General features: G+C 41.3%; 3 protein-coding genes across 3 annotated transcripts; 2 read left to right on the forward strand and 1 right to left on the reverse strand.

Annotated features, from left to right (window-relative positions):
* Window positions 1-9354: 9354 nt before the first annotated feature.
* myf6 (myogenic factor 6) lies at window positions 9355-11595 on the forward strand. Its single transcript, XM_068716720.1, has 3 exons — window positions 9355-9906; window positions 10382-10475; window positions 10557-11595. The coding sequence occupies exons 1-3, from the start codon at window positions 9391-9393 to the stop codon at window positions 10664-10666; spliced, it is 720 nt and encodes a 239-aa protein (XP_068572821.1). The 5' UTR covers window positions 9355-9390; the 3' UTR covers window positions 10667-11595.
* A 4990-nt stretch (window positions 11596-16585) lies between these two features.
* Window positions 16586-18719, forward strand: myf5 (myogenic factor 5). The gene is made up of 3 exons (XM_068716747.1): window positions 16586-17086; window positions 18025-18097; window positions 18258-18719. The coding sequence occupies exons 1-3, from the start codon at window positions 16637-16639 to the stop codon at window positions 18452-18454; spliced, it is 720 nt and encodes a 239-aa protein (XP_068572848.1). The 5' UTR covers window positions 16586-16636; the 3' UTR covers window positions 18455-18719.
* Window positions 18720-24054: 5335 nt separating this feature from the next.
* lin7a (lin-7 homolog A (C. elegans)) lies at window positions 24055-56923 on the reverse strand. Its single transcript, XM_068717246.1, has 6 exons — window positions 56834-56923; window positions 43766-43884; window positions 35384-35455; window positions 29145-29354; window positions 28514-28729; window positions 24055-25960 (listed from the first exon to the last, which is right to left on the reverse strand). Exons 1-5 carry the CDS (start codon window positions 56868-56870, stop codon window positions 28514-28516), a joined length of 654 nt encoding a protein of 217 aa, XP_068573347.1. The 5' UTR covers window positions 56871-56923; the 3' UTR covers window positions 24055-25960.
* Window positions 56924-60948: the final 4025 nt, after the last annotated feature.

The following is a 60948-nucleotide window of genomic DNA, read 5'->3' on the forward strand; positions in this document are numbered from 1 at the left end:
AATATTGCAGTGAGTCAACTTTTGTAGAAGTCAACGGGATCGCTATTTATTTGGGTTATTTTAAATGTAATGTGGGAGGTATTTGAGATCCCAAATTAGTTCACAGATTTTATAAATCCTGGTAAAAGCCACTATCCACTATCGATTTCCCAAAATAAAGAATTATTAAGCTTTAAAACACTTAATCAGGAATATAAATTTCTAATTTTGGCGCGTCCATTTCATTCAACAGTCATTATACATTTCTAGATGGCATGACCGCCAAATTTGTAATGGCTTCTTCCTCGGCACATGCTACACCCTGCCACCAAGTTTCATGAAAATTGGCAGCCAGTAGTTTTTCCGTAATCCTGCTGACGAACAGACAAACAAACCAACATGCCGCTAATAGTAAAGAGTAAGGATGTATGGAAAGTTAAGCCTGTGTCAAATCACTTTGGATGATAATTCTTTAAAGGAGGTTCATGGTAGCTAAATTTGGGAACAATCACAATGCAGGTAACATCTATAATCCACCACTGATTAATTCAAAAGAAGATCTAACTCAAAACCAGGCAGATGTTCTGTTGGTGTCCTGATAGTAATAATTTGTACATTCACTACACTGTGAAGTCACTTGCTTTGAACTGTCCTCTTTATTTACCATCTTCGTTATTTATGGATGACATGCTAAACATTTTATCTCTCTGATGAACAATTCCATAACACTATGATGGAAATTGGGCCTGCAACTAATATGAATCAAGTAGATTATTGGTTATTCCACAAATGTCCAACAATACCAAGATTTTCTGTCATAATTTCCCAGAGCCCAAGGTGATATCTATTTGTTTTGTTCAGCCAATTAATGTACAACGATATGTAACATGCCAATTAGACATTGAAGCTGGTAATGCTTGATAAATGACTAAAACCATAAGTCAGTTGTATCAAAATGTTGTCAGTTGACAAAATAAGTAAGTGACCAATCACCTCAGCGCTAGCTAAAATGTTTAAAAAGCACCTTGCAGACAAAGTTTACAGCACCTGAAATTGTCTCCATGTCAAATGGAACGATGCGCCTTCATATTAATGAAATCTGTGACTCAACAGGATGAAACAGGTTTTTGGGTAACAAAGGCTCTGAGCAATGGCTGAGTCAGACACGGCTGTGCTCTTTACCCACAGTGGCTTTTCCGGCTATCATATTATTGCCAGCATCCAGTCAAAGCTTCAGTGCCCTTTGTATCTGTTGTTTTAATGATAGACCCCATATAACCAATTATGCAGCGCTGCAGCGCCCCTCTCCTCACTCGTCAGCACGGACATTCATCAATATCCTATTAGTTTCTCTTGGAGCCGGGCACCAAAAGAAAGTCTGCTGTTGTTGTTATTCAAGAGTTTAATTTTCATTGTAACAAAACACGCTTTGTTCTAGGCTCAGACACTTCTGGAAAAACTAATATTGGTGGATCATTGTCACCCAGGTTGCCATGGCTACAGTCACACTTGCTGACGATTGGATTCATTCTGTGTTATCGCTGGCTACATCCCCGGCTCCCAGAGGCCGTGTGATATTAATGATAGCGATGTTTCACCGTATCGTTTACAGGCTGCGACATCAAAGCTGCAAAAGAACCCCCCCCCCCCCCCCCCCCCAAAAAAAAAAAACTCAGACTCTCGTCTTTTGGAGTTCGATTCAATTTCCACACTTTTTGAGCAATGAAGGTTGTGAGAAATGCGTTTGTACACCCTGCGGCGCTTGGCACTTGTCAAAAAGTACATGAACAAGAGGTGAAGTGAAACACAGAGGGCTAGACAGAGGGCAACAGGGTCAACGTGTCACCTCGCTGGCCAGACGAGAGGTCTCCCATCGTCTGCTGCTGGGTCAAGGCCAGTGCCCTCTCTAAGTCCCCATCAGTGACTCTGTCTGGCCGGCAGACAGGGATACAACACCGAGGGCTAATCCATCACTCTCCTGAATGAGGACAGAATCAATCAGGAGGGACCTTCAGATCACTCTGAACTAAATCACCATGCGCTGTCAGGTGAAAAGCTGCAGAAGGCCCATTCTCAGTGTGTGTTACAACGAAGACCTGTTGAAACAAAGGCGAACAGCTGGTTAAATCTGCTCGCACTGTAGGCTTGTTGGCATTTTGTCCTCTACTCTCGATGCTAAATGGCGAGTTATTATTCTTTACATCCATTTGCAGGAACAACCCTTTAAGCCAGTCCATCAATACCAGTCCATTTGCAAGGGGGTTATTGACATTGCCTGACCAGTGCAACACTCTCGTCATGTCGCATAATGCAACGCTCTGAGGTCATGGAGAGTTAGCTGGCAAACTGGGCCAGTCAGCGAGCTCTTTCACTCGCTAATTGATGTACTTCAGCCGCCCGGTCTTTGAACTGAATCCCTGCGTCGTCCACCAGAGAGAAGGCAGATGCCATCAGCGTTGCCTCCCCTTTCGCCTTTGAAACCCAAGCCCCCCCCCCCCGACTAACCCGGCAGCTCAGGGCACGAGTGAGAGGAGCCGTCTGTTAACTTAGCTCGAGAGAGACAGCTACTCCCCACCGTCGAGACTGGCCTGCGAGTACGAGGGAGCCGGGCCAAAAAAGATTAGCTGTGTTTTCAGTGGGAGATGCTATCACGCTGGCGGTAGTGACTGTCTCAGAGCTTGGTTGGGCAGAGGAGAAGGAGGGGAGCCATTGTTTGTGCAAGACTTGAGCCTGGACTGGCGCTCTTCCAGCCCTGCGCAGGAAGCCTCTAAGGAATTATTTGCCTATGCGTTTCTGCATATAGGCCTAGAGTTTAGTTACCTCCATTTCATGAAAATAACACGTTAGCAACTCAACTTCGGCAACTTTTCTCCTGGAATTTTGTGAGGTTTGCACGCATAACAAAATTCAAATACTCTATGCATGGCACTCTGACAACCCGCCTAATTCCCAAATCCTGCAAAGTGGTTTTAAGCTGTGAAAGAAATTTTCTGTTTCAGCCAAAACCCAAGATGTATTCTCAGCCTTAAAGCAGCTTCTCCAAACTTAAACCGATAACTCTCTTATGCGGCAGGGTTATGGAAATAGCATGCCCAGTTTGTGAATTCCTTTTCTGCTCATAATTTGAGGCAGCAGTTTTAAAAACAAGGCTGAGATGAAATAATCAGTTAGGTTGAGTGCTAACACCACAAATAGTGTGAACAGTAATAGAAACACAAGTTTTACATCTCATTAGTGGCCACACTGATCGCAAAAATAATCTCAGGAAAGTGGATGGATTTTGCAAGAGGAAGGGAATCTTCTTGCTGAAGAAGTTTGCCTCCGCTAATACTTGCATGTGCTGGTACGACATCTGAAGTTATTTCTGGCTGGTAATGAAACGGGCTAATGAGCAGAGTAACAAGAGAGGAGGAATTTCTGCTCATTGTAACCACCTGTTGCAGTCTTTGTTTCTGGCCTCCCACAGCACATGTCTGCTATTTGATGCCTTTATTTTTTTGCAGTTATCTGCATTGAACTGCTCCTCCCCCATTCTTGGCATTTTCTAATACTTGGAAGCTATAAAAGAAAGAAGTCACTTTTTACAAAAAGAAAAAAATCAAGTTTGAACAAATTAGAACTAACATGTAACTCATTAAAAAAATATTTGAACACAGCCCAAACAATTTAATCTGAAACTATGTTGTAAAATGAATATGACTTTGTTTATTTGCTGCCTCACTTAAGTGACAAGCTCACATGAATGTAACACTTCCTCCTAACATACAGCGAGCGAGCGAATGTACATGCAGATGGTTGGTCACGTTGCTATTTGTGACATAGTTCTTGAGAAAGATCAGAGTGAATTACATAAATGTTTTGAGAATGAAAAAACAAAGCCCTATGTCCAAACCATAGACTGTAAGAAGTGGACAAAGTCACCGGGACGTCACCCATTGCTATGTCGACTGTCGTTTTGGAGCCTTGACTTCGCCATTTGGCTGTCGCCATCTTGTTTTTTTGCAACCAGATAAGGCATGGGAGGGTAGAGCTAAATACCACCGAACCGAGAAATAGATATTCTTAGGTGACCACAAATGTTACAAATACCTTTCATGAACTAAAAACAAACCGTGAAATGGTCAAAGTTGTAAAACGAAAGCACAGACAACTGTTAGACCGGACAATGCCGTGGTAGAGACCTGTCAATCACTCTCATGCTCTGCTTTATTGTCTGTTTTACTCTAAATGGATCATCATTTACTAAATGAACATCATGTATTGAAGAAGACTTTAAACTAGAGATTGAGACCATAAACTCATGTTTACAATGTTTACTGAGGGAATAAATCAAAAGAGAAGTAGAGTCATTTTTTCATAGACTTCTATACAACCAGACTTCTAAGCTGCATGTCTTTGGACTGTGGGAGGAAGCTGGAGAGAACCAACTAACTCGGGGAGAACATGTAAACTCCACACAGAAGGGCCGCCCAGACCGGGATCAGACCCTGGCCCCTGATCCAAACGTGGTAGGGTAAAAATAAAAATGTCATCAGTGTGGCAGTGCTTGTCAATTCGTTGCTCCACAAACTGAGAGGAAAAGAGACAACAACAATAAAGAGACTGTCGAAATGATCCATCCTTGTTTTGTTTTCAGTTTTGATGAACATCTGATGTAACATTTGTCATCAGTGTCTCAACATCATTTTATCTCAATCCCAAAAAGCTCTTTTCCACTCACTTACCAACCTCCCTTTACAGTCGGAAGACCGGAGGCCCTGAAGGTCAAAGTGCCGTGATCCCAGGTGAGGCATTGTCATCGGCCCCATGACCAGGGTACTTAACCCCTTATTGGCTAATTCATATCCCAGGTGTGGAGCCGGGTTATATACGGTGTGTCCGTCACGGCGATCAGAGTTTCCTCTAAAACAGCCCAATGAGTGTGCAGCCTGTCTGCGGCAGGAGGTCCAGTTAAGCCAGTTGTAGGTGGAGGACGGGAGGTGTGTGAGGGGGGCGGAGAGCTTAGAGAGAAGAGGCCCTGCAGTTCATGTTTATTATCAGTTCTGTTTGTGACCCCCATGTCAGCACTGGTCCTAACTGGATCCCACTTCTATCACTTGCTGGGGGGAGAATTATCACATGGACAAGCTCTGTTGTGAACTGTAAGACAACATGATACTGCAGGCATGACATTTTTCAAAGTGTGTGGAAATTTAAGATGGCCGAAAAGAGGGAGAAAAATAAAGCAAAGTGTTGTTAGCTTAAACTACAGTAAATCATAATGTTCATTGAATAGCACCAGTTTAATAACATTAATTACATTCCTGGGGTTAAGTGGACCACTGGCTGCTGACTGACAAGATATTATTATTAGATTAATTCACACATACACTTCTCCGGGTTGCAGAAAAATGTCAACATTTATACCTAATAATATTCATGGCTTGATCTTCGTCTTTTCTATTATAATGCCAAACGTGAATTTGACTTTATTTGTCAAAAATAGAATAAAGAAATAAAAAAGGAGAAGGAGCCATTCAGTCAAAAAAAAATTAAATTCCAATCATTTCACCAAAATAAAAGTTATTATTCTTTAACATATTCCTGAAACACGGAAGTGTTCCGTTCTTCTTTCAAAGAAAATAAAAAGATCACTAAAGTTAGAGTGAATCTGCAGCACACTTTACTTTTATTTACCTCTGCAACACAATCTAAAGAAGCGTTATGTCATACCACACATTTAAATAAGATCACAGTGTCAGCTCATAGCCTGCATACACACTCAGATTTCATCATACGTCTTCAGTATTTACATGCAGAGTTTAGTCTGCAGAGCTGTTCACTTCATTGGATTAAATAAATGTACGCTTCCTGCAGTCCATCCAGACTCCACCTCCTTGCCTGAGAGGCCAGCTCCTCCAGTTTGAGTTTCTACCCAGGCTATCCCATGATTCTCCCTGACAGCTGAAGCGTCAACCCCTTGACACTGACGGGAATTTATGGTCCGGTTCAGGATGCACAGTAGCCCCGGGGAGAGAACACAGGATCGGGGCACAGCAGGGACACGACTCCATTCATCTCCAACAAGTGTGCACTTCATTTAAGCTCAGTGATCGAGGCCTCATTTTGACATTACATTATCTTTACCAGCCAACTGTTTATCTAACATATTCATCATCTGTTTGCATGAGAATAAGAAAGTGGCAGTGACGGGGAATGCAGCACTCGTCTTGTTTGGATCTTTATGGTAACAACGGGATGCAAAATATATCTCCTGACAAAACGCACTCAGATACCAACACCTCCCACTCGGGAGAACATAATGCACCACATTCAGAGGCACAAACACACACACACACACACACACACACACCTCCCACTATACAATACGCATGGCAAGCTCACAAACAGCAAACCAATAATAAAAGCAATATTGTTTTTCCACACGTGACTGCCCCTGGGGAAACCTCCCTTCTGGGTAAAACAAAAGGAAAGGAAATCTCATGCATTTGCAACATACATGTCTGGAAAAGTGTGCTTTCTACTACAGCAGGATTCAAGTGTTTTACATGAGTTTATTCAGCCTTTTTATAAGGTTTCTATGTTCTTGAAATAAAATATACATTCACATTCTATCCTGCTGCATTCTCAGTGAGGAAATAGGAGACAGAAATACAATGGGCCCCATTTTGACGCAGCAGGAATCAACACAGGTGTAATCAATATCGTTAATTATGCACCTGCACGGCTGGGGGGGGGGTTACAAAATGCTTTGTGTCCTGCTTCTGGTTAAGTTACCCAAACGGAACCATAAAGATGTTCATGATGCTTTGCCACAAAGCTAATACTGTAGGAGAACATATAAACACATGAACGTGTAATGTTCAGTATTTTATTACTTTGCAGATATGTTTATAAAAAACATTTCCTTATTATACTTTAGAAACTATTTTCAAAAAAAAAATCACAAGATTAGTAAATCAAATTTTGTGCATATTTGCATAATTTACACATTACGCTGCAATGTCAAGATGCCTGTTTAAAAAGAGAGCCTAAACTGAGCACACAGTTTGGTTAACGTGAAAGGAAATAGCTTTACCACAGTGGGAATTGTGACTTGCACAGGTGGAGCTAATAAGGTTAATTAGGGCTCTGCTCCATTGGAGAGTCTCAGTGAGACAGCATGCTCTCCAGTGGGTTCACCTCAATGGAACGCTGCAGTCGTTAATGATGTTGCTCACACCTGCGTTTGACAAGACAAACTGACCACTTTAAAAACAGATCAATACAACTGAGGCGTGATGATTTTAGTGGTTGTGAGACTGTTAGCCAGAGGAAAAGAAATGAAGATGGACACCACTCACGCCATGTTGTCGTGGTTCACGATCGCAAACTAAAAATAACCCACAGAAGAATGCAAATCTATTGTTTTAAAATATCAAAGTTATGCAACTCAGATATGGTGCATTTTTTGCAATGTTATCAGAATGTAAAGAACTCAAAAATCCTATCGTTATTATATCTTTGGATCCTTTGCACACTATTACAAGATTGTTAGCCTCTATTCCTTGTAGTCACGTTAGATACAGTAATCGGAAATCAAGGAATTTACTTATTTTGTTGTATTTGAAGTGGTAAAATCAAATAAAAACAAAGTGTATAGCTCCTTTTTTGATTATATAGCTGTCTTTGACGGTGACTTAGCAGCATTTTTGCCACCAGCTTGTCGTTAAAGTAATTATGATTTAGAGATATGAATGGAAATAAAACCACGAGGCCGATATGAATACTTTTTCCCACTTGGCTTCTCTTTATAGCAGTCTGCGTGATATGACGTGAATGACTTAAGAGATACCATGTTGACTGGTAATAGTGTTTCAGACACCCTGGCCTGACAAATGATGAAAAGCCTCCGTGACTCTCCAACAACGTAACAGAAGCCCGGAGGGGGAAGGGGGGAGGGACATCCAGGGTAAAAGTAAAACCCCACTAGTACTGCAGCCATACAAAAATAGGAATCCCTCACATTCCCGCCTGTGAGGTTTCCAATCGTAGACCTTTCAGGTTGCAGCTAAAATGACACAAGCTATATATCACCTCCTCACGGGCCTTTATCTCTTTTATGAATCTGAGATGAATGAGCCACGTTTCTATTTTTAACGCCCCATGCATGTGTTTCACAAAGCTGTTTTGACACTGCACATTCCAATCTATTTTTGTTGGGATTTTTCTACATGTTACAATCGGCCATACCATTCCCACCGGCTAAAACCGGCACAACACATCTGAAGTGTGTTTAGGATTGTATATAGCTCCAGTATGTGAATGATGCTTTACTCACACGATTGTTCGCTTTTACCTTACATAAGATGTTGGTCAGTATGTTCAACCTCTTTAGCCTATAATCCAGCATGACGTGCTTGTCATTTTTGGGTAACATTTTGGTGAAAACAATCAAGAGTTAAATTTTTCTAGCCACTTGGGGGTAGTGGAAACACTCTCTACACTGACATATCATTACCATAATCTGATATGGCGGGTGGAATATGAAGTGGCGTTGCATATGTACGAAAGTTATGTGATTTAAACAAAGTCAACGTTTGGATTAAAATAACCAAGGAAATGTGATTAGAATTGATATGACAAATGAACCAACAACTGGGTTGAAGTAACCACAGAAGTGGTGTTATTTACATAAGGAATTAACGTGACAAATAAGTCAACTTTCGGGTCAAAATTACGTTGCAAGTGGCGTTACTTAAGTACGGAAGTTAAGTGACAAATAAAGTAAACTTTACGGTTAAAATAACTACAGAAGTTCCATGACAAAGAAATCATTGTTGAATTCTGGTTTCACATAGGACACGGACAGCAGTCTCCTGTTTAACTGTATTCTCAGGTGTAACTACAAACAGTGAATGAGAACAGCCTGAATATTTATAAAAGCAAACTTGATGTATGAGGATAATAAACTGCTGCAGAAGGACACAATCTGCCAAATTGTTCTTTCAGGTGGCACATTACTGATCTACAAACTAAAGCACGAATAAAGCCTTCATAAACTCCGTATGGAGTGTTATATTAAATGTTGATATGCTGACTGTTTAATAAGAGTATTATGTCTTTCACTTTCTCAGCGGCACCGCATGGGGAAAATCTCTATGCTGCCATTTTGTCCGGATGCAGATATTTGAAGCACCTGTCATGAAACGTGAGATGACATTTCAATAAACCTCGATGTATATGCATTCCCTGCACAAAGTCAGTATGGTTGTAAAGAGCCATTGAAAAAAAAAAAAGAAGACGCAGTGTGGCAGCCAAAGCGTTGGGTAGAGTTTCACATTCTATATATAAGCCTGGTGACTTGTGTCCCTGCTGCTCTGTTCAAATGCCAGAGTCCCACTGTCAAAACAGAGAGAGGGGCGCAACAATATGATGGACCTTTTTGAGACCAACCCTTATCTTTTCAATGATTTGCGCTATTTGGAAGAAGGGGATCATGGACCACTACAGCACCTGGACATGTCCGGGGTGTCCCCTCTCTACAACGGCAATGACAGCCCGCTGTCCCCGGGCCAGGATAACGTCCCGTCCGAAACCGGGGGGGAGAGCAGCGGGGAGGAGCACGTCCTCGCGCCCCCGGGTCTCCGGGCGCACTGCGACGGCCAGTGCCTCATGTGGGCCTGCAAAATCTGCAAGAGGAAGTCGGCGCCGACGGACAGACGCAAGGCCGCCACGCTCAGGGAGAGGAGGAGGCTGAAGAAGATCAACGAGGCCTTCGAGGTGCTGAAAAGGAAGACCGTGGCCAACCCCAACCAGAGGCTACCCAAGGTGGAGATTTTACGCAGCGCCATCAGCTACATCGAGGGGCTACAGGACCTGCTGCAGACGCTCGACGAGCAGGAGAAAACGCAAAACGGATCATCCCACAAGTTCAAAGAACACAGTGTAAGAGATCATTCAAAAATCCTCACAGTGTTCCCATGATATCCCTCCGGAGTCTGTCAGTAGGCCTGTGGCATTCAGATGACTTTATAATGACATCATGATGACTCAATGATGTGTTTTTATTCCCCATTGTATCTGTTACATCCCTATAATATTTCTGCATGGACTTGTAAGGTGTCTGTGGTGCTATTAATGACTATTCATCAATAATGACTATTGATGAATAGTCACTAAGTCACTGATGTCAATGTTTGGTCACTTTATATATTTTCCTTTTCAGATATACCTTTGATCTTCCAATAATAGTCATCTTATTTGGGTTTTTATGTCAGGCAAAAGTATGTTAGCACGTTTGCGGAATGTTTTTCAGTTTGTCAATTACCAATTTGACAAACTATACTTATGTTTATGCATGAGGTTTAGTATTAACTGACCAAAAACATGCATGGATAACATGTGATGTGTGTTGTTACAGGTGGCCAGTCATGAGTATCACTGGAAAAAGTCGTCCGAGACCTGGCCGACGTCTGCCGACCATTCCACTGCAGCAATGACAAACCAGAGAGAAGGTACATCTGTCAAACTTCACCTACGATCAACAGTAAATGAATACATAAAAGGAAACTATTGTCAATGTCCTTTGTTTTCAGGAACCAGTGAGTCTTCTGGGGCCTCCAGCCTCCTGCGTCTGTCCTCCATCGTGGACAGCATCACCAATGATGACAAAGTCAACTTCAGCGAGGACGTTTCAGAAAACTGAAACATACCCAAAGAGCTCGACTAGACAGCAATTTTCAAATTTCGAATTTACATTATTTATCTCTAAATTATTTCCACTATATTCAGCCATTCTGGCTTCTGTTTGTTATGTAGTCTTCATTTGTACAGCAGGAGCAACACATTTGTACATATTTTATAATAAAGTGATGTTTAGATATTATTTATTTTATATTAAGAAACAGATAAACGCTTTTATGAAAGCTGATATTGTATTTAAGAGTTTGTACATATGTAACTGACCAAGACAATAAATTAAAGAATAACTACACAGTTAAACGTTTTTTTTTAATCTAAATGATATAACTGCACTTTAATGAAACACATCAAATGCTGTATGGTGTAAATATTGACATTTCTTACCGAATTTATAAAAATAATCTGCATTTTATGGTTTAAAGTGGCTCAAAATACCATCAAATGTTTCAATTAAGCCCTAATTTTCAAGGCAACAGGGGTCAATTTCCGCTCAGTCTTTTCAAAATAAACTTCCATCTTCACAGAAAACAATTTAGGTTTAGGCAACGAGACGACTTAGTTAAGTTTTAAGAAAAGATTGTGGTTTGGGTTAAAAATAAAACTACAGAAGTGGCGTTGCTGAAAGTTACATGACAAATCATTCAATCAATCATTTTATAGGTGTCGCCACGAACTGAAGTATTAAGTTGTTAAATTTTACTCATTTAGCGGCAGTCACTAAGCTAGCTAACGTTAGCTAGTTAACGTTAGCTAGCTAATTCCACCATGCTTTCATGCCATTGTTACACTGGTTGGAGAAAATGAGCATCCCTTTTCCTCGCCGCTAGGAGACCACAGCCGGGAGGAGAGCAGATGGGTGCTCCGGAGACAGAGGCACCAGGGTTTGTGCCAAAACGGTGCGTCTCTCTCAGCGTCGGGGAGTGAGGTGGAGGGACAGACGGGTGTAATTTTTGTCTCATTTGTGCTCTGATAAACAGTAAATTCATCGAAATTCAGAGTCCCGTGCCGTATTGTTATTTTCCAAGCTACTGTAGCTGTATCGCATGTCGACGCTGCGTTGAGGCTTTTGTCATACAGAAGATAAGATACGATAAAATAATCCTTTATTAGTCCCACAGTGGGGACATTTGCAGGATGACAGCAGCAAAGTGCAACTAGAGACATCAGTAGAAAACAATACACAAAACAAGTACAATAAATAGTCAAAACAGTAAAGGTACAATAAATAAGTGAAAAGAAGCTAAAAATACAATATAACATATGAGGTAGGAAATATGAAGTATTTATATTGCACATACATAGTGGGCGTGGTTTCATCCCTCAGCCCATTGCTCACATTTTTTCCCGAAAAAATGCAGGGGTTGGACTTCGGTTTAGACCTTGGGGTGAAGTTACACTTTAAACGTTTGCAATAATCTACATCATATCATCGTATCTTTAATCACAATGACATGTTTAAAGTTTCAACTCAGGAACCCTTTTTCTGCAAATAAAAAGTTAGTCTGCCTCTCACTGTATCTCTGTGTTTTACACCGAAATAGAAAAAAAACAGTTCAAGGTCTACCAGTTCCCCGAGCATTCACGGCTATTAGAAGTCCATAAGCATAAACTATACCCTGAAATGGTCTGGGCTGCTTCTCTTTGTTCCAGCTGGCCTCCAGCAGGACTGATCCCACAACAGTAACTCGAGTCCCCTCCGAACACAGCGGGCCTCCCCCTCCATGTCGTATGTTGGGGACATGGATCTTGGGCAGCAGGCGTGTGGGTCCAAAGCCCACTGGGATGATGTAGTTATCTGAGCCATTAGGTCTTAATTCATCATCACTTGGCTCATAACGGTATGGAAATCCATTGAGTCTTGTTTGTCGTGTATTGACGTGAGAGGGGGGGGGGGGGGGGGGTTTGTTGATGATGTGCTGGTCTCCCTCAGATCTCTGTGGACGACACAAAGCCCCGGTTGACCTTTGGGACTCTGCCTCATCTCTCAGGCCTGCATACACACACACACACACACACACACACACACACACACACACACACGCGTGTCCATGCAAAGTGTCACACGTGTCAGATTTGTAGCATCCAACGAGGGGAAACAAAGCTATTTCAAAGCAGCAGGGAGAGTTCAAACCATGCTTAAGTTTGAAGGCCGGCCCTTTTTTCTGTGTTTTTAGTGTCTAAAAAGTGCGTTGAGTGAGCGCTTCCAGACGCCAAGATGCTCCACAGAAGGATTTAAAAGGACTTTTTCGACCGCAGCTGTGAAACTTTTAAATGAAATGTAATACGTGCATGTTCCCGAGGTATAAGAGAATTTTTGACATGTTTTTTTAGATGTTAAACATGTAACAAATAATGAGAAAACAAAACAAGAATAACCAGCAGAATGAACAGTAGACATGTTTAGCACATTCTAAATCAACTAAATTAATATTTTGTTTGAAAAAGAGTTGGCAGAAGTCAACAAAAAGTCCTACTCCAAACCTAAATTACTTCATGTTTATCATATATATATATATATATATATATATATATATATATATATATATATATATATATATATACATAAACAATACTTTTAAGATATAAAACAAAACAAAGAAACCACCATTATCAATCCAACAATCTATACATTTTTGAGGTTTCATTTCACATTTTTTACCTTTTTGTTTTTACCCTTGTATGGATGAATAAAGTTTTCTAATCTAAGCGTTGCTACTGTTACGCTGCTGCATTTAAGAGGGAAGTGTTGGAAATATTTGTATAGTAGTCAGTGGTTAAGTATTACTAATAATAATCACTGCATAACTACAAAGTCCTCTTACTTTTAATGCTCAAAGTACAATTTACTGAAAATACTTCTGTATTTCTAAGTAAAATTGTGGAAGCAGGACTTACTTGTATTTTTACATATAAGTGAAGTATATGAATATTTGCTCCATCACTGAGCTGAATTAAGAGCTTGCAGTAATCCTCATGCGTCCCTTTTCAACAGAACCATTCATATCTTTTACCAAATATCCAGTTTTCTGTAGAAAGCAGACAGAAATGTGATACCTCTAAACAGTAATGTGCTTTTAATGGGCTCCTGCCCACTCACAGCAGTGTTACCTCACTACATGCTGCAGCTCCATGGGTATCTGCTCATTTAACGTCTGTTTGCTAATGACTGCGTTTGACCTAAATTGTAGAGCTAACAACAACAATCAAAGTTTGTCCTTGTAAAAGAAGTGTTTGGTTCAACGTTGGTACTTTCTGTCTAAAATTAGAATATTTTCTTGACACATATGCATATAAACCTGCATTTTGTGCTATTACATTTGCTGTAAAAGCTCAATATCCAGCTGTTTTTCTTATGTCTGCTCCATCACACCCCACAAAGAAACAGCTCCCTCTTTCTCTCTTTCTCTCTCTCTCTTCTAACTTTACAGGGATTTCAGTGTTACTGATGACACCATATAATTCTCATTTGGCTGTGAAGGCAGTGTTTTAAAAGTCAAAGCTGATGAAAGGCGAGCAGTTCTAGGACGGGGGGGATAAGCCCGGAGGCTGAATGCTCTGATTTATCCAGACTCTCCTTGAATATCCTGCTAGGAAAAGGATTCACTGCAGCGGTGCTGGCAGCACACCTCTTTTTGCTCTCTGCCAAACAAATGCTGTTGCCACTCAAAATGTTTTTTTTTTTGTTTCACTACAGTTATTCTTGTGTGGAAAGGAAAATTTATGTGTGGAAGAAAACCCCCTGAGCTTTTTTTGGTATTGAACTTTTATTTATTCACATGATTTTCCTTTGAAACCCCTCTGAATTATCTAAATAACTTCACGACATTCAAATAACAGACGTATCTTAACATGCTCTTAAGTTAAACAAAGTCCCTTTGTTTATCATATTCTATTGTAAATTTACATATTTTTATTTTTAATGATGTCTTTTACTATTGCACAGTGTTTATTGTCATGCACCAATCAACTCCTTGTATGTGCAAAAATACTTAATAAACCGTTTCTGATTCTGAATTAATATGTAGTTTTAATGAAGTTATAGTCTTAATCTTATTTTTAAGATCTCTTTTCTTATCTTATTATATCTCAAAACTCAAATTTCACCCAGTATTTTAGCAGTAAAAAAAATGTGATTAATTTTCATCTCGCCAGGAAGAGCTTTAGAAGCTTTATTTTTGCAGGAATGCAAGTGACGAATTGCCTCTCTGCCTGTGGGGCTTGTGTTGCACCAAACGAGCAGCATATTAAGTCAAAGCGCGAGGCAGTTTAGAAGAAATAAGGGTTTCAGACGTGAGGGAGATGGACATAAAGGATCACCTCCTGCCCTTCACTTAACTCTGTCTCTGACCCTTGAGAACAACAAGAAAGCAAACTCAAGAGAGTTCCCTAGGGACCAGATCCTGCGGGCCCGCGCGCAACGACTGCGCCAATAGAGGTTTGCCCCAGTCCCACCATGTGCTGCGCCGATCTTAACTCCAGCCGCAATCAGCTCTCGGGTTGATAGCAGGTTTTCTCGTTGGCGACGTTGTTCTCAGCCTGAGCAGCCTTTGATCTTCTCAGCAGCCACAAGCTCAGGCGAGCCCGATGTCTTCTTCAGCTGTGCCTAATCCAAACTCCGACGGTCATTCAGAGGCAGCGGGTACCGCTGTTTTCTTAGGTGCGCGCAGTTCCCAGAGAAGGGGGCTCGCCAAACGTTTTGACACATTGTGAGAAATATCCGCATTGTATCCTTGTAAGCTGTCAACAACATAATTACCTAAACAAGTCGGCTTGTTCGGGGTCGCGCTGTCTCCCCCCCCCCTCCAATTCTGCAAATAGAGAGACAATTAAACTTCACTCCAGAGCAGTTTACTGTGTCGCCATCTTTATTTCTCAGAAACGGATGTCAGCAGCGTGAAACAAAGCAGACTGAGGCAGAATCTCTCTACTAATGTGAGGAAAAACATTTTTTTTAAATATGCACTGCTGTCAATGTAAAACATCCAATTACCTTATTTTCACTTCGATTAATTAAAATGAAAAAAATAAAAACAAACAACTTTGCATTCCTCATTGCTGAAAGCAACCCTGCACCATAATGGCCATATGTTGTGTGCTGAAATTGAAGTACTTGACTTGTGTCAATAACTTTTAATGGTTAAAATTTGGTCCTTGGGAGCAAAATGGCGTAGGGAGTTGACCAGCGGTGTCAATTGTGTGATTGCTGTTTTTTAAATGAGGCAAACAGGGAGGATCACCTCATTCTCAGCACCTTCGGGTGTTTTAGAGGGGGCTTACCACTGCAACGTGAATTCACAGGGCTTGAAATGTTACACCTTGCCTTGCAGCTGGGCTGCATCTGCAACGCTGTTGTCTGCGCCGTAAAAATTGGCCCGCATGCTCCTACAAGTGGTCGCCCTCTTTTTCTGCACAGTTTGACTAAAACAAAACACACGCTTTTGTAATGTATGTCTTCATGGCGAAGTGTGACTTCCGTTGCCTGCCTCGACGTGACGTTTGGAGGACGGTCACAGATGAATCGAGCGAAACCGAAGCACTTGCTCGTGTGGTGATTAAAGCTGCAAATGTTCGTCCCCCCCCCCCCGAACTCCTGAAGCATTCCCAAGCATTGTATTCATCGTGGCCTTGCAAGAGAAGAGCCGCTGGAACGGGAGAGTGGTGATGAGTAGGAAAACACCAGTAAGTGCAGATGTGGGAAACTCTGCAGGGTACTTGGGGGTGAGAGACAGCGGGTTGGGGATGGGGCAGGGAGGGAGTTGAGCTAACCCCAGCCAGCCTTCTGGCTGGGCCAATGGGCCATGGTAATTAGATCTGGCCAATGTGGGCCCTGGGCTCTGGCCTGGGGGCATAAAAGGGGGGCCTGGGGCAACAGACCCCTCATATCACTCAGAGGTCTCCTCTCTCTCTCACCCCACTCCTTCTTTCCTCCTCGCGCCCATCTCTCCATCCATTCAGACTTCTCTGCTCAGCAAATATGGACGTCTTCTCACCATCGCAGGTCTACTACGACGCGTGTGCTTCCTCTCCGGACAGCCTGGAGTTTGGCCCCGGCGCGGAGCTCGATGGCTCTGAGGAGGACGAGCACGTGAGGATCCCCGGGGCCCCCCACCAGCCGGGACACTGCCTCCAGTGGGCCTGCAAGGCCTGCAAGCGCAAGTCCAACTTTGTGGACCGCAGACGGGCCGCCACCATGCGTGAGCGCCGGCGGCTGAAGAAGGTCAACCACGCTTTCGAGGCTCTGAGGCGCTGCACCTCGGCCAACCCCAGCCAACGTCTGCCCAAGGTGGAGATCCTGCGCAACGCCATCCACTACATCGAGAGCCTGCAGGACCTGCTACGAGAACAGGTGGAAAACTACTACGGCCTACCTGGAGGGAGCAGCTCGGAGCCCGGGAGCCCGCTGTCCAGCTGCTCTGATGGCATGGTAAGACCTCTGATCCACATGTTCAGCCTCCTTGTGCAAACATCGCAGGTTGTTGCAGCTCTAAAAAACAAAAGTCAGGCAGAGAATTAACTACACACACTACAACTTCATTTTGCAGGAAGTTCGCCTGAAAGGGCCTTTATTGTTGAACGAAGTATCCTCAGAGTCTTACATTTAAGCCCTGGTGCCATTTCTCATTACCATGTAGAGTATTTCCTTTCAAAATAGAGCCTGGATTCTTCATCTAGAAAGCTATTAATCAAAGAGTCTTGTTTTGCCCCAATGACCTCAATTACAATGCCTCTCCATGCATGTCATACTCTTCTCTAAAATCTATTCTGTAGTCCTACAAGTAATCTGTGTGTGATGATTGTTATTAAAGGTCAGGCTGAATTAGTTGTTCTCAACAACAGTTTGAAGGTGACAGTGTATCAGCGAATATAAAAGAAGTTATCGTGCTGGATGGAGTAATGGCTTTCCCACCACCGGACACTTTATAGCCCTAATAAACCGAGCTAAATCCACCTTACTGAAGTCTGGCAGGAAAAAAAACTGGGCGCTTTTCTGCATTCCATCCTGACTGCATGTTCTGCACCGCTGCCAGGATTTTCTGCAGATTTACTAGGAGAAAGTGTCATCTTGCACAAACTGGTGTTGCTTCCACTGATACAATCGATTCGGCACGCTCGGAGCTCTGGCAGGGGAAGGGAGCGCATACTGCCACTTTGGCTTTAAGGTGGAAGTGAAATAAAGAAGCCCATAACTTTTTGGAATTTAGGATTTATTAGCCTGTCCAGAATATCGTGAAGGGCATCGCTTGTTTTTGCACTTTTCCTGCTTCTTTTTGTCCCATACATATATATTTGTATTTATGCAACCATAACACATTTCTGTTTGCAAGACTTCAAGGGTAAATTTGATTTCCCATTTTCTTGCAGGTCGACAGCAACAGTCCAGTGTGGCAACATCTGAATGCAAACTACAGCCACAGTTATTCATATGCGAGGAACGGTAAGACCTTTTGACAGCAGCCTGATGTGAATATGACATGCATCCGTGCCAGAGGATGAGCCTCTGGGAGTCCTATATTATAAAATGAATAAAGATATGATCAAACATGTTTTGTTTTTTTGTGTGCTTTTGAATAAACATATGTCCTCTGTCTTCTTAGAGAGTTCCTGCGATAAGGCGGTCGGAGCCTCCAGTCTGGAGTGTCTCTCCAGCATCGTGGACCGTCTGTCCTCGGTGGAGACCGGCTGCGGCCCGCCGGCTCTGAGAGACATGGCCACCTTCTCCCCCGGCAGCTCCGACTCGCAGCCCTGCACGCCGGAGAGCCCCGGATCCAGGCCCGTCTACCACGTCCTGTGAAGGAAACTTTGACGTGGACATATTGCCACGGGCAGGGCGCCCTGCTTTCACCAAAACACCAGCTGCATTTGCAACACGAGAGAGATAAGAACACGCTGTGTGCCAATCTGAAGACTCGGCTGTATCTGAGGACCAAGCAGCTTTTATATTGTACATGAGATTGTAAATAATGTAAATGCCCATTTATTCTATACATGCTAGCATACCCAATGAGACATATTTAATTATGACAGTTAATGTTGCATTATTCCAACATGAAGTGGTATTTAAGCAGTTTTCTTTCTTTCCATGCTGTCATGAACATTAAATCTTTCACTGTTGTGTATAAAAGTTTGAGCTTTTTTTTTGTTTTTTCTTCCTCTTCTGTTTCTTTGAGGCCATGTCTTCACATATTTACCCTCGAGTTAACGCAGGAGGTGTAATAAGACAAAATAGTGAAGAAATGCAGTTGCTCAGGAGTTCTTACTTCTAATAAATGTGAAGACACTGTCAGCAAAAAAAAAATAACAACAGCAGAAAACCGATGACGATCTCACACTATTGTAGCGTTTTTAGAAAATTATTTTTGAAGAAATGAAACAAGAGAGCTGTTTCCATCATTAAACCACTGATTAGTTATTGTTTAGTGAGTTTGCAACTGCATCATCATCTGATTTTAAAACGGCTAAATTATTCATTTTAGATTGCAGATTCTTGTGCTTTTTACATGACGATGAATACAGAATACAAAATATGTTTTAATCAAAATAAAAGGTCAAGTTACTCATCATGTGACAGTGTAGACTGTCTCCAGCTAACAAGGTGTGGATATCACATTAGAAACTGATAGAGGTCAGCTGATGCCATTAATCATGTCACGCTGCTGTAACCACTCATGCCTACTGCGTTTGAGTCATACAGCGGAGTAAAAGGGCAATTTATCCTTTTAAAATATGATTTTCTGCATTAAAGCAAGGCTTTAAACAAAAGACAGACAAACCTGTTAACAACAAAGTAAATCATTGCAGAGTTTAGGAATTTAAAACGCACATTTTGTTCGTCTTTGATCACATTTTAGGGTCTCTTTGTACTTCCCTGGGCGTGTGTTTAGTTGGGAGGCAGCGCTGTGTGTACCTATTTGTTCTTTCCTTCCAAATGTGAGTCATCATTAACACCCTTGATTACACCATTGACACCAGAGTTGAGAACAAATGGCCTCTAATTGTACTTGAGAGGGAGGAGGGGGTTACATGTGTGACCAAACTGTATTTTTAAAAAAACCTTATATAGAGGCAATACATTTGTTTAATTTCCTTCGTGAGTATTGTTCTCATGATCACATTCTCTACTTCCTGAATCAAGATTTTTTTTCTTCTTCTACTTGCTCTAATGTGCTCTTTGTTAAATTACAAATAAATATGAAATATCTAACTGTTCTTCTCTTATGGGATTCCTTTAGTGGGGGCTCAGTATATCATCAATCTGAGCATTATGTTCCTTATTGTTGTTTTAAAATACTGATGATAGAAGAACTGAAGATGTTGCTATTCCTGGTCAGCAGTGGAAGCCTTTTTAACACACTTATGTAAAAGTGGCAGAACCACAATGTAGAAATACTAATAAGAAAAAATCCTGCATTTGATAGCGAAGGTGCAGAAATTCTCTCAGCTAAATGTATTTAATTAAAGTACCAAAAGCAGAAGTACAATAATTCCCTGAAATGTAGTGAAGTAGAAGTATAAAGTATAAAATGGAAGTAAAGCACAAGTCCCGCCAGTGTTGGGAGAAGTATCATTTACTTGTGTGAAAGTAACAATATTAAAATACTCCATTACAAGTTAACGTCCTGTGTTGAAAAAGTAAAAGGTATTGTTAGCAAAATGTTCTTAAAGTATACAAAAAATACTCATAATGCATAAAAATGGCCCACTATGAAACCATTTTTCATAAAATTATTATCGCCAATGCATTAATGTGCAAGTAGTATGTTGAGGTTGTAGCTGGTTGAGGTGGAGATCATTTGAACCATCATGAGTGCAACATATTCATAAAGCATTACATGTAAAACTTGAATATGTAATTTAAGCAAAGCTGTTAATAAGATGTAGTTAAGTAAAAAGTATAATGTCTCTTTAATTTAATTGAATAGTATAAAGTAGCATACGATGGAAATACTTTTACTATTGCACTAAGCAAAAGATTCATTTGGAAACAAGCATTGAGTATACGAGTATTGAATCATTTCCCCTCAGAAACATCATACAAAACAGACGTACATGTGTGTATATATATATATGTATATATATATACATATATATATATATATATATAGTTATTATATAATATAAGCTTATTCTGCCACTGGAGAGAGTAAAACACTACAAGCAGTTCTGCGTCTCTGCTCCGGTGCTGTGAAACATTGTGGACATTCCAGCAGCGGCTTGTATTTCACCAACCACCACCACCGCGGCTGCGTACGGCGCTCCAAATGTCACTCTTGTCATTTTCCATGGCTGCACTTCATGAATCGCTCACTCACATATATGCTCCTGAGTGTCAACACAAGAACATGCTCTGAGATTACACCGCGGCCGTGGAGGTCGAGCATGAAATCAGAGGAAATGAAGTGAATTTTCATCAGATTTTCATCATGTGCTGATTTGACAGAGAATGGATATTATTAATAACTTGACTCTGGGATGACATGACTCACATACTAGCACAGTCATTACTGTAGTACTCAGTGGGACCACAAGGGAGAGGTGTTTCTTCTATTTCCTACAACACGTAACATATTTTTACCCTCTGTGTTTTGATTTAATGATCAAGATTGTTGAAGGTAATTTAAATAGTCCCTCACATTTGAGGGGAATACTCATCTTATAATAAATGTTGAACTGGTCTCTTTGGACACTTGAATCTGCCCTCCAAAATCTGTGATGTTACACATGCAGCTGTTTGAGCAGAGACAGAAAAAGGAGAGGATTTAAGGTCGATACACTTCTGAACTGTCAAGCACACATTCTGTTTCAAGCACTGCAGCTGATGTTTCGATGCGATTACAGCTTCGAGGGTTGATTCTTTGACTCACGTAGTTTACGTGTAGAATTGACTTTGCTCCTTAGCGTCCTGTTGTGCACTCAGGCAACAGGGTTAGAGTGCAGGGAGGTGCTACTGCGGGAAAAGGTTACAGGTCAAGTGGGTTGCTCCATGGACATCTCCGCTGCCGGTGAGGAGATGAAGCGTTTGACATTGGAACAGTCCTATCTTTCCCAGATTTGAGATAAAAAAAAACGTCTATGTTTAAATAATATTATCCTTTTTGGAGTTTGCAAGGTTTGGTTTTACGAATGGATCCTCATCCTCCCTTTGTGTTCAAATCGAAACATGTTCTTTCTTTTTTAACCCCAGTTAAAGTTGTATTAACCCTGAAACTGTCCTGTCCTTTCTTATAACGCTAAATAGGGTCAGAATGGAGTAATGAATTCCTGCATTTTAAACACATTTCAGCCTTACAGATATAATTATCTCACCTTTTGAGATCTTTTTCTTTTCTTGTGGCTTTTTTCTAGTTTTTAATTCCGTTTTTCTCTCTTCCTGTACTCAGAGGCATTGCTTTTGGGATGAACTGTATTAGTATTGAGGTATAGAGGGCTGCAGGGATGACGATTTATTGTCGGTCAACCCTGGAAGTTAGCGTCACCCTGGTCCCTTGACAAAAAGACATCACATTTTGTTCAGCAATATATTCTTCACAAATAAACACCACTTTTATGATTTTTTTTTTTGGCAGAAGAAAAAAGCTAATGTTAGGCTTTAACGGAACTACTCCAGGGTCACTTCACGTCATCACCACGACGCTGAAGGAGAACTATAGTTTCTGGCGTGATGACGTTTTGTGTCTCATTTAGACACTTGTTAGCAACCGCCTTTTTAAAGACACATAAAAACTTCACAATTCCCGAGAGGTGTATGTCCTAACGTATTTTGCGTCGTAAAACAAAACGTTAAAATGTCTTCAGCTTGTGTTCATCACAGACTTTAATGCATCTAACTAACTAACTTATTCCTGCAACACTCTATTGAGGTATAAATATATATATTTCTTTTTTCCCTGAAAAATAATTGTGTCCCGATGGGAAAGAAACCCATGAAATGTATTTAGATGTCTAAAATATAATAAAACTATTTGTTCCAAAGGAAATAAATCTGCATCCATCGTCTATCCGTCACTTTCTTTGATCGAGCCAGTCTGGGTCACATCTGATCAGCTTCATAGTGAAGTCATGTGATGCAGCCTGAGTGACGTCACTGTTAGACGCATGAGAAACATTCACTTTTCTCAGTGCTATTTCAGGGTGTCGATGGAAGATTACGGAGGAGATCAAGAAGGCGATTAAAACTATTTTCACACCATTAATACATCAGAGCGTGTTACTGACGGCTTGTTTATCTTTTTATCATCTGTGCTTCAACTGCAGCTTCTCCTTATTTTCATCTGGGTTACTTGGTGATTCTGACAAGGTGTTACATTCAGGCTCTTTGCTCCTGATTAAAAGCCGTGGACACGGGCGAGGGATTTGTCACCTGCATTCACGTCATCTGCACTCTTGATTGTTCTCACGTCGGGCTCTGGTTGTTTGCTGGAGAGGAAAAGAAAAAAAGAAGGGATTGAACACTGTGTGCAACAGGTTGCCGGTGAAGAAACAGCGCTGCTTTGTGCTTCTGCTGTCACCGTTTGAGTTTAATACCTCCCATTTACAAGAGTCTCTTTATTAGTTTCAGTGTTTGCTCTTTGTACTGAGCCAACAAAAGGCCATTGACTTTCTGTTGCAGGGCTAAAAGCTGGACGAGTCTTCAGAGGGACATTTCAGTGCTCCGGGTTTAATCACCTCACCTTCTGAAGCTGCACTTAGATCTCTGAAAGGCAGCCAGTGACAAGCTGTTGTGTCATTGTGATGAGAAATAAACACATCACGAGTTTAACTGTAACATTAGTAACTTTTTTACATGATATTATATTTTTTTCAGTAGAGTTATTATCCAGTAAAGGCACTGGAGAGAATGGAAATTCAGAAGTTTGATCAATTAGTATTTATGATATTATTATTTGTGCTTATATGTTTTCTTGGCCAGGACTCTCTTGGAGAAGAGATTTTAAATCTTGATTAATTAGAAAATTAACAACATACACGTGACAAGTATTTCTATGGGAAGATTTCAGTATTTTAAGACTCAATATATGTTAAATATGATTACTTTTAGGCAATACGAACAAGAAAACTAGACCTGCATGCTGGCATACTGGAGTCTGAGCCAAAAGCATCACCACGAACAGTATAGTTTGGCTTAAAGATATAACACACGTTTTCTGTAGGATGCGTATGATTCAGCAGAATTCTTCCTCCTGTAGTGCACACTACCACTATGTGCTGGACTCTATGTTCCCACCTCTCCAAATGAATCATTAATATCTCTTCGGGAGGGCTTGGATGCAGCTATGACCCTAAACCATCTGTATTTTTTTCGTAATTTTTGTATCTGCTTCTTTGCCGTTATTCAGCAGGTGACACATCAATGGCTCTCTGATGTAGTGATATGAAGGAAGGGTCGACAAAGCATTCACTGTACACAAGCACATAGATTTATTTATACAAATATAGTATGTATAACAATTGCATATCAACAGTTTGTTGTCTTTTTTTCAATCTTTACGGTAAGTACAGGACCATCAGCTTCAAAAATGTAAGTCAATTAAGAAAGAGTACCTGTGATTTCAAGATACAAAAAGGGATCTGTTGTATTGAGATGTTCTTCTGGACGAGTGAGTGAATGTCCTTTAAAACCTGAGCCCAGAGTTCACCGAATACAAGTGACCTTAGCGCTAACAGGCTGTATAGGAAATGGGCAACATCTGGCAGCGTGGAACGGAGTACACACGAAGAAGGATTTTGCTCTGCTGGAATTGTGCCATTAGATGTAGATCAGAAAAAAATGGAAATGATCACTTTCTGTCAATAAGGAAAAATCAGCAACATGAAAAATGCAACTTCCTGACAGCTTTTCAGTCGCTGTTCTTAACAGACAGCAGGAGTGAAAAAAGAAAATCCTCCGGCATACAGGAAGTGATGCGTTTCATGTTTTGGATTTGTTTATGGGAAATAAAAGAAGAAAAAGAGGTGAAAGCCGGCACGGTTGAACAAACAAAGAAAAGAGCGCCACCTACAGAAAACAAAAGGACAGAAAACCCAAGACGGTACCAGACACAAAAGTTGACAACGCAGTGATCTCTGGGAAGTGTAGTGCAAAAAAAAAAAAAAAAACCCACAACAAGGAGCGCTTAGCACCAAATATGCAGACGACAGAAATGACCACTCTAACTCTAAGTTTAAAAACAGGTACGGAGGAAAAATGATTGTCAGAACAGAAACGCAGGTCGACATGAACTATGTGCTCGTATTCAGCTGTTATACAAGGAATAGATTTTAAATAATAATCTGCACGTCTCAGAAATAGTACATAATACTTAAAAGGAACAATACAACATTATGTTAAATCTCTGATCTCATAAACTATAATATAGACATGTCTGAAAAATAATTCTATCATAATTTGATTTAACTCCCACTCACAAATGAAAACTGGTGACATTCTGTCTGTCTGTCGGAAACAGGACAACATTTCTGAGGGTTGATTTGAACCTCGATAAAATCTCATGGTAAGATATATTTTTCTAGATGAATCTCAGTTGGGAGTAGCTTACAAAGCCGCAGTTATTGCACATTAATAATCCATGCCACTTCTAAATCGATAATCTCTTTAAATGGCACGGAGGATAGATTTGGACACAGAAGCTGCCTTACAGTACATAAGACCCAGTTTGCTTTACAACGATTTACATGTTCTCTGTATATATGCACGCATCCGATCGTGAATTTAGTGGTGAGGTGTGAAAGCAGAAGATTGGGTGTTATTGCTAAACCTACAAGATACAAAATCGTTCCTGCTACAATATAGAAGGTAAAAAAGAGTTCACGTTTATCCAAAACAGGACAAGTTTGACACACACAAAAAAAAAAAGAAAGAATCCGATGGTCATTCATACAGAGACACAAGCACCAGTTGAAGAATCAATAGAAACACCACTGTACAAATGGCAAAGGTGCCATAATGGATGTTCGGTAAGCAATCAAAAAGTGGATGACTGTAAACAAATACAACAAACACAAGAAAAGGAGACTCACACCCGGGGAGAACAACTCATAAAAGGGAATACGAAGTTAAAATGGACGACTTTCAGAGCTAGCCTCCCTCATACTTGTTTTTCCAAAGCACCAATTTCAGGACGAACGTCTCTCTTTGTTTTTGCTCAGTAATCGGTGGTGCACTGGAAGGGAGAGAGTAAGAAAAAGAGTCTTCTACTTGTTGGTTTCCTCCGCGATGGAGAGCTTCCTTTGGGATCCTCAGCGCAAACAGATGGTCTTTTGAGATCCACTTTTCCTTCACTTCTTCTTCTTTTGGAACAACCTGCAGATCATTAAAGGAGAGAGACGAGCTGAGAGCGATGCTTTTAGAGGGTTCAGACTCACAGACCCCAGTGTTATCAAGCTAATTACGTAATGCCTGATTATTCTGATCAAAGCGTCAATTACGGCAACCCTCGCACTTTTGGCATGAGAAACCCACTTTGAGGGCAGTCCCCTGTCATCACGCTGCCCAAATGTCACGGCAAACACAAGGAAGACACAAAAATATTCTCCTTTAAAAGAACACAGCTCACCATGTAACGAAGACAATAAACATTACACTAAGACTGTCCACTGGTTACCCGTCTTGAAGAGGACATCTCTGCACCATTATGTGCTGCTACACTGCAGGGGTAGTAGTGGGTCTATATGGTTGCACTAAATTATGAACAAGGCGTTATAAATTCCTGTGATTTGAAGGTGTAACTGGTGTGTTATATTTCCACTTCAATCACTGCCAACATTTTATGGCCGACATTTTGTACACTTTCTAATGTAAGGGGAGAATGTGTGTTTCAGCAGAACGAATAGCAATCCATTTATTTCAAGAACTATTTGTGGAGCACTTAGCTTTATTTCCTCTTTTCACTCCTGACTTTTTCCCGGGAAGCATTTTTTTGCTATAAATGTGACGTATAGTTATTTTAGACAACTGTAGCTTGAATGCATTGATATATGCACGCTTTGCAGTTAAAGTTTGATATATTTTCATTATCAATCTGCTAATTAGAAGAGAAGTTTGTCGAGACGTGTGTGTGGCTGCCTCACCCTTTTCCCCGGGAAGTTATTCATTTTCTTTGCTCAGTTTGAAGTATAATTTTATATGTGATGAAAAATTACTTTAAAACAAGTGTAAAGGGCATTCATGTTATTACAGTTTATTTTAGAGCTAAAGTTGTATTATTTTTCATTATTAAACTTTGAATTTGAAGAGGAGGCATGTGTGTTTGGAAGGTTTAGCAGTAAAACCAAAAGTTATGTTTATTCAAAACGTATTATGGAAATGTATGTAGGGCCTAGTTGATGTGGTTAGTCACTATAAGACGCATACATATGCAGAGTTTCCTGCAGCGTTAGAGGCATCGTTCTAAAATAACTCAAATAACAATTTTATAAATGAATACATTAACTCCCAGGAAAAAGGAGCAGAGGCGGTATTATTACATATATTTATCATCTGCTAATTATTTATCAGGAGATTAAAGTCTCACTCCAGCTAGTCGTGTAATGTAGACACCATCCAAGAGACCGAGACAGATGAACACCAGGCAAACCAGTGGCTTATGTTGCATTCTTGTCTGCTTGTGCGTGTCACTTGGTCCGCGGCCTCTTGGCCCTCCACAGCAAATCTCTGCGCTCGGCACGCCGGCATTGATAAAACATGATCCCTGCTCCGTTCCCTGTCTGTAGCTCCACCATAACACACCGTTACAAGCTCCCAAATACCTTCCCAAGCTGCTCCGTGCCAAGTGCAAGACGAGAGATACGCCTGGGGGACTTAGCATCAAGCGGGCAGCGACTCTGAGATTTTGGACACATGCCCGCCTCCAGTGCATCAGGGGAAACGCTTAAATAATTTGAGAAGCCCGGGCTGAATTAAGCGTAGCGCGATATGATTTAACTTAATGGTGTGATTAGTGTCTGAAAAGTTTCTTCTTGCTTTTAAGTTTTGCTATTTTCACACAGTGGAAAGCGTGCTTTTAGTTTGACTGGCAGTGCAGAGCTTTGTTCTAAATTTGGACTGTAACAATATTGTCTAAAGCAGAGGTATGTGGTCCATCCAGCTGTAGCTTCCAAGTAACAGCATTGCAGGCCGTACCTGCAGAGCATGAGCCACAGACGTAATCGATTTAAGCTTGAATAATTTATAGCCTTCACAACAGAATCACTGGTGGAAAGATAGCAGAAGCAGTAAAGTTTGCTGAGTTTGCAAAATATACCGCTGAAGTTTTGGGCTTTGTGCCGGGATGTAAATGTCTGCAACCTGCACACGAGCCAATGAAAACGGTTCTCAAGGCCAAGCAGAGCATGGCGGAGAAAACTCAAAGGGAGAGTTGAACCGGCTTCCACTTCTCTCCATCTACATTCCTCTTCTGTTTGCTTGCAAGATGTATTACTCTTGACACAACTGTTTTACACCACAGTTGATTAAAAAGAAGTTAGAACAAGGAAAGTAAATAAAATTAAAGTAAATAAATAAAACATTTATGACAGAAAAGGTCCGGTCACCTTGACACTGGAACAGCTGGGAGGTAAGGAAGGAAGGAAAGGGAGGCACGGGAAAACCAGAACCAGGACTGAGCACAGCAGACGGTCAGAGCCTGCTGCAGTGAAATGAGAGGTTTTCTAAAGGGACTCGGATACACTACCGCTTTTGTCCACAGGGACCGCCAAAACCAACACGAAATGAAAGTTCCTCGTAGTAGCTTTAAATTCTGCTTCCAGTGTGTCCCAGCCTATTAAAACCTGGGATTGGCTATTCATTCACGTCATCGTCTTCTTCTCTGGAGGTGCCTCCTTTCCCCCCCACCCGTAAAGCAATGAAGCGCCTCACCTACGACATGTGGTTCTGCTGAGAGGCCACGTTCTGCTGTTGCTGCTGCTGCATGAGGATCTGCTGCTGCTGGCGCCGCCGGGCTGTACGGAGCTTCTCAAAGCGAGCCTCCATCTCCTCCAGCACTTTGGGGGTGTAGCGCACCACCAGCTTCACACTGTCCTTGGCCGCCTTCAGCAGCTCCACCGCTTTCTCGTGGTGCTCGCCTTCCACGCTCTGCGGGGGGGGTTTAGAGATGGAAAGAGTGGAAGCTTAAAGGAAGCTCATTTGAATATAGTTTTAAATATAGTAGCTCCTCTTTGAAAAAAAGAAAAGAATATTTCCTCCATTTTTAATATACAGCGATATTATGTGAAAGCGAGCAAGCTCTCTTGCTGTTGGAGAAGTGTTTCAGCTCCTTACTCCAGTCATGTACATCACTTTTGATCTCAACAGCTCTCCTGAATGTTGACTCACATATCAAACTGGAAATTAAATATTACTTCATTTTGTGAGAAGTTGATAAAAATTCAGTCATGGATATATCTTTTTGGAAGCCGCCTTCAATAATAAAGGACCAAAAAAAAGGGTATCTGCACTCTCCCTCCAAACCATATGTTGTGTGTCAAAATGTAAGCGTGGTCAGACCTACCACACCGTTGACGGACAGGAGCTGATCCCCTCGCTTTAGGCCGCCGTGCCTCTCAGCCACGCCTCCGGGGATGATGCGGGAGATGTAGATGGGTGAGTTCTGCTCCTTGCCGCCCATCACGTTGAAGCCCAGCCCTTCCTCCGTCTTGGGTAGCTCCACCACTCGCGGGTGGGAGTGACCTTCGCTGGCTGCGAAGGCTGCAACCGTTGCCTGAAGGAAGAGATGATGGGATTTTTTTCACTACTAATTATCTCCAAAACCCTGACAAACTATATCTGTATGTGCATATTAATCTTGAGACTTAATACTGTATACACAAGGTGTAACACGGGGCTGAATTGGACAGTTTTTCTGCAAAAGAAGAGTGCAAAGAAAATGGGTAATTTTGTTCACTGAGTTGAGTTTCTCTGCAGCACTTCCTCTTCATACTGCACATTACCTGTCTCCATCAGTAAGAGTGGTAGAGCCCAAACCACAGGCCGCATAAAGACCATTAGATGCGGTTGAAAGCTCCAAAAGTATGACCCTTTTGTTACAAATACAGTTCCAAAAGGTCAGAATGAACTCAAATACATTTATCATCTTTGGAAAAGCAAGAGTAGACCTTTAAAACAAAACAAAAAAAGCATTTGAGACAACAGGCTTTATGGGAAATCCTACTTTTGAGAAGGATTTGAACGCAACAGAGGAAACCAATTCTAAAAGTACTACAAAATGATCGAGAAGGTGGGTTTACAATGTGAACCTCTGTTGCATCTTCTGCAACAAAGCGTTAGGATTTAGTCAGGGCCGGGGATTTCCACTCCACATGAGAAGTTCTCCGGCTTTCTAAGCACATGGATTAACACATCCAAGTCCACAATGGAGGAGCCGCCAGACAACTTTCACCCTCTGTATCTCTACCAGCTGGTTCACGTTGCTCGCTGGGCCGTTGTTTTTTTTTTCTTTGAACCCAGAGCTCCTTGCTCCTCGTTCAGAACAAAGCACCCAGGAGCTTGTTAGCCGAGGCTGGGAAAAGCTAATGGCAGACGAACAAGAGAGCGAGACACCCCGTGCCCACTGATGCACAGATTCATTGCCAAAGGGGCCTCGCTGTCAAGTCGGCGTCATCTATGATATGTGAGGTAGATCGAGAAAAGGGAGGATAAAAAAAAAAGCGGAGGGAGGGGAGGTTCTGTCAGAAGCTTTTGCAGATGTGTATCCAAATTCCCCAGCAGCAGGCAAGTGTCTTGGCACTTTGAGAGCTTTGACGCTCCCTCCCGGCAGCATCCCCATCTCTGCTCTCTCTCTCTCTCTCACATATTCATCTTCATATCCACGTCCCTGCTCAAACTGTTTTGCTCATTTCTCTTTCCCTGGCTGTTGTAATTTGGTTGATGTATTCTACCAGCTTCCCCTCACCCTCACTTTTTTCTCTCCCTCTGTCCTCCTTCTTCTCCTCCTCTGCTCCTCGGCCCCTCCCTCCCCGGCCCAGTTTGAAGCTAAAAGGCAGCTCCTCAGCATGCATACCGTCTCCTCACCAGGCCCTCCCTGCATATTGACCTTCCCGAGTTTATCTAGATTTCCCGCGAACCAAAAAGCAATGTGGCACCTCTCAAACACAGGAGGTATTTCAAATGAAAAGCTTGCTGGAAGATACATTCTCCAAAACAACTCTGTACAGTGTAAGTATGACTTACATCCAAAGTCAATTGATCATCAGCTCCCACTATTGTCTCCGGAGCCCATATAGCCCTGATAGTCTCTGTCTCCATTAAGATCAGTAATAAAGGCCTCGGGCCAGGAATTAGAGGCTGAATTGATTTAATTAATGGAGCAATCAAAGAAAATCGAGTTGTTCAGGTGAAACACAAATCTCAACTGTCGGGAGATTCACCATCTCACTGAGTTAAGTGGTCGAGAGTGTCTGCATCTTTCACAAGCTTTGCCCCTTTCAGAATACATGTGTGATACTGATTGAATGCAATTAGCACTGTGGCCTGACTTTGTGAATACTGTGACAGAGTAAAAAAACTTTTAAAAAACTTCCATTGCTCCCAGTTGAGAGTGTCCCCACAGCTAAGCCAGCTCAGGCCATTAGCCGTGTGCTTGATTGCCCAGTGGACATGCAATGTGAATACAGATTTAGGAGCGGTAGCTTCTCAAAGTTTGGGGCAAAGAGAGAAAAGTAGGAAGAAGTTTTAAAGCTGCTTAAATCTTGTCATTATGGTTGCTTCAGGCTTAGAAAAAAGACACTTTTTTTTACCCCAGATTAAACATTGCAGTTCCTTTGTAGGGTGAAATTACTATATTCACTCACTAGATACATGTTTCCATCACAAATGGTGACCACTTGACAAATAGATGTTCCAACTTTGTTGACAGCATAATTCTGTGCATCCTTTTTAAAGGAACAGTTTGACAATACATGTGGGAAATACACTTGTTTGCTTTTTTTTGCAAAGAGTAAAATGAGAAAATTGATCCAGAGCCAACCGACAAAAAGTAAAATAAAAATGGGTTTGGGCTAGAAGAGGCCTGCTATACCTACTATAGGTTCAGAACGTTATCATCTAGTCACATGGTTGAGCTGATGCAGGAAGACGACGCCGACCTCTAGTGGTCCTTAGTAATAGTACTTATTATGACAAGAGCAAAGGAGGAAGTCAGGGGACATAGTATTAAGAGGGACATGGTTTACATAGCGTTTCATTCACACTCTTAATGAGGGCTCAGGTGATGAATGGGTTTTGTTCGTGTTTCTTATTTTAACCTAAAACACGATCTTTTTCCTGGACCTAACCAGACAGTTTTGTTGCCTGAACCTAGTATTGTTTTGTTTAGAGTCACAATAAGTTTCAGTTTTACACCGTGGCAGGTGCAGTTGGGCCCATTCAGTCAGCTGATAACATTTGAAATGGTTGACAGGCTTAGCAAACAAGATGTGTTAGTTGGTGATCTTTAGAGGGTCTGGAAGGTGTAAGAGAGTCAGGCTAGCTGTCTCCCCCCCGCTTCCAGTGAACGTTTAAGCTACTATATGCTAATCACCTCCTGGGTCAACCTCCATATTTAATGCACAAACACAAGCAGATCTTATCATTTAAAAAAAGATAGAAAAAAAGCTTGAACATAGAAGATACAACTTTTGAATGAGGGAGCTTTAGAGGTTCTGGAAGGTTTGTTTTTTTACTTCGAAGAGAGCTCTACACCTCCTGGCTCTAACTCCATATTTAATGCACAGAAACAACCCAATCTTTTTATCAACAAAAAGAAGAAAAACAGATTAAACAAAGAAGATATAGCTTGTGATTGAGGTGCTGGTTGTATTTTATTTTATTTTTTTTACTTTGAAGAGAGTCAGGTTAGATGACTCCACTGCTCCAGTAGCAGTTTAAGATAAGCACGTCTCGGCTCAACCTCAATATTTAATGCACAAACACGACCGGATCGCTTCATCTAAAAAATGGACCCTAATCCTAAAAAAAAGATAGAAAAAAGATTAAACAAGGAAGATATAATTTGTGAATGAGTGAGCTTTAGAGGCGCTGAAAGGTGTATTTCTTTAGTCTTCAAGGAGAGCTATAGGCTAGCTGTCTCCCACTGCTTCCAGCAGCTGTTTAAGCTACACTATTCACCTCCTGGCTCAACCTCCATATTTAATGCACAGACACAACCCAACCTTTTCATCTAAAAAAAGAGAAAAAAAAAGACCAAACAAAGAAAATACAAGTTAGCTTTGAAGGCCTGCTTCCAGCCTTTATGGTAATTTAAGCTAATCACGTTTAACACACAAATGAGTGAAAGGTTTCAATCTTCTATAATCTAACACTCAGCCACAAAGCCATTAAGAGTGTTCATCAATATGTTCAACCATTCTTTTAACCAGGCGTTCAATTGAAATTCAACAGTCTCTGCACTCTTGTGTGTGCAATAAATGATCTATCTATCTATCTTCAGCGTTGGTTGGAGGAGGCAACAAAAGAGAATAAAGCACTCATCATTTGAAGCCTCGTACCATCTCTCTGCATTCATCATCCCTTTCTGTTCATATCCTCCACCCTCCCACTCACGCAGCACTGTGATGTACTGAAGAGGAGTGAACCCAGCTGGACACTGAACAACTGAAGGACAGAGAGCTACCTTCATCTATTCTCCTCCGCTGCCTGCTTTGTTTTCTAGGCGTGTGTCTTTGCAAGGCGAGGTGCTGACGACAGGTCTGACCGTGTCACTCGTCTCTTTTTCTACACCAGAATGTGCTTAGTCCATTCACACTGCACCAGGAAACGTCTCTGATTTTGTCCTTCACCTGTGAAACGACCGCGATGTCTTTTAAACAGCAGGCAGCAACTAAAAAAAAAAGAAATGTCTGTCTGAAAAAGGATGAGCTTTAAAGGATAAGTATAAGGTTAAATCAACGAACAGTAAAGAGCTGTCCTTCAAAATACAATGAGCTTCTCAGTTATGACAATACCAAGAGAAATATATGTTTTTATCATTATATTGTTTTGCAGACATTTTTCATCCAGGTTGTGTCATCAGCAAACCAAATGTGTGCGTAATGGGAGTAAAGATGGAAATCAAGTGGCTGCTTATCTGATGATTCGTGGGTGAACATGATGTAAAGAAAGATATACAGCTCAAATACAGTTAGCAGCTTAAGATTGTTGAAATAGGGATGAAGAGCTGGTCATTCTGGATTCATATTAAAAGAAAAAGATTTCCTTCTGAAATATGCTGTCCACCTTTCTTCCCTTCAAAAAAGCTTTTTGATGTCAGTATTGATTACAAGTTTATGCGATTTTTTCCCCAAAACACGCTGACTAAACTTTATGTAAACCTAATACAATCTATAATGTGTGTAGCCTGAATAAAGTTTAAAAAAAAAGAGTTTGATACAGATTATATGAGCTATGAATGAAACCTCTGAAGCCTCTGAGAAAGGCACAGATTGAGGCATAGCGGTCATGACTTCAGTCAGATCCTAATCATTCATTGTCCCTGTCATTATAGATCCCTGTGCTCTGAAGTAACCCCATTCCCCTCGTCGGACCATCTCCGCCCACTTACTCACCTGCTCCCCATTTCCCTGATTAGTCTTGCAGTATATAAACCGCTCCATCTTCACTGTTGTTGTCAGGTCTAGTGTGTTGTGTCTGCCTGACTTTGCCGCTTGCGTGGTCTACCGCCTGACCCCCACAGTGTGATTATTCGAAGAAACTTGGACTTTTCCGTTCTTTTAAATCTGCTGGTTTGTAATATCTGAAAGAGTCCAGTATCAGTTAACCTGGCTGTTATCCTACTCGTGTCCATTCTGACTATAAGTCATGCTAGATTTGCAGTCGCCGTCTCGATTTTTTTAAATATTCAGGAAGAGCAAAACAACCTCAAACAGAGCGAGCCTCTTAAAGCTTTCCAAATATACTTCAGTTTTACATAAATCATCCGTAACGCTTGTCTCTGAGTCCGACTCAACAGTAAACATAGATGTAAGCTAACTGCATTGGGATTAAGGCACTAGTGGGGAAACTTGCTGGCTAACCAAAGTAGCTGCCTCTTCATCTGCACACGCCGGTTTGTTTATACATGTGAGACTGTGGGTCGCTGTGGATTTAGCGAGATTGCATGCTAGAGAAGGAATAGGAAAAAAGGTGTGTTATTGTCTTCTGAGGGAATTCAAGAAAATTAAGAGCTGTTTTTCCAGTGGACCGTCATGTCCTTTTGCAGTTCGCTATTCAAGTCAATTTTATTTACACAGCCCAATATCACAAGGGGCTTTACAATCCGTGCAGCTATACCGGGGAACTCATGTTCATTTTCTGTCTGACAACCGTTTTATGCATTTATGCTAAACTGAAGTTTCATCCTGCAGTTGAGCAAGAACAAACTGTGTAAAAACAAACAGCAGCTTAAACTTTATTCAGCTACTTTCTCTTTTATTTTTTGTTTCATAAAGATCAGTAATGAAACTCTGGGACAACAGCAAAAACACACACACATGTGATATTTAGCCTTATTCCTGCAAAAACAGCACTCTCATGCGTTGTTGCTTGATTACATGCACACTCTTAATGAGGGCCATTAGCGAAGTAGAACACACGTTGCTCATTTCATCCTGCTTTGGCCAGAGGACAAGATGAGAATGATATCACCCGCTAATGTGATTCACAGATAGTTTGCAACTCATTTGTCATACTTTATGTTTTCATTCCAAATAATCACTGATGCAGAGATCAGCTGCAGATCTCCAGAGCAGTTCCTACCTTAGCTGTGGCCCTCGCCTGGTACTCTGGACAGCCATTCACTGTAATGGTTTCATGCATGTACTGGTACACCTGAAAGAAATGAAGAGAGACAGGTGTTATAATTATGTTTCACGTGGTTGCCCTGCGCCTGAGCCCAAACAGCACATTTCCACAGTCAAATAATGGTGTTCCTTCACAGCTGGCTGTACAGAAATAAACTGCATTAATGAAATGACTGAGGGAAAAAAAAACACCCACCATTCAGCCCCAGAGTTATTTTGCGCTAGCGCTAATTGCATCACCCACAATCTTACACATTCAAACAATATGCAAATCCTAATATTTTTGAGTGAGTTGGGTGAGAGTGCAAATCAAGTTTAGTAACGCCTTGTAATCCCTTTGAAATGTGAAGACACCAGCAGCAAATGTGTGGACGAGAATTTAGTGAAGACGCTCGGAGAAGATAAGAGAATATTGCATTTGCTGAATTAAGGATGTTTTAGGGTGGGAGGGTTATCAGCCTTGCAGATAACATAGTCTGAACAAACTCTAGCTGAATAGTGCTCTTTATTTGTCCATTGACTTGGTATGAAGAAGAGGCGACCTTCCATGGTAGCCCCTGTCATCGGCGTATGAATGGGCGAATGACATTTAGTGTTAGAAAAGCGCTACACAAGAACAAGTCCATTTACCATCAATAAGAATAAATAAGAGAAAATTGTAACTCTTACATGTAGCGCAGGAAATTGAGGCACAATATCATCCTGAGACCTTAATGCAGAGCACAACAAGCCTCCAGAACAAATCCAAAAATTACTGCTGGGCCTGAGCCGGTGCCAAGACATGGGTTACTGTAGAAAAACAAGGTTTTCTGTTTAATACTGTATGTCAAGTTGGGTGAAAAACAAGATTTTCAGCCTATTTGCTGAGGCAGACAGAATCAATGCACACCTTTGCTGACCTTTCCAGTTAAGATGTGTCTTTTAAAGACACCTAAGGATAAAAGCAAGAAGAAGATAGAGACAGCTTCGAATGAGGATGTCTGGTTAATATACTGTAACACAAAAGTACCCTTTTTCTGGAAGAGGAACTTTTGAACGATTCATATACATCTCCACCAGACCAGTCAGTACTGCAGCTTAAAACCAGTCAGATCCCTCCAATGCTATTGGAGATGAGAGTGATATAGATGTATGGGGCTGATTACAAAAAGTTTCAGAGGAAATGTTTTTTTGCTGAGTCGGTGCAACTGACTCGATGAAACACACAATTTACTGCAAAGATCACATCATTTCAGCAGACAAGTTTTTCTCAAACACATCTAATTATTTTCCATTGATTGCAGTTTCAGTTCATTGAGCGAACGAGCAATCAGATTCTTATCAGAGTAATGACAAAATGCTAAATAAACTCTCCTCCATGACTTACAATATATGTTGTGGCTAAGAAATGAATTTGAATCGTCTCTTTCCACTCACTACATGATTTCTCTCATCAAAGCGTGGCAGCTCGCCTGGAAGAGAACGCACCCGATGGCTTTCACGTGCAAACCCTAGAAAAGGCCTCGCTTCTCTGAACCATCAAAAGGATGTATACTTATAAGATACAAACCCTCCGATATTTGTATGTAAAGATCTCAGAGATGGGTGGAAAAAAAAAAAATATCTCCGAGCTTCTGTTGTCTTGTTTGCTCATGAATCTCAAAGACCAACTGAGAGTGCGGCTCTACGTTTCAGACTTACAACACATTTATAGCGCTGATGCATTCGGGGGGAAAAGGAGCCCGCAGTCCACAAACACACACACTCAGCTCCCAAATGGTACCTTTACCCGAGGACTTCTTCCACCTTTGCACATTTTGAGGCTGAGCACAGCTTTATAAATGCCATGAACGGCTTTTCTGGCTTCTGCGCGCCTGCAGAGTGGCTTCCTTATTCGCTCAGTTATCTTATTTTTTTTAAACACTATTGCAACTGCTCATTACACCTATTTATTCTACCTGCAAAAAGTCTGCCCTTCTGAGCAGCTTGTCTTCATATATACGTTAAAGTAATGACTTTTGGGCCTTGAAACATTGCTCTCTGTAATGTAAATGTTGAGTAATGAGTGTGTCTGTTACAGCTGCAATGGCCATGCAGTATTTGGCATCTAGTGTGTAAAACGGGGCAGTGCTACAACGGGCAGTTAAAGAAGAGTGTTCTTATTTCTCTCACAGGGTGGATCAGGGATGAATTTTGAAAAGTTATTTTGCAGTTGAAAGCTTAATTAGTGACCAAAACAATCCATTTGCAGGCAAGAAAACCAAAACTTCGAGCTGATAGATGCTAAAACGCTAGGTAGCGTAATTCTCTGTGGATTCATCCCTATGAGCGACCCCTTTCACGTGCACATAGTAATATGATCTATATATCTATTTTAGTAATGCAGTTTTAAAATTTAACTAAACATTAAACATATACATGCATAAGAAATGATTATTCACTGAGAAATGTATTACAGTGAGTGCTCTAAAGGAGGCGAAACAAGACGCACATTTATCTCTCAGCGTATTTAACCTGAATGCTGTGCCCTGAATAACAGACACAGAACACAGAACAAATAGCTGTGTGCTTTTGAATGTCCGTCTGCTCTTGTTGTGGCTGCACTTTGCTCTAAAGAGGCCAGTTGTCCTGCAGGCATCTTTTCAATTACCCTTCTGCTTTTTTCTCTCGCCAGACGTCTTCACTGCCCCGTCGCTACCACACTCACACCATCAGTCCACCCTCTCCTACATGTTTCCTTTTTAACCACACATTATTCCTTGATAGGATAGCGGGCACTGGCTGCTACGAGGAGGACGCCACAAAGCCAGAAAGCAGAGGAAGATGCCTGCGGGGCCAACTGACATGACAACGCTGCTTGTAACCATGGCTTCCTGCTTCCTCTACTGAGTCAGCGAGACGGGGAGGAGGGAGGGGGGACGGGTAAGCCTGGTTGGAAGAGGATGAAAACCAGCACAGGACTTAACAATACACTTACCCTCTTCCTGGTGCTAACTCCGACACAGAGGGGAAAATATTGCAGTTGCAAGGACTGAGTTAATGCACATCCTTTAACTTAATGTAGCATGGGAGGCCGAGGCACCGGGATTCAAATCAACACAAATCCTCCACCCTCGTTTGTTTTATAAAAAATTTTTAAAAAAACACAGTCAATTATGTTGATTGGAAATTGCTGCCGAGGTGGAAAATCAACTACAACGTTAAAGCTGATGAAAGATGCCATCGCTCTGGCCCAGCTTTTTTGCACTTCCTGTGTTCGCCAAGTGGGACTCTCTAACCCAATAAACTGAGAATTCCCACTCTCCATCATTTCCAGCTGGTTAGCTCTTCCAGTCATTTCGTCTTGTGTCCTTCCTTTCCCATTTGCAAGGCTGATTGACCCTGACAACTCATTCAGGCTGATGCAGTGAGACGAGATTCCCCTTCCCCCCCCCCCCTCGTCATTGATGAACGTGGCGGGGAAAGACAGCCAGCTCATCAAACTCTGTCTCTTTGTCATTTAGCCCAACACTGCTGAACAGACTCTTCTCCCTGCTATCCATTCCTCATATTGACAGCTAGCCTGTCATCCTTAACAAGGCTGATTCATGTTGGGTATATTCTATTGTCGTAGACGTATAGAATACAGGATCAGGTTTGGAGGTGGACTTACGGATGAGGTTTTCACTATATGGATAAGATTAGTATGTCCATCTTCGCAGGCTGTGCGTTGGCCCTCCAGACTGTGAAATGAGCTACATCACATGTGTGTGTGTGTATGTGTGTATGTGTGTGTGTGTGTGTGTGTGGAGGAAGGAATCATATCACAGATTGAGAGAAAGGTCATCTGTAATAATGAAATGTCACAGAGGTCTGTGTGATCGAAATGAACAACAGGAGGGTTGGACTCACAGTTTAACCTATATGTTTTAACGCTCTTTTAACTTGAGGGTAGTTAACGCTGATGGATGACATGCAGGAAGGAGAAGTGAGTGGAGTCCAGATTAATTAGAATAACAGCGGCTAGAGGAGGTGGAGGACACTGTTCACATTAAAGGACTATACCAGATACTGTAGTAAACAGTATCTGTTTACTACAAAGCATATATAGTATTTGTTTAGAGGGCTGGATGAGTGCATTTTTCCTCTTGCAGGGGGCTACTTCATTCATATTCCCGTTATTATGTTATGATATCATTTTGTGGTCATTTTCGTGGCCGAAAGTGTTGATTTATTTCTTCCAGAGTGGTGCGTTCATGTAAGTGCTGAAGATTAATGTTGCCGTGTTCACACTAGATGTCCCATGTTTTGTGAGTCAAGTTATGAAGCAGAAGCTTTGCATAAAACCAGAGAAATGATTGAGGAATAAATCAAGATAGAACACAAGGCAATTTAGTGATATCCTGAGTCCTCTTTGGTCTCGAGACCGATCTACATTACTACAACCCTGCGGATGTGAATGTCGCCTCTAATGGTTTCGGTACTAACAGTTCATCGGAATAGCCAGCTGTTGAGAGCTGTGATATTTCACGACAATAACTCTGCGTAGTAACAATAATAGCCTACAGTATGCAATGGCCAGCACTTACAACCTGTCCTCCAGCTGGCTCAGCACCGCAGCAAGAAGCTGTTGTATCATCGGCTCTCACAAACCTGTAATCGACTACAGTCAGCCTCTCTGCAGCCCACTTATTCTAGAGCAGCTCTGGTGGTTTCCCTGGTGACTGTGTTTAGCCAGGTCTTTGTGGGTGAAGTGGTCTGCATCTTTGCCTCTTGGAAAAGGGCATGTGCTGCTGCTGCTGCTGCTGCTGCTGCTGCTGCTGCTAAGACCCTTTTCATAGGGTTTTTGAGAGTCATTGTGAACAGTGACTGGGACGGAGATCACTCAGCTGGTTTCCAGGCGTGCAGTTGGCGTCTGGATGTGCCAGGTTTCCCCGAGAGGGCCGGTGCAGATCTGGACCCAGCGAGACGAGAAGACTAGTGCTTTTCTTCCTTTCTGTCACTTTGCATGAAGTCGAGGTTTTTACGTAATGCTCTGTCAGAAGCCACTTCTACTAATTGGTGTCATTACAGTGTTGGATGACCTTTTCATTACGAGGTACTACCTGTAAACAAAGCTTCTAATGAGTTTCTATGAGAAATATGCTGAGAAGACTATAGAAATGATGTGCATTACTTTGTAGCAGGGTTGAAGTACATAAATGGATCCTCTTTCATCATGAGTTTGGTAAACCAGAGATCTCAGCAGCTGGCCTAGAATTCCTTAAATCAATACTCCGAAACATTTTACGGTTATTTTATGCTCTGACGTAATGCAATCTAAATCCAAATGTCACTTTAATTTACAACACAACAACATTCTGATTGTCTGCTAATTGTCTGCTTTCATTCCAGGACAAATTACGTGTTCACTTTGTTAGACAATTAACTTCCAAAAGAGATGCCATCGTTGCATTTGTCATCTGTCTCTCTGCTCCTCAAAGTCATGTTTGCTTAACTAATACATGGCTCTGGGTGATGCTGCAGTACATCACAACAGACAGGACGCTAAATATACGAGCTCTGCTGTTATCAGCCCGCGTAGCATTGTCATGTAGAGTGAATGCTCTTGTTTGCTTTGCACCCCGGCTTCCTGATGAATGGTGTTAAGATGATGGATCAGTGGGTGGCCGTTCGCGTGCAAGTGAATGAAAGTGTTCAAAGCAAAAGGAGGAAAACTCCTGTTTATGATTCACACTTAATTCCCTCCCTGTAAAATGCAATTAAAACCAATCTCTAACAGTGATTTGCTTGATTAAAATTCAATGTAACGAGCTTATCAAACCTTCAAGTTAATGTAATGCTCGTAATGCTTTATGGCCTCGTGATCATTCAACTGTTCCCTGCGAATTTTTAATGCAGTCAAAATGTTCCTGTTGCTCTTCAGCTCCAGCAGTAATAAAGCAGAGCAATGATCCCACATTTTCATTATGCTGCGGTCATTTTTGATTGATGTAACTTAAAGGCACACTCTCAGATTTTGTTGTTTTATAGCCACAATTTCTCCGAGTTGCTGAGTTTTAAAGCATCACTAGTGATCTGGGAACACATTTTGGCACCACTGTATACTACAATAAATTCAAGGAGTGATATATCTTTCACTTACAGCAGAGCCAAGTCATGGAAAAACTGTATTAACATCTTTATCACAGAAGCAAGTTGCACCAGCTAATCACAAATTTTGCTGTAATTTTTATGCTGAATTCTACTTTATAACTACATAAATGTGCCAGTTAATTCACTAGCTGTGCAGCTAATTATACAGTACTATAACCTAAATTGACTGCAACCAATGTGAAACTTTCATCCTGTGCAGGATTCTGGTAATAAGAGAGAAGGCAAGTAAATACATCGAACAGATAAAGTCCCGTGTTGACTGGGTTTGAGATGCTGTCCCTGACGTAGTGTAAATATGGCCATAAATAATACCAACGTGACAAAAAGCCTGCAGACAACTTCCTTCTTGACATAAAAGATTCTGCAGAAGTCAACACTTCACACTCTACTGCGAAACGTGTAATTTTACTTTTAAAGAGAGATCTGAGTCTCTCTAGTGTGTTTGTTTCTAAGTACCCATTTTCAAAGAACGTTGAAGTTAAAAAAAAAATGGCATTACTCTAACGAGCCCAGTCTAAAGGCACATTTTAGACACGGGCTTGAAAGTCAATGGAAAGACATGAAAGGGCCCAAAAAAACATTTCTGCCTTGGGCAGCTCAAACTGAAGTAAAGACCATTGGAGTTAAAAATGAGTGAACATTTTGTGTTGTGTTGTATCTCCTGGTACTTTATGAAAGTACTTTATATTGAAAAAAATACAGAGATGACAAGAAAAAAAGAGAAAGGCTACAGGGAAATGTAGTTTCTGGTGAGTTAAGTCAGAGACTGAGCAGAACACACTCACACACACACACACACACACACACACACACACACACACACACACACACACACACACACACACACACACACACACATAGACACACTCCCTTACCAGCCTTATTCTGCCCATTATTCCGAAACCTCATTAGTCCGAAAAATGTCCCATAGGACCGAAACGACATTTGTCCGACGCCTCGTTATCCCTAAAACAAACACCCATTTCTCTGAAATACGCCCTCTCTGTATAACAAACAGAAGCAAATGGCTATTTTAATGCAGAATGACGTCATCGGATCTTCCCAATTTGTTTCCTACTAGCTAAGGCATGACCCGCTACTCTGCCTCTTATTACTCGTGCCTTTATTGGTTGGGTTGGTTAGTTTTAGGCATGAGGATCGAGATTATTTAGGTTCAGGATAAGCATATCAGGGTAAGCCAACCACAGCAGGGCAGGTTATGCCTTTGCCATGGTAGGAAAATAATGATTGCGACAGGCAAGGTCTGTTGATAATAATTAGCCATGTGCTTCTGTTTGTTGCATAGAGAATTTGCATTTTCAGATGCAAAGGGCCTTCGGAACAATGGGAGTTTGTTTTCAGGATAAATTTGGACAAATGGGCTTTTGGTGCAATGGGACCTTTCCTTGAATTATTTCAGTTTCTAAGAATACAACCATAATAGTGGGGAAAATAAATTTCCCTTAAAACGTAATTTAGAATGCAGTTTAGTTGTATGGGGATGTAAATTTGCAGGGTTGCCCGTACACACAGTTCACGTTTGTGTATACATTGCTTACTAATTAATAGCTTAATAAGCACAGACCACACTAATAGGGCGTTGGTCAGAGTCACGTAAGACTTTGACTTTTAGGATCACAAAATAAAGCAATTGTTGCAATGTGCTGCAAATGTAAATGAACAAGAACCATCTTCCTCAGACTCTTGAATCATTAGTCTCTCCCATCTTTCTAGCCGTTCCGACACAAAAGGTAATAAAGAATGACTTAATAAAGAATGACTTAACACAGGCTCATGGGAGGTCTCAATTTAAAATTTGAGTTGTATCTCATTGTCAGTAACTTGTCTGGTGCAACTTAACAAAGTAAAGTAACTACAACAATATGTTCAAGCAAAGCTACATGGCTACTAGACAACAACTTGCTGTTGTCCGGTATTTCTTCAGTGAAAGTGATGGTAATAAGGTCTTGTCTCCACAGCAACCATGACCAAACAGATTAAAGAACAACAACTTCATCAACAGCAACACCAAGGGCAAAACATCCCAGTATACCGAGCACTACTGATTGATTGGACGAGCACTGCAACAAGGAGTGCAAGCATGAGAAAGGTCATCGAAAAAAAAAGAAAAAGGAAAGAATAAATAAATAACAAAAAGAGTGAAAAGACATGAGTCATGTTGGTGTTCACGGACCAGCGGTTCCCTCCCTTGACAGTGACTCACCTCTCGGATGGCTGTGCAGAACTCACTCTGAAGGACTTTCTTCAGAGACTGGAGCTTGTGACCGGGCACGTCACCCGACTCCTGCAGCTTCTCCAGCAGCTCGATAGCCCTGGCAACATCTGGCAGAGAGAGGGACGGAGAGCGGGTGTGAGTGGAATTCTGTGTGTGGGCCCTCGTGCCAAGGGAACGGAGAGGAGAAAAAAAAAATACCCCCTTCAATTACATTAATGGCACAGCCGACGTGAAAGACGCTGGAGCGAATCAATGGGTGGGATAATGGAAATAGATTCAGTCAAGGCCAGCTGGGGCAAGAAAGATAGAATAGCAATCCCATCCATGGATCGTTTGCGTTGGTTAGCTTCATGCATGAGAATAAGGAAGAGAGGGAATAACTCATCTGTTCAAAGGTAACACTTCTTGGGAAGAGCAATGCATTACAAAGCATTTACACTAAACCTAAGCCTTGAGTTAGACTCTAACTCAGACCGTTAGAGGCTGTGACTCTGGGGTCTACTGAGCTCTCCTTCCCTTATTAGCTTGAGCTCAATGAGTGTGCCAGTTTGGCTGATTCATTTCTTGCCCTCTGAAACTGGCAGACAGAATAGAGATACATAATGGAAGGAGAGGGAAGATATTCGGTACTCGATCACTGGACTTGGACTGTTGGTTCAATAACATGTTTTATTCAGCTTGTGTGTCCAGAGACCTGCGACCACACAAAGAGATGATTGGTGCAGTTTGTCAGTGGAGCTGTTGACTTATACCTGCTCCGTTCTAACATCACATGAAAATATATTGCGCTTGTTGTTGAATGCTCCCCGTGATGAGGCTGCAACTAGTTTTATTGTTGAGATCTGTTGATTATTTGATTAATCTATTAGTCTTTCAGTCTGTAAAATGTCCGTAAATAGGTTCCAATCACAGGTTCCAAGACTCATGGGGTATTCTTCAAATTGCTTGATTTGTCAGACAATACGGTCCAAATGCTCAAAATATTACAAAAGTATAAAACAGTAAAAACACTGATCATGTTAACACTACACAAATAAATGTTTTAGCTCTTGCGTGAATACATTTTTTATCCACGTGGGGGGCCATTTGCCATCTTGGATTGTCATGGTAGCCTTTATGGTCTGTGTTAATCTAAATGGTCCATAATGTACTAAATGAACATCATGCTGTATTGAAGAAGACTTGAAACTAGACATTGAGACCATAAACTCATGTTTACAATGTTTACTGAGGGAATAAATCAAGAGAGAAGTAGAGTCATTTTAGACTAGACTTCTATACAACCAGACTTCATTTTGCAAACAGAGGAGGTAAAATGAAGCCCCTGATGGCCATGAGAGAGAATGCAGGTTTAAGGCACTTCCGCATTGGCTTTTTTTTTTTTAAAGAATTAGAGATTGCCGCCTGCTACAAACTTAATGTTGACATATAAAGTTGTTCGCAAACAATGGCTTAGAGAACAACATTAGTAGTCATTCGGAGTTGTGTTTCTGTCCACTTGACTAATGCGAGTCCAATATTTACTCTCCCTTTAGCTCCGTCTTTCTCCACAACAACTCCTGAGGGAAATATCTCTTAAGCTGCTAAATGCTCCTCTATGTTCACCAGATAGTCACAAAGTCATTTTGAGCTGTTGTCAATGCAAACATATTGATTAGAGCAGCACTCGAAAAGTTAGTTTCCGGAATGCTTTTAAATCAATTGAATTTATATCCGTTCCACAATTTATATATCTATTTTATTGAACATTATTTCCCTCCAGCAAACAGATATCCCACACTTTATTTTGCTGCTTATGATTCATGTCACTCCACCAAGCAAGTGAGTGAGCTACACATGCTTGTGCATCATATGTATGCAGGAAAAAATGGTTTTCAACAACCAGACATGACTCGTGTTCCTCTACAGCTATCAAGTACCAGAAAAACAACAATTTTAAAAATAGAAATGCAAAAAATAAGTTGCAGCCTCCATGGAAATAATTGTTGCTTGCAGCCATAATGACAAGCATAGTTGATCCGAAGGGCCTTATGTCAACAGTAAAGTAATGAAAGGTTTATATACCATTCTAAAATCAGGCGTCACCATAACAAGCAGTAAGTAAACACAAACTGACTAATCAGTTTCTCAACACTGTCAACTCACTACAAGGCTGTATGAGCGTGTCTTTTCACACAGTACACAGTGATAAATTGTAGGTAGTGGCCTCACACTGACAATATTGAATTGTGGGAATATGGGAGAAACTCAATAAAGCAGTCGTCAGACAGAGGAGCTTTTACTGTTTTGCAGACCTGTGGGAGACAAGACAGGAAGTAGTCTCCGGCTCTGACTGTGTGAATACTCTATAAGGCCATAAAAAGGAAATGTGCAGTGGAGACACTGAGCAGAGGAAATCCATTGCCTGTTTCCACTTCAGGCGCTCGGTAATAAAGCGTTGGATTATATTGATCTGCTTGAAATTGCAAGGTCAGTTCCCATCGAGACCGCTTACGGCTCATGAGAACTCGTCCAACGGGAGTTGTATTGGCAGATGTGAGCTGGCAACGAGGCGAGTCATCATGATGATAATCCGCCGTTAATCAAACGACTCTACTCATGTAGAGAACGTCACAGGTATGTGTATGAAATTAAACCCAATGTTAGCTATATGACCTTTTGATAAGCCCCATCCCCTTAGTTGCTGTTGCTACGACTGTCAAGCTCTCTGTTCTTGCATAACAAATAATGAAATTTACAATAATAATGATAACAGATTGAAGTTTAGTATTTTTTTAAACAATGTGTCCTTAATTTTATTCAGAAAGCACTGTCTTATTATAGGCCTGGGTGATATGAAATAATAGATTTTGGCCATATCTCAATAACGATATATATTACGATATAACAAGTTTTCTGGTAACTCCTTAAATAAATAGTCTATATGAAACAACCACAAGGTTTTGCAGCATAAGCAAGTTGTGAACACATCATATTTTAAGTTGAACACATTTTTTGTACTTTATTTCAGTGCTCACATACATAAAAGTTTGACTTCTGCATTTAAACCATCCTAAGCATTATGATCAGTGAGCTGCTGTGTTGCACACGGAGAGCAACTTCAGTGTCTCGCTCTACCCCCTGAGCCACAGCCGCTCACAAGCAGATGTGTATTTAATAAAGTACTTTTGTTGCGGAGCAACTTGTGTTGGCCGCAGACACGGGTCCAGTATTCATATTCAAATTCATCATTTGGGGTTTTAAAGAGCTGATAGTGTGCTAAGCATGCCATATTGATATTTTCCATAAAGGTTTCCGGGTCAGTTTTCTCCCTCTATGCCTGAATATCAAAAAACACAGATTCCCGAAGAGCTTGTAATGAGCTGGTACACTTCCAAGCAGCAAGGGCATCTGCTCGGAGGTTTATGAGCATTTCTCTCTCATTAAACGGAGGTCAGGGGCCATCCAGGAAGAATTTTTTTCCTCCTCTGAGCAGTTGTTTGCTTTCACATGCTCATTAGCACTATTTTCTTTATCCACATCAAGGACTTTCACAAGGCGTTTGGAACTTGACTTCAAAGATTGATATTGCAGACATTTTTCGGTGCTTTCATCTCACTGATCAAAAGTGATGCCTACTCATTTCCTGATACAATCTCTCTAACTTGAATTTGGGTAATTTTAAATTGCATCAGCTTCAGACAGAGGAGATACTCAATTAAACGTTTAACTATTGTAATACTGACAGCCTGCTCGGGTCAATGTCATGTCCCTCTGCAGTTTTATCCCAATGTAAGTGATTACAGGTGACCACACAAAATTAGTGGTAATAATCATAAAGCCCTCCGGTTAACACGGAGCAGCTCAGAGGTAATCAGACGTCTGCTGGCACATTTACTGCTTCCAGTGATATCAAATCTCTGTCGGCGAAGATATTCTTCCTCCCTGTCACATTGTTTTCCATTCACACGGGAGATGCCGTCGTGAGAAAAACGTGTAAACAAATTAAAGCATGATCTTGATGTTGCCTGAAAGCAGGTCTGATAAACTGGCACATGCCTGATGGATTATTTGTAGCACATGATTTTGTGTAGTTCTGAGCCAAATGTCCCATGAGTGCACTTCAATACCCACTGCTCTGCACGCTTGATGCAGAAGTGGGACATCGGATGAGCTGTGTGACTGATCAGAGGGGAGTAATAAAGAAAAGAAAACCCAGGGGAAGAGGCATTGAAGGGTGACTGTGTTCCATGACGGAGCAGCTGAGATGACCGTAGGGGGATCACAGGTACGTCACATTAACGGGGAAAGGATTCCCGAATCAGATGGGCAGCGAAATAACATACTACATTACTACATTACCTAATAGTCTGTGGGAGTGAGAGGGTGGAGAAAAACCAGCTCCTGCATGACCCTCTGCACTCTGATAACACTGGTATAACCACGGTGAACGACCACACTCATCCCGTGTTATACCTAAAGGAGAGGCTGACAGAACAAATGAAGCGGAGTTGAAGATGACACTAAGTATGTGCTCAACACCCACATGGTGTGCCTGTTTTATGCACATGCTCTGAATAACTTCAGCTGGAGGGTAACACAGGGAATAAAATCCCAACCGTGACTAACCAACTCTGCTATGCAACAACAACATGCATGAACACCGCTGATTTAACGCTTTTACAATATGTCGTAGATACATAATTAACTGTATTTCAATTGGTATTGACTATAGCGGTGGTGGAACAGGCACTGTGTTGAAGGTACTTGTACCAACTTCCGGGGCTGACCTACAAAATCTTGTCATCCCTGCATCACGTTAAATGCTGGAGAGTATGCCAGGCAGACACACAGCTGACAACCTAACTGATGCAGTGGAGGCTTCGTGGGAAAGTGGCTGCATGTGTCCACAACAAAGCAATCAATATCGTGGCTGCTAACTCTCCCGGACGGGTGAACTGGGGACTCATTCGCCTTTTTTGTGGATAAACTGCAGCTGGTAATAGATGATGGCTTTAACCTGTTTGTGCATCCGGTTATTGTTGCAGCTGGGCGGCTTGTTGGGGACTTCAACCGCGGCACCCCTGCACGCAAGGCCTGGTTAACGGTTAATGATGGGTTAACGAGGGTCAGATATCGAGCACAATTAATTGCACTGACCATCAATGTGACTTCTCAAACATTTTACATCATATAGGTCATATAGAACATGTTGTTGTTAATGCATCTTTACTTCCTCCTGCACTAACCGATTCTGGCCACTTTGCAGCGGTGAAATCCTGCTATAGTTCAGATAGCCAACTTGATGGCCTATTTACACATCCAGCAGACACAGAACAACATTAACATTCAGTTGGAGTTGCGTCTCTGGCCACCTGACAAATGGTAATTCAATATTCACTTCTTTTGGGTCCAGCGACTCCAGAGGGAAATTTCTGACTCTTTAGCTGCTAAATTCACCCCTTTGTTCACCAGCTAGTCGCTAACTTTGTCTGCCTGCTGTTTGCTGCTGAGCAGGTGGTGTACAGCAGGTTTCAAGAGCCATTCTTGTTGTGGGTCATAAAACCAAAACAATAAGCTAAACAGTTTGAATGCTCCTTAGATCTGTCAGATGATAACTCTCTGTGGGTCCGTCACGCATTGCAATTCAGTCCATCATAAATACAAAAATATTGACCTCTGTTATTCATTTCCAGAGCCGGCTATTCCATCCCTGCTCTGCAGTTGGTGTCAGAGCATTTCTCGCCTCTCATGCCCCACCCAGCTGCACAGCTGCTCCCATCAACCCCTCACTATTTATACCTGCCGCTTCCTCTCAGTTCTCCACCAGATCACCTGTCTTCTGACCTTCTTGCTCCTGCCTTCCTGTTCTTGTCAAGTGCCTTTTGGAATATTGGAAAATATTATCCTTCAAGAAAAAAGAAAACTACAATGAAACGATGGAGGAGACTCTTGTGACTCATTGAACCACAGAAATTGAACGGTATGAAATTCCAGGAAATGGGGTTATGGCGCAATGACCTCACATCTGACACTAAAGAAGCGCAAAGATTAAACATAATGGCCGTCCCTACACAGTTCTCCAACCTGGTATTTTGTGTGTATACATAGCTACATTATACCTGTCCAAAACCAAAACAGCTGTGACCAAAACTAAACATAAAAAACTAAATCTAAACCTTTCTGAAAAGCTGAAACTATAGCAAACACACTATGAAAACTAAACTAAATTGAAACTGAAAAGTCAAAACTAAAATGAAATAAAAACTCTTGAAACCTATTTGCCTCACTTCTGCATTTTTAAGGCCGTCTTACTGAGCTGCTACATGAGTAATTTATTTGAACACTTCTGCCACTACTGGACTTCACAATGATCCAAACCATTTTCACTAAAACTACAGTGGAGAGAAATTCAGTTCAGCCCTCAAGTGCTTTATTATTCTGACTTTAATCTTAACCCAGAGACCTTCTGGGGCCTCTAGGGGATTCAGTGTGTCCAGATGTGTGCAACATCTGTACAAGTTTTCACAACCGCCTCAGGGAAAAAAACTATATGCTCCACGTTGACAACTGCAAGTCTGCCAAATTTAGCTGAAGCAAACAAGACTGTATGCAATTAGGTCATTCTCACTGTGAGGTTTGACAGATTCTTCTTCAAGAGAAAAGGCAGCTGATGCTGCTGTGTCTAAATGAGGATTTCTTTTATTAAAAGAATCTGTGGCACAAGAAAAAATAGTATCTTTCTTTCCTATTACTTCACAAGTTGTAATTACAGAATACCTTTTCTTTGAGGAGTTTTGACACCAGCGAGAAAAAGTTGAGTGCACGTCACGTCACGATACAGTAACAGTGCGATGCACCGCTGCCGTATTAAGCAGAGTGATGACAGAGATCCTGCCAGCTGTTAATTTCCCTCCGCTATCTTTATGATGAGGGCATCTTCATTAGTGATACTTAATGATTAAATTAGCTAAGTTTAATGCAAGTTTTTTAATTACGTGAATGTCGAGACTTCACTAATACCCTCTGGGAGCAAAGTTTCCATTGTGTGCTAATGGCGTCACTATATTGCTCTCTCATGTTAAATGTAGCATTTAAGTCAAACTAAAACCTGTGTAGTTGTAGTACCTGTGCCCAACAGATGTTTACAGCCACTTTTATGTTCTCATTCCTGCAGTTCAAACAGAATTAAAATGCTAGTCAATTTTCCAAAAACTTTTCATGCAGTATTCCTTTTGTTTGTTTTTTCTTGCAACGTTTAACGGACCTGGCATTTTAGGGTGTCGTCAAGTGGATTTGTGTTTACTGTGTTTGCAAGTTGAGCGGGGAAGATAACGTTCGTCTTTGTTGTCGGCATTACAACACAGATGGGAGCGAGGAAACATTCAATGTTAATGGAACTCAATAACTTGGATTTCTATTGGAAGATTAATAAACTGAATTCAGTAAGTTTCTCTCTCTCTCTCTCTCTCTCTCTCTCTCTCTCTCTCTCCCTCGAGGTTGTTGAAAGGCTTTCTGACTAACTGAGGTAGAAATAGACAAAGCTACAATTACCACCTTGGGGTTGTACGTGTCCGCCAACCGGTAAAATTAGAAAATGTCATCACATCATCATCTCATCCAATTAGATATTTGAATAAATTCCCTCAACATGGTCCTGAGATATTGCGTTGACGAGAAGGAGACGGATGGGCGGACTAACAAAAAACATAATGCACAAACACAACACAGGTGTCGCTGGCGTGGAGGCATAATGAAACAGAATGATGACAAGCTGGTACAGAACAAAATAATAATTCTTGATGTTCCGATGTGAGTATTTTTCCTTTGAAAAAGTCTATTTATTCTTGTACTAACTAGCAATGTAAAGTACTGAATCAGTTGTAATTTCTTACATAACAAGTCACATACTGACCAAAACAGTCATCGCTCGATATTACTGGCTTCAGCGATCATGCTGATGGACAATATATTACATAATCTAGTCAAAAAGAGATAAAGTAACTTCTTTTTTAAAGAATAATATAATTCAATGCAGAGCAGACAGGTGGAATAAGATAACTGTGTCTGACATTGTCTGTGTGGCAGTGTACTCTGGAAACTCATTTCCCTGAGCTTCAAACATCCGCCTCACTAAAAAAGGTCATCCTCATCATTTGCTGATTAGAGAAAAGGCACAGAGCTGAACAAAGCCACTGTGACACGTAATGGAGTCTTCGGCGCTCGACGGGTCTCCACGTCGTCGTTGTTGTCGTGCGGATGTGTTCGCACTGGGCAGCGCTCCAGTCAGTCAATTTATAACAGACGGCAGAACTGAGTGCAATTCATTCTCAGTGCTTACAAGTGTCATTTTGACAAAACTGCAGCGATGTGAATAAACACGGCCAGATCAGAGGCTGAGCTTGTTTAACCATGCGATCAAATCTCTGAAACCTGCAGATCCTCTTTTCATATTCTGCCTAAATGACCTTCTTCTGCCATCCGCTCCTCCCTTTAAACCCTGAGCGATGCTTTCTGGGATGCCATGCCTGCTGGAGTAAAATGTCCTGAAGAGGCCTTGCCATCTGCCACTGCCACTTTGACCTGGGTGTCCTTGGTGTCCTTGGCGACTCTGCTGCTAATTCCAACAACAATAACTGAAATAATCGCTGTGAATGTGTAAAATGGGACGACAGGGTTTTAACCAAACAAGTCCCACGGAAAGAGAATTAGCTGTAATTTGCCCTGCTGACGACGATCCCTTCGAAACACGACAAATAAATCACTCCGGGAGGGCTAATGGCTCCTGTGGGAGCCTGTGGTGAGAGCAAAGACCGAGAACATCGCACTTATTGTCTTGTTCATCCTCACTAATTACTGGACTGTGTCCCTCCAAGACGATTACTCTATGAACCTCAGTATTAAATCAAGGTGGGTTGAGATATCAACGTCTACGAGTGACGTCAGCTTGTCAGCAAGCCCTTTAATCCTTCGAATCATTGGTGTGACTGAGAGCATGCGATGGGAATACGGTCTGGCCTCAAATCAGGGAACTCGCCATGATCTCTCAGAGGGAAAATAAGGACTGGGGCAGTAGAGGGCTGCAGATATTCCCCTCAGTCTTTTAAACTGAACAGAGACTCATCAAAACCTGACACACAGGGAAGTAAACCAAACCGAGTTGAACAAAGCCACAGTGTGCGGATGTGTTCGCACTGGGCAGCGCTCCAGTTAGTCAATTTATAACAGACGGCAGAACCGAGTGCAAATCATTCTCCTTACTTAGAAGCGTAATTCTGACAAAACTGCAGCGATGTAAATAAACGGCCGATTAAAGGCTGAGCTCATTAAAACATGCGGTCGTGATCAAATCACCTGAAACCTGAAGGTCCTCTCTTCGTATTCTGCTTAAAGGACCTTCCTCTGACTCCACTCCTACCTTTAAACCCTGAGAGATGATATCTGGGATGCCATTCATGCTGGAATAAAATGCCCTGAAAAGGCCTTGTCATTTGTCAAACGCCACTTTGACCTTAAAGGCTTGGCAACTTTCCTGCCGAGTGTCCCTCCTAGACAATTACTCTGAGAACCGTTACCTCCGTATTAAACAGAGGTGGGTTAAGATATCAACAGCTATGAGTGACGTCTGCTTGTGAGCAATCCTCTGGCCTCAGAACAATGAACTCGCCATGATCCTTCAGAGGGAAAACAAGGACTAAGGCAGTAGAGTGCCGCATAATATTCCCTTCAGTCTGATAAGACAGGAGGCTATGAACTGAACAAAACCTTGACACACAGGGAAGAAAAACAAAAAAGGAGTTGTAGGACGAAGGAGCGAGGGCTTAGAGTTGCCATTTTGAAGTGCTGCTCAACACCCTCACAGGGGACACCGCTTTTCTCAACAGAGAAAATAACCTCTACAGACCAGAATATGATGCAGCTACAACATGTTGCAAGCCACCTTTGCTCAAATGGAAAATCTATTGCTTTTGTGCCCTTCTGAAGACATGAATGCAACAGGTTTGCTGCTGTATTTTGGGGTAATCAAAGGTCATCCTGGGAAATTGAGGAAGCCACTAACTGAAGCAGAAGCACTGTTGATAAGGCTGATAATACTTACAGTAACTGTTTGACACTCCTTTTAATGAAACGCTGTCTACACACGCCCACTACAGCACTATAGTTTTTAAATTACGGAAGTAGATATCCAGGTTATGAGTCTAACTATCCATCAGCTGCTAATATATATAATTTATGTGATTCCCCATAGAGCCAATTATCTTTAAGGGTGGCTAATTTCCATGAAATAGATGTTTTAAGCCAAGCCAGCAGCCTGATTCTAGGGATGCCATTGATCTGAATGTTGGTCCACCACTTTAAGTTCAGACTGAAACATCTTAACTCATCCATTGAATGCATTGAAACTTTGAACAGACATTCATGGCCCCCGAAAATGAAGCCTACTAACAATGGTGATCCCCTCACTTTTCCTATTGCATCATCGTAAGGTTGACATTTGTGGTTTCGAGTGAAATATCTATTTGAACGATTGCCATGAAATTTGACATGCACATTCATGTCCCACTAAACATAATGTATAATAACTTTCTTTATATCTAGCATCATCAGTTCGAAATGTCAATGAAATGTGAGAAATGATTTGGTTTGTCTGCAGCAGTTCCCATCTAAAATAAGATATTGAATATTGCAAACATTATACCTGCTTAACATCAATATGTAAAGATTTTCATTGAGAGCATGTTGCATGCTGACGATAGCATTTAGCTCTCATTTAGCTCTCAGCTAGTTTCAGACTTTTAGTTTAGTTTTTGTTCACGGTTGCAACAACTTGCAAGCTATTGCACACGCGTCTCTTCTGGGAATCGTTCCACACAAAACTAGCGTCGCTCATTCTCTATAAGTTTCAGACAAAATTGACTGAACAGCAAATGAGTTACACCCACCATGACCTCTGCTCTGACTACTTCACATCAGAAAGGCTCTGATCGCACTTGCCCATTTGTAGTTAAGCTCCTGCCCCATGGAGAATGCAAACTAGTTGTATAAGATATTCACAGAGATCAAATCAATTGTTTTTTGGTGCTGGTGCTTATCACAGTCATTTCCTCCGACAATAACAGGAAGGCCAGTGATGTAAGATCTTTTCATCCTGCTGTGACCCAACAAGCCAAGTGGGAGCCCTGGAAATGAACATCTCTGTCCGTTTCCCTCCCCGCCTGTGTTTGACTCAGCAGCTAAAGCCTCCTCCCCACATGAGACGACGGTGCCTTTTCATTAGCAATTATAGTGCTTTCTCAAAAGCGGCAGCAGCTGAAAAAGAGAGCCTTACCTCTGTCTCTTCTGTGTAAAACTATCATTATTACTACTCCTGCCATTACAGCTGCCAGCCGCTGACAGCTTGAATTCATGCCACAGCATGAGAATATGGATCAACCCCCCCCCATCACTGCATTCAGGCTGAGGTCACGTCTGAATCACTGCCCCAGCAAATGAGTAAGATCAGATAAGGCTGGATGCTGACATTTTACCAAGAAGGAAGACATTCATCTCAGCCTCTGTTTAAAAAGCCTCAGCTAAGCCCCTCTCTATAATTCCATAGGACGAGTGGTGTGATGGAAAGGCGTGGGTTGTATTGTTTATCTGTTTGCCTGATGGTGCGATCTTTGACTCATTTCATTACCTCTGCATGGTAAAGCACTTCTGCACCCAGCAGAGTGTGCATCAGTAAAGCCTGGCTGCTCACAAGCATTAAACTTTAGTGACGAACAGATTGCAATTGAGCACATGGAGAGGGGAAAAAAAGAATCTAATTCTAACAGCAGAAAATGATAAATTGTGGCTAATGACTTGGATTCCACATAACAAGTAACACCAGTCAGATTCATTCCTGCATAATCATTTATGCTCCCGCCAGATAAAGAGTATTTATAGTCACCTCCTGTGACTTGGAAGTTACTGGGGAGCTGATGCTAGCTTAACTTGGCACACAGGAAGTAGCTCTCCTTTCTCTATATTTGACAGCATCCGTTGCCTATGCAAGGCTTGCGCAATATTACATTTCACCAAAGGATATGCATTTGGTCGGACTGGGAATTTTTCTCTTGTGATCTAAAAATATACACTTTTAACAAGAAAGTGAAGGGATTTAAAGTGAGCCTACAAGTTGTACTAAAATCTGTATACAATCTCAGTGATATATGATATTAAAAAAAGGGCTTTAAATCTGCTTGAGCACAATGTCCTAAAATGCAGCTCTTTTCTTTAAGAAGCGAATGCAGCGAATGCTAATTATCATCCTGGAGGCATTACTACCACATGCATGAGGTAAAGGGGGTACACAAATATGTGTTTAAGTCACATAGTCTATAATTATATGCTATATCAGCTCTTAGTAAACACTACCTGTGGTGCATCAGCAAAAACAGGCGGAGCAACACCAATTCAACATATCATTAGGCTTTAATTGCAATTTTCTTGCATACTGTATACGTTTCCAACAAGTGCAAAAAAACTGCTCGTTTCCTATGAAGGCACCAACCTGCCTGAATGGCTTGCACCTGCCCAATTCAAATACAAAAGTTGTCTCCCATAGCACAAAGTAGATTTTCGTGCCGAAGCGCTTCAGTAGATGCAGCTTTATGTTTACAGACGGAGAGCAAAAAAAAAAAAAAAAAGCGAGCTGTAACGGGATAATATTACCGAGCAGATTACATAATATAGATGGGAATAAACGAAACCCACTGTGAACGGTGTCAGTGTGTCCATTTGTCAAATAAATGATGGTGAATGAATGCATGCGGCCATGAAGAGCGTAGACAGTAATTCCACGGAGGAAACGAGCGCTCCATTCTGCACAATGACCGCACGGAACGGAGAGGCTGGACCGTTTTTTAATTTTTTTTTATTATTTGAAATAGCGCGAGCTCATATTGCCTTCAAATAACGACCCGTAAAAACAATCTTTAGGAAATCCGAGTCGGTCACAAAACACCTGAATCTACCGCGAGTTCCTAGCAGAAGTTTTACTAAACGTTCTTTTTTAAAAACGCACAAATTGCAAAGCTCCGAGCGCCTTACCTCGATCCAGAGAGAGCGGTTGGACCACTGTCGCCATGACTGCTGTTTACTGGAGACTGGAGAGACTACAAGAGCTGCAGCATCACAGAGGGAGACGGGGAGAGAGAGAGAGAGAGAGAGAGAGAGAGAGAAAGAAAGAGAGAGAGAGAGAGAAAGAAAGAGAGAGAGAGAGAGAGAGAGAGAGAGAGAGAGAGAGAGATGTTGGGAGAGAATTAATCTACCTCCATCCTCATAATATATCATAACCTGCACTAAATGAATGGCACCATAGCACAGGACCGTCCACCACTATACATTTGTGTATATATATATATATATATATACATATATATATATATATATATATACATATATATACATATATATATATACATATATATATATACGTATATATATATATGTATATATATATACATATATATATATATGTATATATATATACGTATATATACATATATATATATATATATATATATATATATACATATATATACATATATATACATATATGTATATATATATACATGTATATATATGTATATATATGTATATATATACACACATATATATACATATATATATATACATATATATATATATATATATATGTATATATATATAAACAATAGCGCACTTTATTCAAAACAATTTTGACATGCAATTAATCTGCAATGAAAAGTAAAATCATCATTAAATTATTTTTTTCACACAATTTTTTTTTCTGGAAATTTGATTTCTAATACTGGATTGAACTGCTTATTTAAAGTGATGACATTACGGCATTTGAGTGGATGTCACTAGTATTTTAAAATGATACATATAAGGCACATATCTGCAGGAGAAGGATTTATGACCAGCACACTACTTGGCTCACAGAGTATGAGGACACTCGTACAACGGATGTGGACTCACGAGCATCACGTGCACATGTGTTTGCTGAACATCTTGCTGCAAAATCATGGACATTGATGTGTTGCTTTCACTGGGTCCCCTCTTCTGGTTTCAGGCTTTCCAGAAGATCTTGCTGCAAGATGTTGCTCACATTCAACAAGTAGGCGACACAAAAGTTTGTGGTTATGGAGGACCAGGTACCGTATAATGGCCACAAAGTGTATCTCATCAGGACCACTAGTTCTCTTCTACTGACACTGATCAATAAACTAACCCTGATTACATTTTTAAAAAGTGATTGTTTTCCACAACATGTGGCTCCATCATTCACAGAAGTCAACCAGTGGCCCTGTTTTGCATGCTGCATCTCTAAATGATGTGCTATGAGTTTCTGTGTGCGTAGATGTTTATCCGTGCATGATCCATTCACCCATCGCAGAGATCAGTTGATTGCAACCACGCTCGCCTTTAAGGTTTATTGGGAACCGCTGAGCCACGCCGCCTGTTATCTCCTCTCTTGGCTGCAGTACATGCTCTGCATGCAGCCCGATAAGGACTGAATGATGGTAGTGAACCTTTGTTGAAGGGCTTAAGGATTAATCCTCGTGTTTATGTTCTACCACAGAACGGAGCCAAACCACTGACTCTCTTCATCTACTGTAGATCCGCTGCCTAATGGGGCCTGCTGCTGTGGCGTATATCTCATACCTGGCCAATCGTTGCACTCGACAGGAGGAGTGCTCAACAAAAACAAGCAGCAAATCCTTGGTAAAAGAGGGGGGGGGGGCATTAAGGCTGCAGCACGAGGAGTCACATGGCTCTCAAACCATGACTTTAGCTTGACAAATGCAAGCTGTAAACACAAAACTACACCTGAGGCAACGGCCAATATTTCAGCTTCCATGTGCACAGCTGTGCAGAGCAGACTCCTCAGTATCATAGACACTGAAATCAGAATCTCATTTATCTTGTTTGCATGAAGAAAAAAAACAACACTTTAGCCTCTACCCATTTGGGAAGCAATTACCCCACTCCCATCTTCATTTCACTTCAAATATGCAGCTATGCAGTGGGTCCAATAATGACATTTTAAAAAATGGAACTTCGATGTATTTCTACTAAATCCATTTTCATCATCTTTAAGCACTTCAGGGAATATTCTGTCATCATTAATCTGCTCTATTTTTGATTGTAAGTGTAACTAAAAACCTAATCATACAGTCCATATGTGCTGGTGAATTCCAGCTGCATGCAGATGTGAACTGGTGGAAAGCGGTGGGCTGGACGGACGGTTAGAGAGGGTGAGGGCTTAGAGAGCGCACGGAAAGAGGGCACAGAGAGATTACAGGCTCCCACCCATATGGGCTGGACTACAGTCCTGCTTTTTTTTTTTTTAAGAGGTGGGATTACGCTGCAGCGCTCTTAAAGCCCTTTAACTGCAAGTGAATTGATTTCTGAAAGGTCTCCACTCCCACTGAAGGAGATGCAAGAGGCCATGTAGACGACCGGACTAAAGTGTGTTTGCCTGTCAGATTAAAGCTCTGAACATTTAGCCAGTGTCACAACGTGTGCTCATTAAAGTCTTAAAAGGAATAGTTCAAATATATGTTTATTCCCTTTCTTGCCGAGAGTTAGATGAGAGGATTGATACCGCTCTGATATCTGTATGGTTTATATACAAAGATACAGCCAGCAGCCGCTAAGTTTAGCTTAGCATAAATAAAGAAAACAGAGGGAAACAGCTAGCCTAGCTTTGTCCACTATCAAGATGTTATATCTTGTTTGTTCAATTCATATAAAAAAAAAAAACATGAAATAAAGAGTAAAGACGTCATGTTGTGTTTTTTTCGGGGATGAAGTGCCAGATCATTTCATGGCCTTGTCTTCTACTTATCAAAAAGATACATGAGGTAATTTTGACAAACTCTGATCCATGTGCAGCTTTGACTGTGATATGTCAAGTTGCACTGGGAAAGAAATAGTTGAGAATGTCCTGGTGATCTGATGAATACCTCAAAAGTGCATTTATGTAATAGTTTGTGCTTCGGTTTTACTGCATGACGTGACAGGCTGCTGCTGCTGCTGCTCTGTTGTCTATTACCAAGCTCCATCAGGCTGCTGACAGGTAATGGAGGAAGATCGTCATGTAAACATGTGGGAGGTAGACTGACATCTTAAAAATTGTATTTATTTTACAACAAGACAAGTTGACTTAATAAATATACAATTGTGTTTGCAGGAGCCACTAAGGGAAAGTTGCTCCATGATGATATTCCCTCACTTCTTAAGACTATGTTGGTCATTTGTGCTTTTATTTCTTTCTTTAATATGTATTTATCGACCTATTTTTTCAGTACTTGTGTACATAACAGTCCTGTCTATTTTATTTACCTTCATTTGCTCAGCTTTGTTGCCCTTGTTCCTATCTGCTGTTTCTAGTTCTGTGTAAGTACATCAAGAGAAATGCTAATAAAAAAAACCTGTCGAATTAATTTTATGTGCGCACATTCATGGCCAATAAAGATGATCCTCTATCTGGAGCAACTTTGGGGTTTAATGTCTTGCTCAAGGGTTTATAAAACGGAGAACACTGATTTCCACATATTGTGCTCGTGCCGTTGGATTTAAACCACAGCTTACCTCTTAGGCTGTTAACGCCCCCTTCAGGCTAACAGCACCTGTTCACTTTGTCAAATGGAAATATTGCAATACATAAAATAAAGGTATTGCCATTGCACATTGGTTTGATGCATCCAGCAGCTCCTGAGTGATTTCATCTCATTTCATTTGAGAAGAAAACTGTTTGGAGTTTATTGTCCCTCTTGTCACTTTGTTACACAGCCTGAAATGAGGAAATTCACTGACGTCGCTATTTATTTTCCATTTTTTGTTACTCAAAGACGACAGCAAAAGAATATTAAGACATCTATTTATGTTGAGCTGCCGCCCCTTTCAAAGATTATCTTCATATCCTGCTTTGACTGGCATTAAATAAGGGAATAATCATCTACAATAATGGCTTTTACCCTAACTTACACCGCCAGTGCATTTTACGGCATGATAAAGTGTCCCTTGTATTTTGCATTCAATTTTAGGCAAATTCGCTTAGCTGTTAGAATCTGTAATGATCTATCAGTTATTCTAAACTATAAATGATGTTGACTGAAATCATTCACAAGCCTCTCTGCGTCTAAAACCCATTCAAAATGTAAAACGGCAATCAT

Source organism: Cebidichthys violaceus, unplaced genomic scaffold (genome assembly GCF_023349555.1).
Source record: "Cebidichthys violaceus isolate CVI_PGR_0920_01 unplaced genomic scaffold, fCebVio1.0.p SCAF_21, whole genome shotgun sequence".
Taxonomy (NCBI): domain Eukaryota; kingdom Metazoa; phylum Chordata; class Actinopteri; order Perciformes; family Stichaeidae; genus Cebidichthys; species Cebidichthys violaceus.

Coding starts and splice junctions, on each gene's coding strand:
- myf6 (XM_068716720.1), top strand. CDS start 9,391: ATGATGGACCTTTTTGAGACCAACCCTTATCTTTTCAATGATTTGCGC. Junction 9,907..10,381: donor ACAAGTTCAAAGAACACAGT/GTAAGAGATCAT, acceptor GTGTTGTTACAG/GTGGCCAGTCATGAGTATCA. Junction 10,476..10,556: donor AATGACAAACCAGAGAGAAG/GTACATCTGTCA, acceptor CTTTGTTTTCAG/GAACCAGTGAGTCTTCTGGG.
- myf5 (XM_068716747.1), top strand. CDS start 16,637: ATGGACGTCTTCTCACCATCGCAGGTCTACTACGACGCGTGTGCTTCC. Junction 17,087..18,024: donor CCAGCTGCTCTGATGGCATG/GTAAGACCTCTG, acceptor ATTTTCTTGCAG/GTCGACAGCAACAGTCCAGT. Junction 18,098..18,257: donor TTATTCATATGCGAGGAACG/GTAAGACCTTTT, acceptor CTGTCTTCTTAG/AGAGTTCCTGCGATAAGGCG.
- lin7a (XM_068717246.1), bottom strand. CDS start 56,870: ATGGCGACAGTGGTCCAACCGCTCTCTCTGGATCGAG. Junction 35,456..43,765: donor TCTGCACAGCCATCCGAGAG/GTGAGTCACTGT, acceptor CATTTCTTTCAG/GTGTACCAGTACATGCATGA. Junction 29,355..35,383: donor AGGCGAGGGCCACAGCTAAG/GTAGGAACTGCT, acceptor CTCTTCCTTCAG/GCAACGGTTGCAGCCTTCGC.